Raw genomic sequence first — 72,089 nt, forward strand, 5'->3', positions numbered from 1 at the left:
GAATCCTGCCTACTAGTGGCGGCACCTCTACTGTTATGCAGGGCCTATACGCCACGGTGGCTCTCCCTCCCTTGCCCTGATTAACCCTATGTCTAAATACACCAGTAAAGGGGGATAATCTAGAGAATATATCAGATAGTTTTCTTTAATCAAATTAATACAAAAAGTATAAGCATATACTGCAAGAGAAATTTTTTCTTGACAAATACTGATATCCTTAACCCATATAGGACTTTTCTATGTCCTTAGATCACATAGGACTTCCAGATACCAAATAATCCTGTATCTAGGTGTACAGTCCAGATATATGATTACAATGGAGCGATCTCTGTACAGAGAGCCCACCTGAAAGGAGATATCAGATCAGGTAGGTAAACATGCATAGACAGCAGCTGAAAGGTTGGGATATATCGTATTTTTCGGATTATAAGACACACTTTTCCTCCCAAAAATTTGGGAGGAAAATGAGGGGTGCGACTTAAAATCTGAATATAGCGTACCGGTGGGACTGTCTGTGCGGCTCTGTGTGCGGTCGGCCGGGTGCCTGTGGCTGCGTGCCGCTGCCTGTCAGTGCCGGCTGCCTCTCTGTGCGGGTGGGCGGCTGGCCTGCTGGCTGTCACCCTGTGCGTGCGGCTGTGCGAACTGCGGTGGCTATGCGGCGGGTGTCCCACTGTGTCCGCGGTCCCGGTTTCAAATGATGGCGCCGGGTGTCAGCACGTGCGCTGATGAAGCTCTTGGATGAGAACTCCATCTACGCACATGCCGCTCCGAGAGTCAGCGCGTACGTAGATGGAGCCCTTGGATGAGAGCTCAATCTGCGCATGCGCCGCTCCGGGCGCCATCACTTGAGCCAGCACCATGGACAGACTGGGACACTCACCGCACCGGCCTGCTCCACCACTGAGCCGTCGCCGCTGAAATTTAGCTAATTTCTCCACAAGGTAGAGGGAGACAGAGGACCATAGGAATATAATCACATGCAATAAACCGCATTCACTTCTATGGGTATACTTGATATTCCTTCGGGCCAAGTGAGAATTACAGAGATACCACCGTACTTCTGTCCCATAGTTATCTGCCTCGACGCGTTTCCCCCTGGGATGATTAGGATCCTGAGAAGGTTTCAATGTTTGGAGGCCCCCTGAGGTGCCTAAACAATGGAGCTCCCCCACAAGTGACACCATTTTGGAAATTAGACCGAATTTATGGAGATCAGGGGTGGGGAACCTTTGGCCCGCGGGCCGTATGCGACCCGCAATGAAGTTTTCTGCGGCCTCAGGCAGATTCCTGGGGTCGCAGTGCTCGGGCCGGCTACCGAATCTTGCCGGTGGTCGACGCTTTAAATACACGTCCTGCAAGGATGCGCATTCTGGAGTCACACTTGTGAGTGACTCACATCGCATCACCTGGCATTGCCGCACACTCCCCTGACAGGAGTAAGTCAGCTGCATGTATTTCTATGCAACTGATATGCTCCTGTCTGCCGGAGAGCAGCAGGCCGTGTCGTGTGATGCGATATGCGAGGCTCGCGTGAGTCACACGCAAGTGTGGCTCCAGTCTAGTGTTCACTACTAAACGCGTGAGTACCAGTGCCAGAATGCCCAGGACTTACTTTGAGGGTGGGGTTAGCGTTCTGCGCTCCCATCCCACAGAACACAGAAGACAAGCAGCAGCAGCTTTATGTCTTCCAACGCTGTGCAACCCATAGTACTGTGTGCCCCCTCCCCCAGTGCTGTGTATGTGCACCCCTGTGCCACCCATGGTGCTGTGTGCCCCCTCCTCCAGTGCTGTGTGTGCCCCCCTGTGCTGTGTGCCCTCTCCCCCAGTGCTGTGTGTGTGTGCCACCCATAGTGCTGTGTGCCCCCTCCAGTGCTCTGTGCTACCTTCTAGTGCTATGCGCTGCCCCCAGTCCTGTGCCCCACAGTGATGTCCATGTTCCCCTGTGCTGTCTGTGCCCTCCTAGTGATGTCTGTGCTCCGGAAGTGCTATCCGTGCCCCCCAGTTCACCCTAGTGATGTGTGTGATGTCTGTTTTACCGCAAGTGTTATACGTTTTCTCCAGTGCCTCCCTAGTGCTGTCCATGCGCCCCAGTGCTATCCGTGCCCTCCTCGTGATGTGCGTGCCCCCCAGTGCTGTCCATGCCCCCCCAATGATGCCTACTCCCCAGTGATATTTGTGCCAACAGTGCTGTCCGTGTCCCCCCAAGTGCTGTCTGTGCCCCTCAGCCATATGCCTCTCAGTGATGTCTGTGTCCCAGTGTCTCTTGTGATGTTTAAGCCCCAGCCCCTCCTGTGATGTGTTATCCCCCAGTGTCTCCTGTGATATATACATGGGGGCATATACATCACTGGATGAGCTGGGGCATATGCATCACAGGAGACACTTGGGTATATACATCACAGGAGGGACTGGAGGTATACACATCACTGTAGGGGCTGGGGCATATACATCACAGGAAGGGCTGGGGCATATACATCACGTTGGAGATGATGGGGGCATATATATCACAGGAGGGATGGGGCAAATACATCACATTGGATATGCTGGGGGCATACACATCAAAGGGCACTATCAAATCACTCAAGGTCTAGGGAAATATATATGATTCAAAATAACAAATATTTTTTTCCCCATAAATATTTATTAAATATAAAACCAACAAGTGGTAATCACACTATGGTAAGACAAATTGAAATATTGAATACCAATTTATCCCAGTAAATGGGTTAGGATATCAATTTCTTGACCCTGAATGTCAGGGACAAGGTAAGATATATTTTGTTCTAACAAATTGATACAATTCAAAATAAAGGCACTGTAACGTAAACAAGGAAAAAGACAATCATATATCCCAGAGCAGGACTTAACTTTCTGACTGTAAGATGAATCCAATGCAATACAATTTATACAGCGTGTAGAGCTGCATAAATAGGTATAATAAATATACAGTCCATTGTTCGTCCGAAGATCATATATTACAGATGTCACGTATCCAGGTTATTCCGTTTGTAAACAGTAGCCATCTAAGATGAATGAGGTATGTCTCTGCCTCAATGTGTTTCCCAAGTGAATGGTTCATCAGGAGGCAATTAAAGATTATCCATAGATGTATATCCATGACACAGTCCCATATATAAGATCAGCGGTGGTGCAGAGAATCCTGGTAGTATGATCCACAGCAGTCAATAAGAGTGTAATCATTATAAGCTTAATATTTTTGGAAGTTGGAGTATTTTTTTTAGATTTGGCTACCTTAGGAGGATATCTGTTTTTGTAGGTAACTATTACTGTGCAGAATTATTAGGCAACTTAATAAAAACCAAATATATTCCCATCTCATTTGTTTATTTTCACCAGGTAAACCAATATAACTGCACAAAATTTAGAAATAAACATTTCTGACATGAAGAAACAAAACCCCCAAAAATTAGTGCACTTTTCTTTATGATGACACTCAACAGCCTACTATCCATAGAATCTATCAGTTGCTTGATCTGTTTACGATCGCAGGAGCCACCACAGCCTCCCAGACACAGATCCGAGAGGTACTGTTTTCCGTCCCTATAGCTCTCACATTTTATGATGGACCACAGGTTCTCTATGGGGTTTAGATCAGGTGAACAAGGGGGCCATGTCATTATTTTTTCATCTTTTAGACCTTTACTGGCCAGCTACGCTGTGGAGTAGTTGGATGCATGTGATGGAGCATTGTCTTGCATAAAAATCACGTTTTTCTTGAACGATACCGACTTCTTCCTGTACCACTGCTTGAAGAAGTTGTCTTCCAGAAACTGGTAGTAGGTCTGAGAGTTGAGCTTCACTCCATCCTCAATCCAAAAAGGTCCCACAAGTTCATCTTTGATGATACCAGCCCATACTAGTATCCCACCTCCACCTTGCTGGCGTCTGAGTCGAAGTGGAGCTCTCTGCTCTTTACTGATCCAGCCTCTGGCCCATCCATCTGGCCCATCAAGAGACACTCTCACTTCATCAGTCCATAAAACCTTTGAGAAATCAGTCTTAAGATATTTCTTGGCGCAGTCTTGACGTTTTATCTTATGTTTCTTGTTCAAAGGTGGTCCTTTTTCAGCCTTCCTTACCTTGGCCATGTCCCTGAGTATGGCACAACTTGTGCTTTTTGATACTCCAGTAACGTTGCAGCTTTGAAATATGGCCAAACTGGTGGCAAATGGCATCTTGGCAGCTTCACGCTTGATTTTCCTCAATTCATGGGCAGGTATTTTGCGCCTTTTTTGCCCACCACGCTTCTTGTGACCCTGTTGGCTATTTGCCATGAAACGCTTGATTGTTCAGAGATCACACTTCAAAAGTTTGGCAATTTCAAGACTGCTGCATCTCTATGCAAGGCATCTCACAATTTTGGACTTTTTAGAGCCCGTCAAATCTCTCTTCTGACACATTTTGCCAAAGGAAAGGAAGTGGCCGAATAATTAGGCACACCTTATATAAGGTGTTGATGTCATTACACCACACCCCTCCTCATTAGAGATGCACATCACCTGATTTACTTAATTGGCAGTTGGCTCTCAAGCCTATACAGCTTGGAGTAGGACATGTATAAAAAGTATCATGTGATCAAAATACTCATTCGCCTAATAATTCTGCACACAGTGTATAAACTGTATACAGCAGTCCCAGCATCTGTTATGTGATATATATGATTTACCAATCTTGTTATCACAAAGAGTTGACTGCACTCCAGGTCGAGACAAACCTGGAAAAGTACCGTATTTTTCGGACCATAAGACGCACTTTTTTTCCCCCAAATGTTGGGGGAAAGTGGGGGGTGCGTCTTATGGTCTGAATATAGGGCTGCGGGGAATGAGGGTGCTGCGGTGGAGCGGGTCATCGTAGCAGCCTGCCGTGACCACGTGGACCCGCTCATTTAATATGCACGCTCATCCTCCCGCCCATCATCTCTCAGCGCTGAAGCCGGCACTGACAGGTGGGCGGGGTGATGGGAAAGGGATAAACAGCCTGCCCGCATGATCACCCCTGGCAACTGCAGCCTGGAGTGATCATGTGTGGCTGTATTCACTGCCCCCCGAACATCACCATCCGTGCGGGGGGCAGTGAATCAGTACACATTACTCACCGTTCCCCTGCAGCATCACGATCTCCTCCTGTCTCCTCCGGTCAGCTGACTTGCGTGGAGACTAGCGGGGCGCACAGCGATGACGTCATCGCTGTGCGCACGTGTCCACACGCAGCCGCCGGCACAGACAGGAGGAGATCGTGATGCTGCAGGGAAACGGGGATGGCTTCACTCAGCGGCGCTGCCGCTGACATAGATGGTAAGAGGAGTGGTGCTGCAGGGAGTGAGGTGAGGTAAGGTAAGTATGAACGTTTATTTTTTTTTTTTTTTTATGTGCCACAGGATGCGGCCATACACCAGGATGATGGGGGTATATGAGCAGGATAGGGGTTTATTATGAGCAGCATGGGGAGTATATGAGCAGTACGGGGAGTATATGAGCAGGCTGGGGAGTATATGAGCAGGACATTACCCCATAACAGTGTCAGCAGCAGATCCTCGCCCCATAAGTGTGTCATGACCACATTTTTTGCTTAAAATTTTATTTTCCTATTTTCCTCCTCTAAAACCAGGGTGCGTCTTATGGTCCAGTACGTCTTATAGTCCGAAAAATACGGTAGTTGTGAGAAGAAAAGTTGCATGATCAATATCACCGAAAATTAACCGCCACACCAAAGAGAAGTAGCTTCGGCCACCATAGTAGGGGTGAGTCAATTGCTTGATCAAATATAGCCTGGTAATTTTCCCACAGATAATTTTGTGCGGCCCCTGAAGGTTGATAGAAATTCACAAATGGCCCCTGGTAGTAAAAAGGTTCCCCACTCCTGATCTAGATGGTTGGTGAGCAGCTGCAACACCTGGGGGTATCACAGAATTTTATAACGTTGAGCCGCAAAAATGAAAATTATACATTTTTAACCTCAAAAAATGTTGCTTTAATCCCAAATTTGTCAAATTCACTAGGGTAACCGGAGATAATGAACCATACAATTTGTAGTGAAATTTATCCTGAGTATGCCAGTACCCCATATAAAATACTTCTGAGGCAGAGTACAAAACAAAGAAATGAAGGAGCGCCATATTGGCGTACAGATTTAGTTGGAATGGTGTGGGCATGCCAATTTCCCATTGCCAGAGCCCCTGAGGTGCCAGAGCAGCAGAAACCTTCCACAAGTGACCCTATTTTACTAACTGCACTCCTTAATGAATTCATCCACGGGTGCAGCAAGCATATTGATACTACAGGTGTCACAAAATTGTATCCTATTATGGACAGTGAACAAAAAATAATTACATTTTTACCACTAAAATGTTGTTCTAAACCCCGATTTCCAATTTCCACAAGGGGAACAGGTAAAAAAAAAGCCCATGTTACCAATTTCTCTTGAACGTGGCAATATTCTCCATTTGACCATGCAGTACTGTTTGGCCGCACCACAGGGCTCGGAGGGGAAAGGGCACCATTTGATATTTGGACCACAGATTTTCCTAGAATAGTTTGTGGACTGCATTTGCAGAGCCCCTAAGTGCCAGAACAGAAGAAATCCCCCTCAAGTGACCAAATTTAGGAAATTACACCCCTCTGAGAATTCATCCATGGGTGTAGTGATTATTTAGTCTCTGGAAAACACCATGGTGTCAAACACAGAGAACGGTGCAGAATTAAAAATTGCAAATAAGCCTATGTGCCCAGTACATGTCACGCTCCCCGGCGCCGACTGTCACTCACTGCTCCGGTCTCCGGTCCTCCTGCCCGCGGCGGCCCCTCTCACTCCCCCCCCGGTGCGTCCTACGTGCCTTCCGTCTGCCGGTCCCGGCGTCTCCCTGCGACCCAGCACTCTCTGCCTGGCTCCCCTGCATCTCCTTCAGCTTCCTCCTCGCTTCCTGCACTGGTCTCCGGCACTCGGGCCTCGCGAATGCACATTAGGGCGCGGGTGCGCTCACTCACCTCTTCTTAAAGGGCCAGCGTCCCGGGAACAGTAAATGACTGATACAGGTACAGGGTATATAAGATTTCCCTTTCCAGGTGGGCGGTGCCTGTTCAACGTGTTTCCATAGCTAGGTGTTCAGGTCCCTCTGTGCTTTGTCTCCAGAGTAACACTGTCTCTTCCGCACAGCCCGTCTGCCGCCCTGACCTTGTCCAGATTGCCGATTCACCAGGAAGTGTCACGGTGACTGTCTGCTGTGGATCCCGCCATCATCCGTCAGCCTGATCCCGTCACCGGTCCACGGTTCCACCTGGTAACTTCAGCCTGCACATCTCGCTGGATCCGGATCCCTTCTGCTGTTCCTACTCGGCACCTGAACCCGGTTCCAGTTATCCGTCCTACCTACGGCTCCCTTTGGACTGTAGACATCTCCTGTGCAGACTTTTGAAGGACTCATACTCTGTACCTCCAGTGTTCCGGCTACCGTGCATCTAGGCCCTCTGGTGGGGTGATCGGACAGTCCCTGTATAGAGGTTAGCTCCGGGTTGCCTCTCTGGGGGAGTCCGGTTCACAGTCCCGTTAATCCACCTCCAGGATGTTACAGATTGAACAGGCCATGGATTCCGCAGGAGCACAAGCGTCCCAGCTGGCCGGATTACAACAAGAACTGGTACGACAACGCGAGACCCAATCTCACATGCTGGCCTTCATGTCTTCAGTGGACACCCGTCTGAATAATCTTCAAGCAACAGCCAAGTCCCTGTCGGATCAGAACACGGCAGCAGCTTCCGTAGTGGCTTCCTCTTCAACCTCAAGACTCCGCCTAGCTTCTCCGCCCCGGTACGGCGGGGACCCCAAAGACCTGTAGAGGTTTCCTAAATCAATGCTCACTGCATTTCAAGTTGCTTCCACAACTCTTTGCCTCTGATCAAGCAAAGGTGGCCTTTCTGATGTCCCATCTGGAGGGTGAAGTATTGGCCTGAATAAATCCCTTGTGGGAGAAAGAAGATCCGGTGACTACCGACATCCGGGGATTCCTTGAGGCCTTCCGTAACACCTTTGATGAACCAAGACGTACCTCCACGGCGGCCTCTTCGCTCCTTCGGCTACGCCAAGGAACCCTTTCGGTTGGCCAGTGCGCCATCCGGTTCTGCACGCTTGCCTCTGAGTAAGGATGGAACAACGAAGCATTGACAGCAGCCTTCTGGGAGGGCCTCTCCGGCCACATCAAGGATGAATTGGCTTGTCGTGATGTTCCTCCAACCTTGGATGGTCTGGTCTCAGTTTCCAGGAACGATCCAAGGAAGTATCCCAGGAGAGGCGACCGACACGTCACACCTCTACTCCGCAGAGCTCCACCGTCTCTCAGTCAGTGCCATCCGGCAACTCTACTCCCGAACCTATGCAAATAGATCGTCTGGGACAAGCCGAGCAACGCCGAGCAGAGTGGCTCGCCAAGGGTCTGTGTTTTTACTGTGGAAGCGGTACACACCTGCTTCGTTCCTGTCCCGAGAAGCCGGGAAACTCCAAAGCCTAGGGTTGGTAGGAGAGGCCAGCCTAGGTACCGGAACCCTCTCAGACCCGGTTACGCTGACTGTCGAAGTGACAACGGAGGAGACCCGGTTCACGGCAGAGGCACACCTTGATTCGGGGGCAGCGGGCAATTTCGTCTAACAGGCTACGGTGGACAAATATCGGGTACTCGTCATCCCTCTTTTCAAACCCCTCGTGATCGCCTCCGTGGACGGGAAACCCCTATCCGAACCAGTATTGTTTATTACCAAACCCGTGGAACTCCATAATGGCGCTCTGCATACCGAAAAGATTGCTCTATATGTCCTCCCGAAACTGGCTCACTCACTCCTGCTGGGCCAATCCTAGTTAGAAGTACATGATTCCTGTCGTCAGTTGGTGCTCTGGAAACATTACTCGTTGGGGCCCGTTTTGCCACGAGAACTGTCTACAGTCTGTACGGCCCGTCCATCAGTCACCGGCACCGGAGTCCCTACCGGGACTGCCTTCCGCATATTGGTCTTTTGTGGACGTCTTCGACAAGGAGGTAGAGGTATTACCGCCACATCGACCCTACGACTGTGCCATCGACTTGCTGCCGGGCACTACTCCTCCCCATGGATGGATCTATCCCTTGTCCCCTGCCGAGACCCAGGCCATGTTGGATTACATTGCAGATAACCTGGCAAGGGGGTTCATCAGGAGATCCTAGTCTCCTGCAGGAGCCAGGTTTTTCTTCGTCAAGAAGAAAGAAGATGACTTACGCCCTTCCATCGACTACCAGGGCTTGAACCAGATCACAGTAAAAAATAAATATCCTCTACCTCTTGTCCCGGAGCTATTCGATCGGCTCGGGGGGCCCGTATCTCACCAAGCTAGACCATCGCGGAGCTTACAACCTGGTCCGTATTTGCGCTGGAGACTAATGGAAAACGGCATTCAACACCCGTGATGGGCACTACGAATACTGTGTGATACCCTTTGGTCTCTGTAACGCCCCGGCGGTCTTCCAGGAACTGGTGAACGACGTCTTCAGGGATCTTCTCTACGACTGTGTGGTTGTATATCTGGACGATATCCTGGTCTATTCCCTGGACTTGCCGACCCACAGAAAAAACGTATGACTCGTTCTGCAAAGGCTTGGGGAGAACTGTCTGTACGCCAAGTACGAAAAATGTGTTTGAACGGACGTCCCTTCCCTTTCTGGACTACGTGATTTCTGACGCAGGCTTGCAGATGGATCCCGAGAAGATGTCTTCTATCCTCAAGTGGCCTCCTCCCTCCGGACTGAAAGCCATCCAACGCTTCCTAGGCTTCGCCAATTATTATGGCCAGTTTATGCCTCACTTCTTTGCTCTGACGGCGCCTCTCTCTGCCTTGACCAAGAAGGGGGGCCAACCCAAAAGACTGGTCTCCTGAGGCCGACGACGCTTTCTGTTATCTGAAACGGGCGTTTGCCTCCTCTCCGTTCTCCACAGACCGGAGTTGAACTGACAATTCACCTTGGAGGTGGATGCCTCCTCAGGAGCCGGGGCCCTGCTTATGCAGAAGTCGTCCACCGGGAAGTTGGTCACCTGCGGCTTCTTCTCCAAAATCTTCTCGGCACCCGAACGCAACTAGACCATTGGCGAACGAGAGCTCCTGGCGGTCAAGCTGGCTTTGGAGGAATGGTGTTACCTGTTGGAGGGTGCGGTATTGCCGGTTATCAATTACACCGACCATAAAAACCTGGAGTATCTGCGATCCGCTCGAAGACTGAACCCGCGACAAGCCCGTTGGTCCCTGTTCTTTGTCCAGTTTGACTTCCAACTACATTACCGGCCCGCGGACAAAAACGTGCGGGCTGATGCCTTGTCCCGGTCCTTCGTTCCGGTAGAGCAAGAGGAAAAGACGAACCAGTCCATCATCTGTCCCAGTAAGGTCATCCCGGTGGCTCCCGTCACCCTGGCACAGATACACCCCCTGGGAAGACCTTCGTCATGGAGACCGACAGACTCCTTCAATGGGGTCATTCTTCTAAAGTGGCCGGACACACCGGTCAGAAGAAAACGTGGAGCGCTATCGTCCGTCACTATTGGTGGCCGTCTCTCCGTAAGGATGTCGTCTCCTTTGTCTCCGCTTGTCCATCCTGTGCCCGAAACAAGATGCCCAAACACCTGCCCTATTGCCGTCTCCTGCCTCTACTGATTCCCTCTGTTCCATGGCAACACATTGCCATGGATTTTATCACAGACTTGCCGTTGTCTTCCGGATATATGGTCACTTGGGTCGTGGTGGACCGATTCTCCAAGATGGCTCACTTCGTCCCCATGGTCGACCTACCCTTTGCTCCGGAGCTCGCCGATGCCTTCATTCAGCATATCTTCCGGCTGCACGGCTTTCCCTTGCATATAGAATAAAGACTGGGGAACTCAGTTCACCTTGCGCTTCTGGAGAGCGCTCTGTAAACATCTGGGAGTGTGTCTCTGGACTTTTTCTCAACTTACCATCCCCAGTCTAATGGCCAAGTCGAACGTGTCAACCAGGTCCTGACTTCCTTTCTTCGACACTACGTCAACATCCATCATGACGACTGGTCCACGCTACTCCCTTGGGCTGAGTTCTCCCATAATCCTCACGTCCGTGTATCCTCCTCCTCCAGCTCTCCCATCTATGTTGTCTACGGTCTTAAGCCTTCCATCCCATTACCAGTATCCTCCACTTCTGATGTTCCCGCTGCAGATGCCCTGTCCAGGGACTTCTCTAATATCTGGAGTTCTGTCAAAACCTCCCTTGAACGTGCTTCTGCCCAGATGAAGAAACATGCGGACAAGAGACGCCTTGACCCTCCTTGCTTCTCTCCTGGGGATTTGGTGTGGCTTGCCTCCAAATACGTCCGGTTGAAGATTCCATCTTACAAGTTGTGTCCGCGGTACATTGGTCCTTTTCAAGGTCGTCAAAAGGATCGACGAGGTCTCCTACAAACTGCAGCTCCCTGCCACAATGCGGATCCCTAACTCCTTCCATGTATCCTTGCTCAAGCCAGTCATCCTCGGTCACTCCTCCTCCCTATTGCTGTCGACTATGTGTATGCGGTAAGAGACATAGTGGCCATGATAAGAGTGCGGGGTAAGCAGTTCTTCCTTGTTGATTGGGAGGGCTACGGTCCCGAAGACCGGTCCTGGGAACCCCGGGAGAACATTGCTGCTCCTCTGCTACGCGACTTCTTGTCCCGGTTGCGGGGAGGGGGGCGTGAGGGAGGGGGTACTGTCAGGCTCCGGTCTCTGGTCCTCCTGCCCACGGCGGCCCCTCTCACTCCCCCTCCGGGGGTGCCTGTTCAAAATGTTTCCATAGCAAGGTGTTCAGGTCCCTCTGTGCTTTGTCTCATGAGTAACAATGTCTCTTCCGCACAGCCCGTCTGCCGCCCTGACCTTGTCCAGATTGCCGGTTCCCCAGGAAGTGTCACGGTGACTGTCTGCTGTGGATCCCGCCATCATCCGTCAGCCTGATCCAGTCACCGGTCCCCGGTTCCACCTGGTGACTTCAGCCTGCACATCACGCTGGATCCGGATCCCGTCTGCTGTTCCTACTCGGCACCTGAACCCGGTTCCAGTCATCCGTCCTACCTACGGTGCCCTTTGGACTATAGACATCTCCTGTGCAGACTTCTGAAGGACTCATACTCATACTCAGACTCAAAATCATACTCAGACTCATACTCTGTACCTCCAGTGTTCCGGCTACTGTACATCTAGGCCCTCTGGTGGGGTGATCGGACAGACCCTGTATAGGGCTTAGCTTCGGGTTGCCTCTCTGGGGGAGTCCCGTGCACAGTCCCGTGAATCCACCTCCAGGACGTTACAGTTATTGTAGTGCCCGTACATTATGCTCAGCTCGTGCTTCTATAAACCTGCCCCCGTACACTTAAGTGGGCTCTCATCACTCCAATAATGCCAAACATGTGGACGCTACTGTAGTTTAGACACATTGTGGAGCTCAGAAGAGAGGGTGCCTTTGAATTGAGAGCGCAGATTTTTTTGAGGGCTTTTGTGCTACCAGTAACGTGGAAGCCTGCTATATTTCCGTTAGCTGATGATGGACCTGAGTGGGGACTTGTGTTTTTGTAGGTTGAGTTGAATGCCATTTGGTGAAAATGTTGGTACAGAACATTTTGGATGAGTTCACAGTTATCTTGTGCTCCACGCTGAGCACTTACATCGGGGTTTCCATATACATCTCCAAAATCCGTGATTCAGGTGAAACCCGTGACGCTTCAAATCACTAATGAGGCAGCACACTCGGTTTTCCCAGCTGAAGACACTTGCGTCTCTGCAGCATAAATTGACAGGCTGCATTTAGGAAAGCCGCGCTGCATGTCAGTTTACTCTGAGGAGAAAAAAAGTGAAGTGGGCCTAGGATTACTATCAATCCACTGTGCTTCTACCGCAAAATGCTACGGTTTGGACCCAGCTAAAAGACGCTGCCTCCAATATGCTGCTATTCCTGATTGTGGGCACGCATCCTTACATGTAATCCCAATGCAAATGCTCAGCGTCAAGTGCATGATAAATATGAGCCCCGCTATACTGCGATCTTTTAGAGGCAGAATGAAAAAATCAACAGCAGTTGAAGAATTAGGTATAGGTGATTAGGCAGCTTTATTCCACTGGTCAGTACAATTACAGCAATACCAGGTTTATTTTTTTTTTAGATTTGGCGACTAAACACACTAAAAACACTTTTTACATAATTTTTTTTGCATCACTGGATTTTGAAGGCTATAGTTTTTGTCACTCTTCTGCCATGTGAGGGCTTGTTTTTTGCGGCATGAGTTGAAGTTTTTATTGGTACCATTTTCAGTCACATGAAGGGAATTTTGTTTACTTACCGTAAATTCCTTTTCTTCTAGCTCCAATTGGGAGACCCAGACAATTGGGTGTATAGGCTATGCCTCCGGAGGCCGCACAAAGTATTACACTAAAAGTGTAAAGCCCCTCCCCTTCTGCCTATACACCTCCCGTGCTTCCACGGGCTCCTCAGTTTTGGTGCAAAAGCAAGAAGGAGGAAAAAAATTATAAACTGGTTTAAAGTAAATTCAATCCGAAGGAATATCGGAGAACTGAAACCATTCAACATGAACAACATGTGTACACAAAAAACAGGGGCGGGTGCTGGGTCTCCCAATTGGAGCTAGAAGAAAAGGAATTTACGGTAAGTAAACAAAATTCCCTTCTTCTTTGTCGCTCCTTATTGGGAGACCCAGACAATTGGGACGTCCAAAAGCAGTCCCTGGGTGGGTAAAATAATACCTCAGAATAGAGCCGTAAACGGCTCCGTCCTACCGGTGGGCAACCACCGCCTGAAGGACTCGCCTACCTAGGCTGGCATCCGCCGAAGCATAGGTATGCACCTGATAGTGTTTCGTGAAAGTGTGCAGGCTCGACCAGGTAGCCGCCTGACACACCTGCTGAGCCGTAGCCTGGTGCCTCAAAGCCCAGGACGTACTCACGGCTCTGGTAGAATGGGCCTTCAGCCCTAAGGGGACCGGAAGCCCAGCAGAACGGTAAGCTTCGAGAATTGGTTCTTTGATCCACCAAGCCAGGGTTGATCTGGAAACCTGTGACCCTTTACGCTGGCCAGCGACAAGGACAAGAGTGCATCCGAGCGGCGCAGGAGCGCCGTACGAGAAATGTAGAGTCTGAGTGCTCTCCCCAGATCTAACAAGTGCAAATCCTTTTCACATTGGTGAATTGGATGAGGGCAAAAAGAGGGTAAGGAGATATCCTGATTGAGATGAAAAGGGGATACCACCTTAGGGAGAAATTCCGGAACCGGACGCAGAACCACCTTGTCCTGGTGAAACCCGGGAAAGGGGCTTTGCATGACAATGCTGCTAGCTCAGACACTCTCCGAAGTGAAGTGACTGCTACTAGGAAAACCACTTTCTGCGAAAGGCGTGCGAGAGAAATATTCCTCATTGGCTCGAACGGTGGTTTCTGAAGAAACATCAGCACCCTGTTCAGATCCCAGGGTTCCAACGGACGTTTGTAAGGAGGGACGATGTGACAAACCCCCTGCAGGAACGTGCGTACCTGTGGGAGTCTGGCCAGGCGTTTCTGAAAAAACACAGAGAGCGCAGAGACTTGTCCCTTAAGAGAGCCTAGCGACAAACCCTTTTCCAATCTGGATTGAAGAAAGGACAGAAAAGTGGGCAAGGCAAATGGCCAGGGAGAAAAACCCTGAGCAGAGCACCACGACAGGAATATTTTCCACGTCCTGTGGTAGATCTTGGCGGACGTTGGTTTCCTAGCCTGTCTCATTGTGGCAATGACCTCTTGAGACAATCCTGAAGACGCTAGGATTCAGGACTCAATGGCCACACAGTCAGGTTGAGGGCCACAGAATTCAAATGGAAAAACGGCCCTTGAGACAGCAAGTCTGGTCGGTCTGGCAGTGCCCACGGTTGGCCGACCGTGAGATGCCACAGATCCGGGTACCACGACCTCCTCGGCCAGTCTGGAGCGACGAGGATGGCGCGGCGGCAGTCGGCCCTGATCTTGCGTAACACTCTGGGCAACAGTGCCAGAGGGGGAAACACATAAGGAAGCTGAAACTGCGACCAATCCTGAACTAAGGCGTCTGCCGCCAGAGCTCTGTGATCTTGAGATCGAGCCATGAATGTTGGGACCTTGTTGTTGTGCCGTGACACCATTAGGTCGACGTCCGGCACCCCCCGGCGGCAACAGATCTCCTGAAACACGTCCGGGTGAAGGGACCATTTCCCTGCGTCCATGCCCTGGCGACTGAGAAAGTCTGCTTCCCAGTTTTCCACGCCCGGGATGTGAACTGCGGAGATGGTGTAGGCCGTGGCTTCCACCCACATCAAAATCCGCCGGACTTCCTGGAAGGCTTGCCGACTGCGTGTTCCACCTTGGTGGTTGATGTAAGCCACCGCTGTGGAGTTGTCCGACTGAATTCGAATCTGCTTGCTTTCCAGCCACTGCTGGAACGCTTTCAGGGCAAGATACACTGCCCTGATCTCCAGAACATTGATCTGAAGTGAGGACTCTTGCTGAGTCCACGTACCCTGAGCCCTGTGGTGGAGAAAGACTGCTCCCCACCCTGACAGACTCGCGTCCGTCGTGACCACCGCCCAGGATGGGGGTAGGAAGGATTTCCCCCTCGATAATGAGGTGGGAAGAAGCCACCACCGAAGGGAAGCTTTGGTTGCCTGAGAGAGGGAGACGTTCCTGTCTAGGGACGTCGGCATCCTGTCCCATTTGCATAGGATGTCCCAATGAAGAGGACGCAGGTGAAACTGCGCGAAAGGGACTGCCTCCATTGCTGCCACCATCTTCCCCAGGAAGTGCATGAGGCGCCTCAAGGGGTGTGACCGACCTTGAAGGAGAGATTGCACCCCTGTCTGTAGTGAACGCTGTTTGTCCAGCGGAAGCTTCACTATCGCTGGAAGAGTATGAAACTCCATGCCAAGATATGTCAGCGATTGGACCGGTGTCAGATTTGACTTTGGAAAATTGATGATCCACCCGAAACTCTGGAGAGTGTCCAAAGTAACGTTGAGGTTGTGTTGGCATGCCTCTTGAGAGGGTGCCTTGACCAGCAGATCGTCTAAGTAAGGTATCACCGAGTGACCCTGAGAGTGGAGGACCGCAACTACTGTAGCCATGACCTTGGTGAAAACCCTGGCTGTCGCCAGGCCGAACGGCAGTGCCGCGAACTGAAGGTGTTCGTCTCCTATGGCGAAGCGCAGGAAGCGCTGATGCTCTGGAGCAATTGGTACGTGGAGATAAGCATCCTTGATATCGATCGATGCGAGGAAATCTACTTGGGACATTGAGGCGATGACGGAGCGGAGGGATTCCATCCGGAACCGCCTGGTCATTACGTGTTTGTTGAGCAGTTTTAGGTCCAAAACAGGACGGAAGGACCCGTCCTTCTTTGGAACCACAAACAGGTTGGAGTAGAACCGTGACCCTGTTGCTGAAGAGGAACCGGGACCACCACTCCTTCTGCTTTCAGAATGCCCACCGCCTGCAGAAGAGCCTCGGCTCGCTCAGGAGGCGGCGATGTTCTGAAGAATCGAGTCGGAGGACGAGAGCTGAACTCCATCCTTCATGAGGAAGACGCCTTGGAAGCGGCACCTCCGGCGGTCTTTTTAGGGCGTGAATTAGACCGCCATGCGTCGGAGTTCCTCTGATCCTTCTGAGGCCTTTTGGACGAGGAGAATTGGGACCTGCCCGCCCCTCGAAAGGACCGAAACCTCGACTGTCCTCTCATCTGTTGGGGTGTTTTCGGTTTGGCCTGGGGTAAGGATATTTCCTTTCCCTTGGATTGTTTGATGATTACATCCAATCTCTCACCAAACAAACGGTCGTCAGAAAATGGCAAACCCGTTAAGCACTTTTTGGAAGCCGAATCTGCCTTCCATTCCCGTATGCGTATTGCCACCGAATTGGCGGCTGCAACCGCCGTACGGCTCGCAGAGTCCAGGACAGCATTAATAGCGTAGGACACAAATGCCGACGTTTGAGAGGTTATGGACGCCACCTGCGGCGCAGAAGTACATGTGAGTGCGTCAATTTGCGCCTGACCAGCTGAGATAGCTTGGAGTGCCCATACGGCTGCGAATGCTGGAGCAAAAGACGCGCCGATAGCTTCATAGATGGATTTCAACCAGAGCTCCATCTGTCTGTCAGTGGCATCGTTGAGTGAAGCTCCATCTTCCACTGCAACTATGGATCTAGCCGCCAGTCTGGAGATTGGAGGATCCACCTTGGGACACTGAGTCCAGCCCTTGACCACGTCAGGGGGGAAGGGGTAACGTGTATCCTTAAGGCGCTTGGAAAAACGCTTATCTGGACAAGCTCGGTGTTTCTGGACTGCCTCTCTGAAGTCAGAGTGGTCCATAAACATACTCGTTGTACGCTTAGGAAACCTAAAACGGAATTTCTCCTGCTGAGAAGCTGATTCCTCTACTGGAGGAGCTGAGGGAGAAATATCCAACATTTGATTGATGGACGCAATAAGATTATTCACTATGGCGTCCCCATCAGGAGTCTGCGTTCCATGTCAGAGACCTCACCCTGGGATCTATGAAACACCCCGGGAGAACATTGTTGTTCCAACTGAGGGGGACCAGGGGGCAATGATTCCACAGTGCCCATGGTCTGAGATACCGGTCTGGACTGCAAAGCTTCTAGAATCTTAGCTATAGTCTCAGAAGTCTGTCAGTAAAAACTGCAAACTCCGTCCCTGTCACCTGGACAGTGTTAGCTGGTGATTCCCCCTGGGCCCCCCTTAGCAGAGGCTCTGGCTGAGCAAGTGCCACAGGGGCCGAGCAGTGCACATAATGAGGGTCAGTGGAACCTGCCGGTAGCGAGGTCATACATGCGGCGCAGGCAGCATATTAAGCCTGTGTTTTGGCACCCCTGCATCTTGTGGGTGCCATGCTGTTGTCTCCCCTGAGCAACACAATAGGGTATATAGCCAGAAATCCACCGTGCACCATACAGTGTAAAGTATAGCCTATAAACATATAATCTATAATTACACTTCTGCACAAGTGGGGCCAGCTCAGGAGCTGATTACCGCCCGCTTAAAGCGGTTGTGTGGCCACCAGCATCCCTGCCTGGGTCCCCCAGAGCTTGTCTCCCCTCTGCAGCGTTAGGGGAGCTGACAGAAATGGCTGCCGGCGTCCTGAGGAGAGGAGGGAGCCGTGGGCGTGACCCAGAAAGTGCGGGAACTGGTGCCCCACTGTGCACAGTGAGGGGGGTGGAGTATGCAAAGCATGCTCCAGCCCTCAGTGCTGCCGTCCTGTACAGCGTCCCGCCCTGCACCTGACTGGCAGGCAGGGCTGGGGGCGGGAAGAAAAGAGACAAGGCCGCAAAAGCCGGGGACTCGAGTTATAAGCGCCGTATAAGCGCGGTCGGCGCGGAAGTCCCCGGCGCACTAACAGTCCCAGCCGCTCCGCAGTGAAAACAATGGCGGCGGCGGTCAGCGCGGCAGTCCCCATACACTAACCCACTCAGCGGCGCTGCAGTGTGTAATGGCACAAAACGCAGTCAGCGCTGCGGTCCCCGGTGCACTAGCACACCCAGCAATGCTGGAGTGTTGCTGTGCGCGGTCCCCACGGGGACACAGAGTACCTCAAAGTAGCAGGGCCATGTCCCTGAACGATACTCTGCTCCTATCCAGCAGGGTCCTCAGGAGCTGTGGATGGAGCACGGTCTCCTGTGCCTGGAGACCGAAAGGATCCCACTTCGCCCAGAGCCCTAAGGGGGATGGGGAAGGAAAACAGCATGTGGGCTCCAGCCTCCGTACCCGCAATGGATACCTCAACCTTAACAAACACCGCCGACAAGAGTGGGGTGAGAAGGGAGCATGCTGGGGGCCCTGTTATGGGCCCTCTTTTCTTCCATCCGACATAGTCAGCAGCTGCTGCTGACTAAGCTGTGGAGCTATGCGTGCATGTCTGCCTCCTTCGCACAAAGCAAAAAACTGAGGAGCCCGTGGAAGCACGGGAGGTGTATAGGCAGAAGGGGAGGGGCTTTACACTTTTAGTGTAATACTTTGTGCGGCCTCCGGAGGCATAGCCTATACACCCAATTGTCTGGGTCTCCCAATAAGGAGCGACAAAGAAAATTTTTGATTGCTTTCTATTCCACAATCTGTGAGGCAGACTCAAAAAGAAACAGCAAGTAAGGTATAGTTTTCTTTTTACGCCATTCACCATGCTGTAAAATTGATCAGATAGTTTTATGCTACAGATCGGTTCGATTACAGAGATACCATATTTATACAGCTTCTTTTTGTTTTGCGCTTTTACATCATAAAAACAATATTATAGGAAAAAAAAAAATTATATTGTTGCATTCGAGAGCTATAACTTTTTTATTTTTTAGCTGACTGAGCTGTATGGTGGCTTGTTTTTTGCTAGACAAAATGACGTTTTCAGAGGTACCATTTATATATACAGCTGACTTTTTGATCGCGTTTTTATTCCACTTTTTTGTCAGCTGTATGTTGAAAAGACATATTTTGGTACTTTTTATTTTACCGTGTACACTTAAGGGGTTAACTAGTGTGACCGTTTTATAGCTCGGGTTTTTACGAATGTGGCAATACTAAATATGTGTACTTTTATTTGTTTGTTTTTTTTTTACATATATATTGGATTTTTTTTAGCTCTTTATTTTCTGATTTTTTTTTTTAATATTCTCACTTTACCTTTTCCACTTAGTCCCTTTACAGGGCAGCACCTCACAGTGCTCTGATCACAGCTGCAATGTTCTGCAGTTCTTGATCACTGCCAGGACATCTCAGCTGTCAGCACTGCACTGAGAGTGTATGATCATGCTGCAGGCATGGTCACACAGGCTCTCTGTAGGCTCCCAGTAGTCAGGTAACCTGGAAGTCATGATGACGACCTTGTCACCATGACAATGATCAGGCTCTAGTGATTGCATCATGGGGGTCCCGATTAGCGGGAAGAGCAATACCTCTACTAAACCTCTATGTGTTGCGATTGGTACTGATTGCAGCAATTAGGGAGTTCAACAGCCAGGGACGGCACAGGCACCATCTCTGGCTGTGGGGGCATTGGGTCGGCTGTCAGGTAAGCCGAGCCACTGGCCATGTTCGTGGGAGCACAGCTCCCTGTGCCCTCACAATGGTTAGGACGTAACGGTACATCCCTTGGTTATTAAGTCACGTTGACATAGGACATACTATCATGTCACGCAGTCGTGAAGGGGTTAAAGGGAGTCTCTCAGGTAAGCCTTGATTAAAAGTCCCTTTATCTAATAACATACTTTTTCTTAAAATCTCTTTTTGTATTTTTAAAGATCCTTCATGATATGCTAATGAGCGCAGGGACTAGTCGCAAGGGCGTCCATTCCTGCACGAATTCCGCGCTCCTAGCATGTTATCACACCCATAGGGGCATGCAAACATGCTATTCCATGCCCATGGCCATCATGGGCAGTGACGTCCGTACCTCTGTCCGTTGCACCGCCTCAGAACGCTGGCTTGGGGTTAGTGCGCATGGATCAGAATGCCCCGCACTTCTGGTCATGCGCTCTATAAAGCCGGGTGTTTTTGTCTTGGCTTCAGAGAGGTCTAGTGCACATGATCGGAAGTGCTGTGACTTCTGATCCATGCACACTGACCCTAAGGCCTCCGCCACACATCCGTGAAAACCATGTCCGTGTAAAACGGGCCGTTTTTCGGGTCCGTTTTCCGTTTTTTAGGTCCGTTTTTATGGTATGTGTGGCCTGCGTGTGTATCCCGTATGCTAGCCGTATGTGCGTGTGGAATGTCCGTGTGTGCGTGAGTGAAATAACTGACATGTGTGTGTGTTGTCCGTGTGAAATGTACGTGTGTGATGCAAAATGTCGTTACTACATGTCGGAAGACAGAGTAGCGGGATGAGAATGAACTCGGGTGAACTTCACCCGACTTCATTCTCATGCCGCGGCTCTGTCTTTGTGCCATGTACTGATTAGCGGTCACCTGTGAAGGATTCACCGGTGACCACTAATCCCCCCGAGTGACTGAAGTGTCCCCCCCTATCTCATACTCACCGTTCCCCGATCACCGGCGCTGCACGGCGTTCACACTGTTCCGGCGGCTTTTTCTAATTTGAAAAATCCGGCCGCCCATTAATCAATCTCGTATTCCCTGCTTTACCCGCCCACCGGCGGCTGTGATTGGTTGCAGTGAGACACGCCCACCACGCTGAGTGACAGCTGTCTCACTGCACCCAATCACAGCAGCCGTTGGGCGTGTCTATACTGTGCAGTAAAATAAATAAATAAATAATTAAAAAAACCGGCGTGCGGTCCCCCCCAATTTTAATACCAGCCAGATAAAGCCATACGGCTGAAGGCTGGTATTCTCAGGATGGGGAGCTCCACGTTATGGGGGGCCCCCCACCCTAACAATATCAGTCAGCAGCCGCCCAGAATTGCCGCATACATTATATGCGACAGTTCTGGGACTGTACCCGGCTCTTCCCGATTTGCCCTGGTGCGTTGGCAAATCGGGGTAATAAGGAGTTATTGGCAGCCCATAGCTGCCAATAAGTCCTAGATTAATCATGTCAGGTGTCTATGAGACACCTTCCATGATTAATCTGTAAGTTACAGTAAAAAAAACACACACACCTGAAAAAATCCTTTATTAGAAATAAAAAACACAAACAAATTCCCTCATTACCAATTTATTAACCCCGACAAACCCTCCATGTCCGGCGTACTCCACGGACCTCCAGCGTCGCGTCCAGCTCTGCTGCATGGAGGTGACAGGAGCAGCAGAAGACACCGCCGCTCCGGTCACCTCCACGCAGCTAATGAGATGAGTAGCGTGATCAGGTGCTGTCAGTCAGGTAACTCGCGGCCACCGCTGGATCTAGCGGTGGCCGCGGGTAACCTCAGTGACAGCAGCTGATCGCGCTACTCATCTCATTAGCTGCGTGGAGGTGACCGGAGCGGCGGTGTCTTCTGCTGCTCCTGTCACCTCCATGCAGCAGAGCTGGACGCGACGCTGGAGGTCCGTGGAGTACGCCGGACATGGAGGGTTTGTCGGGGTTAATAAATTGGTAATGAGGGAATTTGTTTGTGTTTTTTATTTCTAATAAAGGATTTTTTCAGGTGTGTGTGTTTTTTTACTGTAACTTACAGATTAATCATGGAAGGTGTCTCATAGACGCCTGACATGATTAATCTAGGACTTATTGGCAGCTATGGGCTGCCAATAACTCCTTATTACCCCGATTTGCCAACGCACCAGGGTAAATCGGGAAGAGCCGGGTACAGTCCCAGAACTGTCGCATATAATGTATGCGGCAATTCTGGGCGGCTGCTGACTGATATTGTTAGGGTGGGGGGCCCCCATAACGTGGAGCTCCACATCCTGAGAATACCAGCCTTCAGCCGTATGGCTTTATCTGGCTGGTATTAAAATGGGGGGGGACCGCACGCCGTTTTTTTAATTATTTATTTATTTATTTTACTGCACAGTATAGACACGCCCACCAGCTGCTGTGATTGGGTGCAGTGAGACAGCTGTCACTCAGCGTGGTGGGCGTGTCTCACTGCAACCAATCACAGCCGCCGGTGGGCGGGTAAAGCAGGGAATACGAGATTGATTAATGGGCGGCCGGCTTTTTCAAAAGAGGAAAAGCCGCCAGAGTTTTTATAACAGCCGTGCAGCGCCGCGCCGGAGATCGGGGAATGGTAAGTATGAGAGAGGGGGGAACTAACCGCCAGACAGCTAGAGGGACAGACAGACATAGAGACCGACCGACGGACTGAGGGAGAGAACGAAACATAAAAAGAAAAAAGACTGACATCACATGAAAAAAGCACAAAACATACAGGGAACAAACAGAGATGCGTCCGTGTCACTCGGACGTGCGCACAGACCCATTGACTTTCATTGGGTCCGTGCTGCGTGTTGCGTGAATAAAACGGACATGCTGGCGTGAGACACGGACCAAAAAACGCATCACGGAGACGGACTCACGGACATAACCAAAAACGCAATTGTAACCGCAGAGATATAGTAACATTGGTGCACGTTTGGCCGTGTCTCCAGTATACACGGAAACGGACCAAACACGCACGTGTTTCACGGATGTGTGTTTCAGGCCTAAAGCCCGGTGTCTGAGGCGGTGCAATGGACAATGATACAAGTATCACTGTCAATGATGACGTTGGGCCATGGGCACTGAATAGCATGTTAGCTTGTATGTACGCCAACAAGGGCGTGCTAAGAGGGCGTAATGAGCGCAGGAACGAATACCCTTGCGACTTGTCCCTGCGCTCATTAGCATATCATAAAAGATCTTTAGAAATGTTTTATAAAGATCTCTTTATGTATGCTACTAGATACAGGGAAAATTAGGCAGGGATTAAAAATACACACCCAGAACTGCTCGTCGTTCTGGGTGCATATTGCACCTGACAGGTTCCCTTTAAGAGAAAACAATACTAAAGAAGGGAATTTTGTTACTTACCGTAAATTCCTTTTCTTCTAGCTCTTATTGGGAGACCCAGACGATTGGGGTATAGCTACTGCCCTCTGGAGGCCACACAAAGCACTACACTAAAAGTGCAAGGCCCCTCCCTCTCTGGCTATACCCCCCCGTGGTATCACGGGTACTCCAGTTTTAGTGCCAAAGCAAGAAGGAGGAAGCCAACAACTGGTTTAAACAAATTAACTCCGAGTAACATCGGAGAACTGAAAAACCGTTCAACATGAACAACATGTGTACCCGCAAACAGCAAAAAACAATCCCGAAGGACAACAGGGCGGGTGCTGGGTCTCCCAATAAGAGCTAGAAGAAAAGGAATTTACGGTAAGTAACAAAATTCCCTTCTTCTTCAGCGCTCTATTGGGAGACCCAGACGATTGGGACGTCCAAAAGCTGTCCCTGGGTGGGTAAAGAAATACCTCATGTTAGAGCTGCAAAACAGCCCCCCCCTACGGGGATGTCACTGCCGCCTGCAGGACTCTTCTACCTAAGCTGGCATCCGCCGAAGCATAGGTATGCACCTGATAATGCTTGGTGAACGTGTGCAGACTCGACCAGGTAGCCGCCTGACACACCTGTTGAGCCGAAGCCTGGTGCCGTAATGCCCAGGACGCACCTACGGCTCTGGTTGAGTGGGCTTTTAGCCCTGAAGGAACCGGAAGCCCAGCAGAACGGTAGGCCTCTATAATTGGTTCTTTGATCCATCGAGCCAAGGTGGCTTTAGAAGCCTGCAACCCCTTGCGCGGACCGGCGACAAGGACAAAAAGTGCATCGGAACGGCGCATGGGCGCCGTGCGGGAAATGTAGATCCTGAGTGCTCTCACCAGATCTAGCAAACGCAAGTCCCTTTCATACCGGTGAACCGGATGAGGATAAAAGGAAGGCAATGATATATCCTGATTAAGATGAAACGAGGATACGACCTTAGGGAGAAACTCCGGAATGGGGCGCAGCACAACCTTGTCCTGGTGGAACACCAAGAAGGGAGCCTTGGATGACAGAGCAGCCAGCTCAGACACTCGCCGAAGCGATGTGATCGCAACAAGAAACGCCACTTTCTGTGACAGGCGAGAAAAAGAAACTTCTTTGAGAGGCTCGAAGGGCGGCTTCTGGAGAGCCACTAGTACCCTGTTCAGATCCCATGGATCCAACGGCCGCTTGTACGGGGGCACAATATGACAGACCCCCTGCAGGAACGTGCGCACCTTAGGAAGACGTGCTAGACGCTTCTGAAAAAACACGGATAGTGCCGAGACTTGCCCTTTAAGGGAGCCGAGCGACAAGCCCTTTTCCAACCCTGATTGCAGGAAAGATAGAAAAGTGGGCAATGCAAATGGCCAGGGAGACACTCCCTGAGCAGAGCACCAGGTTAAGAAAATCTTCCACGTTCTGTGGTAGATCTTAGCAGAAGTTGACTTCCTAGCTTGTCTCATTGTGGCTACCACTCCCTGGGATAATCCTGTTGACGATAGGATCCAGGACTCAATGGCCACACAGTCAGGTTCAGGGCCGCAGAATTCTGATGGAAAAACGGCCCTTGAGACAGCAGGTCTGGACGGTCTGGAAGCGACCACGGTCGGCCGACCGTGAGATGCCACAGATCCGGATACCACGATCTCCTCGGCCAGTCTGGGGCGACGAGTATGATGCGGCTGCAATCGGATCTGATCTTGCGTAGTACTCTGGGCAAGAGTGCCAGAGGCGGGAATACATATGGGAGGCGGAAGTGCGACCAATCTTGCACCAAGGCGTCTGCCGCCAGCGCTCTTTGATCTCGCGACCGCGCCATGAATGCCGGGACCTTGTTGTTGTGCCGAGACGCCATTAGGTCGACGTCCGGCACTCCCCATCGGCGACAGATTTCCTGAAACACGTCCGGGTGAAGGGACCATTCCCCTGCGTCCATGCCCTGGCGACTGAGGAAGTCTGCTTCCCAGTTTTCTACGCCCGGGATGTGAACCGCGGATATGGTGGATGCTGTGTCCTCCACCCAATTCAGAATGCGCCGGACTTCCTGAAAGGCTTGCCGGCTGCGCGTCCCTCCTTGGTGGTTGATGTATGCCACCGCTGTGGAGTTGTCCGATTGGATTCGGATCTGCTTTCCTTCCAGCCACTGTTGGAAGGCCAGTAGGGCAAGATACACTGCCCTGATTTCCAGAACATTGATCTGAAGGGTGGACTCCTGCTGAGTCCACGTCCCCTGAGCCCTGTGGTGTAGAAACACTGCTCCCCACCCCGACAGACTCGCATCTGTCGTGACTACTGCCCAGGATGGGGGCAGGAAGGATCTTCCCTGAGACAATGAGGTGGGAAGGAGCCACCATTGCAGAGAGTCCTTGGCCGTCTGGGAAAGAGAGACTTTCCTGTCTAGGGAAGTCGTCTTCCCGTCCCATTGGCGGAGAATGTCCCATTGAAGTGGACGCAGATGAAACTGCGCAAAGGGAACTGCTTCCATGGCTGCCACCATCTTCCCTAGGAAGTGCATGAGGCGCCGTAAGGGGTGCGACTGGCCCTGAAGGAGCGATTGCACCCCTGTCTGTAGGGACCGCTGCTTGTTTAGCGGAAGCTTCACTCTCGCTGCTCGAGTATGAAACTCCATGCCAAGATACGTTAGTGACTGTGTCGGTGACAGATTTGACTTTGGAAAGTTGATGATCCATCCAAAAGTCTGGAGAGTCTCCAGCGTAGCCTGTAGACTGAGTTGGCATGCCTCTTGAGAGGGTGCCTTGACAAGTAGATCGTCTAGGTAAGGGATCACCGAGTGTCCCTGAGAGTGCAAGACTGCTACCACCGCCGCCATGACCTTGGTGAAGACCCGTGGGGCTGTCGCCAGACCAAATGGCAGAGCTACGAACTGAAAATGGTCGTCTCCTATCACAAAACGTAGAAAACGTTGATGTTCTGTAGCAATTGGCACGTGGAGATAAGCATCCTTGATGTCTATTGAGGCAAGGAAGTCTCCTTGAGACATTGAGGCAATGACAGAACGGAGGGTTTCCATCCGGAACCGTCTGGCGTGTACATGTTTGTTGAGCAGTTTTAGGTCCAGAACAGGACGGAATGAGCCGTCCTTTTTTGGCACCACAAAGAGATTGGAGTAAAACCCTCTCCCTTGTTCCTGAAACGGTACAGGAACCACTACTCCCTCCGCTCTTAGGGAGTCCACCGCCTGCCGCAGGACATCTACACGGTCTGGGTGTGGGGAGGTTCTGAAGAACCGAGCTGGAGGACGAGAACTGAACTCGATTCTGTACCCGCGCGACAAAATGTCCGTCACCCACCGGTCTTTGACCTGTGACATCCAAGTGTCGTAAAAGCGGGAGAGCCTGCCCCCGACCGGAGATGCGGAGGGAGGGGACTGGAAGTCATGAGGTAGCCGCTTTGGAAGCGGTTCCTCCATTTGCTTTCTTGGGGCGTGAATGAGCCCTCCAGGAATCTGAGTTTCTTTGCGTCCTCTGAGTCCCTTTGGACGAGGAGAATTGTGTTTTGCCCGAACCTCGAAAGGACTGAAACTTCTGCTGCCACTTTCTCTGCTGAGGTTTGCTTGATCTGGGCTGGGGTAAAGAGGAGTCTTTACCCTTGGACTGTTTAATGATGTCAGCCAATGGCTCGCCAAACAGTCTTTCTCTAGACAAAGGCAAGCTGGTTAAACATTTTTTGGAACCAGCATCTGCTTTCCAGTCCTTTAACCACAGTGCCCTGCGCAAAACTACCGAATTGGCAGACGCCATTGAGGTGCGGCTGGTAGATTCTAGGACCGCATTGATAGCGTAAGACGCAAACGCGGACATCTGCGAGGTAAGGGACGCCACTTGCGGCACCGCTGGATGTAAGATAGCATCCACTTTCGCTAAACCAGCTGAAATAGCCTGGAGTGCCCATACGGCTGCGAATGCCGGAGCAAACGACGCGCCGATAGCTTCATAGACAGATTTTAACCAAAGGTCCATCTGTCTGTCATTGGCATCTTTAAGTGAAGCGCCATCTTCCACTGCAACTATGGATCTAGCTGCAAGTTTGGAAATCGGGGGATCCACCTTTGGACACTGGGTCCAGCGCTTGACCACCTCAGGGGGGAAAGGATAACGTGTATCCTTAGAACGTTTAGAGAAACGCTTTTCTGGATGAGCATCGTGTTTCTGGATTGATTCTCTGAAGTCAGAGTGATCCAACAGAGCACTTAATTTACGCTTGGGATAGAGGAAACGAAATTTCTCCTGCTCTGCCGCTGCCTCTTCTGCTGAAGGGGTTGGGGGAGAAATATCTAACAGCCTATTGATGGCTGAGATAAGATCGTTTACCATGGCGTCCCCATCCGGGGTATCCAGATTGAGAGGGGTTCCAGGATTAGACTCCTGATCACTCTCTTCAGACACATCACAGGGAGACTGATTGCGCTGAGACCCTGAGCAGTGTGATGACGTTGAGGGTCTTTCCCAGCGAGCCCGCTTGGGGTGGCTGGGGCAATCATCTGAGTCATCATACTCATCCTGAGAGGCCGTGGACCCCCTTGCAGTCTGGATTAAATCCAACTGCGGAGGGTTAGAGGACATAGACCTCGCCGTGTCCATAGACTGAGCCCCAGGCATGGATTGCAAAGTTTCCAGGATTTTTGCCATAGTCACCGACATATTAACCGCAAAAACTGCAAAGTCTGACCCTGACACCGGGGCAGGACTTACAGGCGTCTCAGCCTGGGTCACTATCTCTCCTGACTCCGGCTGGCGAAGCAGCACCGGATCTGAGCATTGCACACAATGGGGGTCTTTGGAACCTGCTGGTAGAGCAGTCCCACAAGCAGCACACACAGTGCACACAGCCCTAGCCTTGGCAGCTTTGCGTCTTGTGGATGACATGCTGCTGCTTCCTCAGAGCGATCTGGGGTATTCAGCCAGGAAGCGACCTCACAGTGCAAGAAATCAATAAATCTCTATGTCCAGTGACACAATACACTAACATACACTGAGGCACTAGAGGGGCCAGCTGAAAAGCCGCTTACCGCCCGCTAAAGAGCGGGTGTGTGGTCTTCCAAAGCCCCTCAGTCTAGGTCTCCCAGAGCCTTGCGTCCTTCTTCCAGCCAGCCATGCATGTAATGGCTGCCGGCGTCCTGAGGGAAGAAGGGGGGCGGGCCCTGGGCGTTCCTGACCAAGAGCGGGAAGCCTGCTCCCTCTGTGCCTAGTGAGAGGGCTGGAGCATGTAAATCAGGCTCCAGCCCTCCTCGCTGCCGTGAAACAGCGTCTCTCCCCTACCCTGATTGACAGGGTGGGGGCGGGAACGATCGGAGCTGCCGGCGTCCTAGGCCCAAAAGCCGGGGACTAGAGTTATAAACGCCGCCGCCGTAAAAGCGCGGTCGGCGTATCCCCGGCGCACCACAAGTCACAGCAGCGCCGCCCGGTCCAGTGAGGGTCGGCGCTGCGTTCCCAGAACACAAAGTCCCCCAGATGACTGTAGGAACACCAGCTCAGTGTACGGTCCCCGGCGCACTACAACACCCAGCCAGCCCGGAGTGTGTCTGTGCCTGCCGGGGACACAGAGTACCTGTATGATGCAGGGCCCGTCCCTGATGGTACTCCTGCTCCGTATCCATCAGGTTCTGATGGGTCTGTGGATGGAGCCCGGCGACAGAGCTTTGAGGCCGGCAGGATCCCACTTCCACAGAACCCCCAAGGGGATGTGGAAGGAAAAACAGCATGTCAGGCTCCAGCCCTGTACCAGCAATAGGTACCTCAACCTTACAACACCATCCAGGGGTGAGAAGGGAGCATGCTGGGAACACTATATGTGTCCTCTTTTCTTCCATCCGAAATAGTCAGCAGCTACTGCTGACTAAAATCTGTGGAGCTATGCATGGAATGTCTGACCTCCTTCGCACACAAAGCTAAAACTGGAGTACCCGTGATACCACGGGGGGGTATAGCCAGAGAGGGAGGGGCCTTGCACTTTTAGTGTAGTGCTTTGTGTGGCCTCCAGAGGGCAGTAGCTATACCCCAATCGTCTGGGTCTCCCAATAGAGCGCTGAAGAAAGGTACAATTTAATATATTCTTTAAAAGCAGCCCTGCCCCTATACATTTGATCAAGGTAAAATGTCTGGTAACTTATCACTCATACAGACATATACTAAAGTGGGATTACAAATTCCCCTTCAAACTCAAAATGATGGCCAAAAGTACAAGACCATCTAGAGTTAGAACGCATATTACACATATAACAAATTATAATAGGTACATACAAACATATACAATATACCTCCTCGAAGCCTCTCAGATTCATAAAGGTAGATTTGGTCATAATTATAATATAATTTTTCTTTCATGCTTAGTCTTTGGCTGCGTCTTATAGAATTAGGAGTGTTGACGTTCGTATGGCTCCTGAAGAATAACATGGAAAAAAAAAAAATTAGTTAGTATTCACTAGATATCTACTTTGCATCAGCTTCATTCCTGACATCCCCTTTTTTGACATGTTAGAAGGTTTAAACGTTCTAAAGGTGGCTTTACACGCTATGAGATCGCTAAAGCGATCTCGTTGGGGGTCACGGAATTTGTGACGCACATCCGGCCGCTTTAGCGATGTCGTTGTGTGTGACACCTATGAGTGATTTTGAATCGTCGCAAAAACGTTCAAAATCGCTCATCGGTGACATCGCCCCCTCTTCCCAATTTATCGTTGCTGCTGCAGGTACGATGTTTGTCGTTCCTGCGGCAGCACACATCGCTATGTGTGACGCCGCTGGAATGACAAACATCTCCTTACCTGCGTCCACCGGAAAAGGAGGAAGGAAGGAGGTTGGCAGCATGTTCCAGCCGCTCGTCTCCTCCCCTCTTTTTCTATTGGACGGCAGTTCAGTGACGCTGCTGTGACGCTGAACGAACCGCCCCCTTAGAAAGGAGGCGGTTCGCCAGTCACAGCGACGTCGCTGCACATGTATGTGCGTGTGACGCTACCGTAGCGATAATGTTCGCTACAGCAGCGATCACCACATATCGTGCCACCGACGGGGGCGGGCCGATGCTAGCAATGTCGCAGCGTGTAAAGCGGCCTTTAGGCTATGTGCGCACGTTGCGTAGTGTCCATGCTGAAAATTCTGCAGTGATCTGGCAGCCCATGTGCACTTCAAATCGCTGCAGAAACACTGCATAATGGATGCAGTGTGTCTGCAGAATAGATGCCGATTTCATGCGCTGTGGATGCTGCCTCTCCCATAGGCCTCTTATACACGTTCGTGAAAAACCACGCACGTTTTTCACGGACGTGTCAGAGGTGCGTTTTGCCCTCCGTGAGCCGTGTTTATGGCACTACGTGTGTTCTCCGTGTGTTATACGTGATAACACACGAAGAACCGGAACTTTCTGCTCACCTGTCCCTGGCATCGCTGTCCGTGGTGCTGATCTTCGGTCTCCGGTCCTGCCGACTCCCCGCTTCTGCAGCTTCCGGCCGCAGTGAAGTGAATATTCAATTAGCATAATGAGCGGCGGTCGGCAGCAAGTGACAGCAGCGGCAGAGACTGCAGGGCTGGAGAAGGTGAGTAAAGTTTTGTTTTTTTCTCACACACATGTCTTTTCTCCGGTGCGTGTCACACAGAACACATCCGTGTGGTCCATTTGCATTACGTGTGACACGTTTGCATTCTGTGTGACACCCGTGATGCCGGAGAGAAAACGGACATGTCAGCGTGAGAAACACGTAAGTACGAAACGGACACACGTTCCGTGCGCAAATACTTACGTGTGTCCAGAACCATAGGAATACCTAGGTCTACGTGTGTACGTGTCTCCGGTACGTGAAAAAACTGCCAAACACGTACCGGAGGCACGTACATGTGAAAGAGGCCATAGACGGAGTAAGAGCAGCATCCAAAGCGCACCAAATAAGTGAGTTGCTTTTTTGAGCGCAGCAATTAAGATCAAAATTTCAGCATGCAAATCGCTGCGCTCTCAAACACAACGTGCGGATGGATTTTGCACAATCTTCATAGATTGTGCTGGGGACGCAGGACACATGCATTTACGCTGCAGTGCTAAACACAGTGTAAATGCATGAAATTACGCAACGTGCGTACATAGCCTTAATGTGACATTAAACACCGTTGGGTATTTTCTGTCACCTAGGCCTCTTCATTGTCACTTCAAATGTGAAATGTATGTGATAGTAAAATAGTTTTGTAAATTTTGTTGTAAAAATGAGAAATTGCTGATAAACGTTTGTTTAACCCTTCTAGCTTCCTAACAAAAAAAAAAAAATTCAAAAATGGGGCTGATGTAAAGTAGACAGGTGGGAAATGTTATTTATTAACTATTTTGTGTGATGTAAATCTCCGGTTTAAAAGCGTAAAAATTCAGTTTGAAAATTGCAAAATTGGCTGTGTCATTAAGAGGTTAAGGTAGAAAGATAACCGGCAATGTTCAATTGAGGAAAGGGAAGCAAAGCATCACCAAGGAGTACACCCAGCGTTTGGAGACGTCCATGGCTTCCAGATTTCAGGCAGTCCCTTCGAGACCAAGGATGCACTGGTTCGTCCTTGGCCGTGTCAGCCCTATGTGGGAGCCCGCGGTAATCCCTGCACTTGTCTGCTGATCTGATAAGCAGATATAAGCAGCTAAAAGGAGCGCCCTCATTGAAAATAAAACAGTTAAAAAATGACACACATATTTAGTATCGCCGCTTTCAGAAATGCCTGATCTATCAACATATAAAATCAATTTATTTGATTGGTACACGGCGTAGCAAGAAAAGAAATTCCAAACGACAAAATTACGTGTTTTTTTTGGTTGCCGTAACATTGCATTAAAATGCAATAACAAGCAATAAATACAGCGCATCTACCCAAAACTTCTGAATTTTTCACCCCTTACATAAAAGAAGTATACATGTTTGGTATCTATGAACTCGTACCTGAGGCATTATACAGACATGTAAGTTTTGCCATATAGTGAACATGGTGAATAAAAAAACCCAAAAACCACACCATTGTGGAATTTCACAATTTCTCCACATGTGGATTTTTTTCACCACTTTCCAATAAACTATAGAGTAAAATGAATGGTGTCATTCAAAACTATTATTTAAACTTAAGCGGGCTTTAGACACAACGACATCACTAGCGATGTCGCTGGTGAAAGCACCCGCCCCCATCGGTTGTGCGTCACGGGCAAATTGCTGCCCGTGGCGCACAACATCGTTAGGACCCGTCACACATACTTACCTGCCTAGCGATGTCACTGTGGCCGGCGAACCGCCTCCTTTCTAAGGGGGTGGTTCGTTCGGCGTCACTAAGCGGCCGCCCAATAGAAGCAGAGGGGCGGAGATTAGCGGGCTGAACATCCCGCCCACCTCCTTCCTTCCTCATTGCGGGCGGCTGCAGGTACGGTGATGTTCCTCGTTCCTGCGGTGTCACACATAGCGACGTGTGCTGCCGCAGGAACGGAGAACAACCTGCGTCCTGCAACAGCAACGATATTCGGGAAAGGAACGAAGTGTCAACGATCAGGTAAGTAATTTTGATCGTTTCACGCGCAACGACGTCGCTAACGAAGTCGGATATGCGTCACGAATTCCGTGACCCCCAACGACATCTCGTTAGCGATGTCATTGCATGTAAAGCCCGCTTTAAAGAAGAAAAAAACCTGTAAAAAAATAACTTAATAGATTAGATTTTTATTTTTTAAAACTTTTTTTTTGTTACTAGTCCCTCTAGTATAGGGATCAGCAGTCTGATTGCTGCTGCATTTTTTCTGATGAGAGCTGTACAGCTCTGATCATAAAAGGTCACTGTTCCCTTAATAGCCACAGCTTACGCGGTTCTTAGGCTGGAAACACACTTATGAGTGTAAAATCGGTCCGACTTTCATGAAAAAAACTCGGCCGATTTTAGTGCACGTTAGGTCAGTGTGCAATGCAAGTGCAATGCTTTTTTTTGTTTCCAGGCTAGCAGAGCATGTGTAATGCGTGTGTGATCCATGTATGATCCTTTTTTTTTTTCTCTCAGCAGCTGTCATCTGCCATTCAGCTCTGCTTCTTGGCCGCTGACAGCAGCCACAGACAGAGCAATGTAGCAGAGCTGAATAGCCGATGACAGCAGACACAGACAGAGCTGCACGATCAGAATGAAGTCGGATGAACGTCACCTGACTTCATTGTCATCCCACGGCTCTGTCTGTGTGACATGGCCTGATTTTCGGTCATCGGTGAAGGTCTCACCGGTGACCGCAAATCCCCTGAGTGACCACAGTGAGCCGCGCCGTCACTGAGGTTTCCCGTGGCCACAGCAGAAGTCCTCCCGCTGAGATCTGTGGCTGCGGGTAACCTGAGTGACGTTATCGCTGATAGCGCGACTCACTTCAGTCGCTGCGGGTAGCTCACAGAGAGCGGTCGTGGTCTGTGACCGCTCTCTGTCAGCTTCCGATGTAGCAGAGCTGACAGCGTCGAGGGACCTCTGTGGATTACGTCGGACATGGAAGGGTATTTGGGGTCTTGAATAAAGTGGTAAAAGAGGGTTTTTTTTTTTAATTTATTTCAAATAAAGGATTTTTGGGTGTATGTCTTAATTTTCTTAATCTTACAGGTTAATCATGGAAGGTATCTCGGGGAGACGCCTGCCATGATTAATCAAGGACTTAGTGGCAGCTATGGGCTGCTGCCATTAACTCCTTATTACCTCGATTGCCACCGCACCAGGGTAATTCGGGATGGCCGGGTACAGTCTCGGGACAGTCGCATCTAATGGATGCGGCTATTCCGGGCGGCTGCTGGCTGATATTGTTAGGGTGGGGGGCTCCCCATAACGTGGGGCTCCCCATCCTGAGAATACCAGCCTGCAGCTGTGTGGCTTTACCCTGGCTGGTATTAAAATTGGGGGGAACCGCACGCCATTTTTTTTTTTTTTACTGCATTATATAAACCCACCCACTGGCAGCTGTGATTGGTTGCAGTGAGACAGCTGTCAGTCATCGTGGGAGCGTGTCTGACTGCAACCAATCATAGGCGCCGGTGGGTGGGGAAAGCAGGGAATACGAGATTGAATAATGAGTGGCCGGCTTTTTCAAAAGAGAAGCCGCCGGAGCAGTATGAACGCGGTGCAGCTCCGCGCCGGTGACTGGGGATCAGTGAGTATGAGAGAGGGGGGAGAGGGATAGACCGACATGGACAGAGAGAGAGACAGACCGACAAGAGAGAGAATAGAGACCGAGAGGGAGAGACCGACTGACAATAATCGCATGTTTCTCAAAACACTGGAAATGAGTGAGTTCTCACAATGTCGGTCAATCTCTATGATTGACCGACATTGTTAGACCTCACTCATTTCCAGTGTTTTGAGAAACATGCGATTAATGTATTTAGAAAAACGAATGTCAGTAGGATGGTGTGAGTGCCGGTCCATGTGACATGCTTTTTTTTTTCACGCTCCCATAGAGTTGCAATGGAGAGACTCGTGCGTGAAACTCTACAAATAGCAGCCTGCTGCGATTTTTTTTCTCAGTCCAATTTGGACTGAGAAAAAAATAGCAGATAGGAGCTGCCTCATTGTTTAACATGTGTCCGAGTGCAATGCGAGAATTTTTCGCATTGCACTACTGCGAGAAAATCGCAAGTGAGAAGCCGGCCTTAGACAAACTATGATATGGAAGTGTCAGGATCATCACATGACCTGACGCTACCATAGCAACCATCGGTACCCCGTGATCACTTCACGTGGCTGCAGATGGCGGCGAGGAAGCGCACGGTCCCCGCCGTGGCCATTTAAATCACGCTGCCGCACTTTGGCCGAGCGACTTAACAGGGAAACAGGTGCGGGTGGATCTTGGATCCAATTAGGGGGAGGGGGACAACTACATCAATTTTTTCACTAAAATTAGTAATTACTTCCGCTGTTGTAGTTGTACAAGCTATCTAGCTTTCTCTATCTATATATCATCCATCTATCTATATTATATAGCTATATATCTAAGTCATCTATCTCGGTCTACTGTTTCTAGTATCTATATCAGTCCATATATCTGACTATCTAGCATTTATCTATGATTTTTCTGGCTTTGCACAAATTTTACACATAAAAAAACATTAATATAGATCATATAGAGCAGGGGGAGAATACAGAGCACAGGAGATCAGCGGCGCCCCCAGGTGATGCTGCTGTCAGCTTGTTGCTCTTGATCAGCCTGCAGCAGCTCATCATATAGAGCAGGGGGAGAATACAGAGCACAGGAGATCAGCGGCGCCCCCAGGTGATGCTGCTGTCAGCTTGTTGCTCTTGATCAGCCTGCAGCAGCTCATCATATAGAGCAGGGGGAGAATACAGAGCACAAGAGATCAGCGGCACCCCCAGGTGATGCTGCTGTCAGCTTGTTGCTCTTGATCAGCCTGCAGCAGCTCATCATATAGAGCAGGGGGAGAATACAGAGCACAGGAGATCAGCGGCGCCCCCAGGTGATGCTGCTGTCAGCTTGTTGCTCTTGATAAGCCCACAGCAGCTCATCACATAGAGCAGGGGGAGAATACAGAGCACAGGAGATCAGCGGCGCCCCCAGGTGACGTTGCTGTCAGCTTGTTGCTCTTGATAAGCCCGCAGCAGCTCATCATATAGAGCAGGGGGAGAATACAGAGCACAGGAGATCAGCGGCGCCCCCAGGTGACGTTGCTGTCAGCTTGTTGCTCTTGATAAGCCCGCAGCAGCTCATCACATAGAGCAGGGGGAGAATACAGAGCACAAGAGATCAGCGGCGCCCCCAGGTGATGCTGCTGTCAGCTTGTTGCTCTTGATAAGCCTGCAGCAGCTCATCATATAGAGCAGGGGGAGAATATAGAGCACAGGAGATCAGCGGCGCCCCCAGGTGATGCTGCTGTCAGCTTGTTGCTCTTGATAAGCCCGCAGCAGCTCATCATATAGAGCAGGGGGAGAATACAGAGCACAGGAGATCAGCGGCGCCCCCAGGTGATGCTGCTGTCAGCTTGTTGCTCTTGATAAGCCCGCAGCAGCTCATCATATAGAGCAGGGGGAGAATACAGAGCACAGGAGATCAGCGGCGCCCCCAGGTGATGCTGCTGTCAGCTTGTTGCTCTTGATAAGCCAGCAGCAGCTCATCATATAGAGCAGGGGGAGAATACAGTGCACAGGAGATCAGTGGCGCTCACAAATGATGCTGCTGCAGGCTTTTTCCTATTCATAAGCCCACAGCAGCTCATCACATAGCGCAGTGGAGAAATATAGTGCACAGGAGATCAGCGGCGCCCGCAGGTGACGCTGCTGTCAGCTTGTTCTTATTCATAAGCTTGCATCACAAAATCACAGCGCGGGGAGATATTACAGCGCACTGTAGAGGCTAAATTCCAGTTGGCTAAAGGACCTTTCCTGACATCATGTCCATGGCCTCCACCAACATAACTGATACCACGAAGATACTTCATGTGGTCATGGAGTTGTTTATAACAGAATCAGGGAGTCTGGGGGTAAGACGTCCAGATGTAGGGGGAAAGTAAGGGGGGGTACCTCCCCCTTGCATGATTATAGTGGATGGCGGGAAACTTTGCCACGCCTACCAACCAAGCCAGTAATCCCTACTAACCAAAATGGTCACGCTCACTTCCCAGACAGGTCCTTCTAGCCACAACCCACAGAGCAGACAGCTGCACACAGGGGACGGGGAAGAGAGAGTACGGAATACGAAGAGGGTGCAGGGTACTGTGTGGCAGCAGGGAGTCAAAATGACATTTGCAGTGATACCCATCAACAAACTCCTTGCTCAGTTGACATCACAGGAAGTAGCAAAATCCCGGCAGGAGCGGTCACATGACTGCTCTGAGGCGGGGTAGAGGGGCTGACAGCAGGGCCGGTAAGTAGTTGCTTGGTATCTATTACCTGCCCCTATGTATGCCAATAGTGAAAAAAGCAAACAAAACAAAATAAGCCGGATAACCCCTTTAAGTTAAGTTTAACTTCATATAAAAATATTAATCTTTTATTTCCATTATTGCATGCCAGCAAACTACTTACGTAACATTCTCCGCAGTAGCATCCACGGCAAGTCTGGACTCAGTGGTCCTTGCTGACGGTCTGTAGAAACATACACATCAAGAGTTTTAGTGTTACAAGTTGAAAAAATGCAATTTTAAATAATAAAACCATCAATGTGGAGGGTGGATTGTCCTAGAAAATGTGGAGTAAAGACATGTTTCTTGTTCTCCTGCTCTTGGCTTCTGATCCACAAACAACAGCTACTCTGAGATTGATAGAGGCCCCTATAGATTTATGGCATGGCGGACACATTGTTGCACAGAAACCCCCCAGAGGTGTTTGGAAGCGGGAACAGCGAGAGTAATCACGCAAAAGAGCTTTGAAAATCCGAATCGACTAAGAACATCTATACACCATGATTATTGGGCTCTTCACAGCCTAAAAATACAGCCCGCTCCTACCCTAGAAGTGGAGCAACTGGAGATTCTCCAATTCAGGCACTTCACCTCATCTCTCCCTGAATCCCTCATACAGTGGGAAATTGGGTAAAGGTTTTTGGGGTTGATGTCCACTGTGTAGCATCCAAAAACACAGCTGGCATCAAGCCTCAGTGTTAGAAATGGAGAGGTGTCTTTCACCCCCATTACTAACACAGTAAAATTTCAACCCCTTCACCCTCGAGCCTGTTTTCACCTTCATGGCCGCGACATTTTTTCAATTCTGACCAGTGTCACTTTTTGAGGTGAAATCTGGAACGCTTGAACAGACCCCAATGATTCTGCAACTGTTTTTTTCGTGACAGATTGTACTACATATTGATGAATTTAGGACAATATCTTTTTTACATTCCTGAAAAAAAATGGAAATTGGCAAAAATGTTGAAAATTTTGCATCTTTCAATTTTTCTGACATTAAACCAGAAAGTTATGTCACACAAAAAAATTAAATTACAGTTCCCACATGTCTACTTTACATCAACACAATTTTTGAATCTTTTTTTTTTGGTTAAGAAGTTAGAAGGGTTCAAAATTTATCAGCAATTTTACAACAAAATTTACAATGCAACTTTTTTTTTTTTTTAGGGACCATTTCACATTTGAAGTGACCTTAAGTTTACTATTTTGGAAAATAGACCCCCCCCCCCCAAAGAATGTATATAGATGTGTGGTGAGCACTTTGAACACCTAGATGGTTTAGGGGATTTTATAAATTTGTGACTTGAAAATGAAAAAAAAATTAAAAAAAATAAAATCAATTTTACCACAAAAATGTTCTTTTAGCCTCTTTTTTTTTCATTTTCACAAGGGCAACAGGATAACTTGGACCCCACAATTTATTGGGCAATTTCTCCCGGGTATAATGATGCCCCATATGTTGTAGGAAACCATTTTATGGGTGCATGGCAGGGCTCGGATGGGAAGAAATGACGTTTTGGAGCGCAGAATTTGATGTAATGATCTGTGGGTGTCATGCTGCATTTGGAGAGACCCTGATGTGGCTAAACAGTGGAAAGCCCCCAGAAGTGAACCAATTTTGGAAACTAGACTCCCCAAGGAATTCAAGTAGATGTGTGGTGGGCCCTGTCAAAAAAAATACATTTACCACAAAAATGTTCTTTCGATTGCATATTTTTCCTTTTCACAGGGGCAACAGGATAAAATGGACCCCAAAATTTGTGGGCAATTTCTCTTATCCTGATACCCCATATGTGGTGACAAAACAATGTTTGGACACACTGCAGGGTTTGGAAGGGAAGAAGTGACATTTTGGAGCCGGCACCTGTTATGTGAATTTAATAATGTGGTGGTGTCTGGTTGGCAAGTGTGTGTTGTGTAGAATACATCAGATTGGCATGTGTGAGTTGTGAAGAGCGTGTCAGGTTGGCATATGTGAGTTATGCAGAGTACATCACGTTGTCCATCAGGTTGTCGTGTGTGTCATGTAGAGTACATCAGGTTAGCGTGTGTGTTTGGTTGAGTGCATTAGGATGGCATGTGTGAGTAGGATATAAACCAGATCAGAACCCCAATTTGCAGACACGATGTTTCGGCGTGATTGCCCCTCGTCAGTGCAAATTTTGGGAACTGATCTGGCTTATGAGACGCTATAGTGGGGACCACGGGGAAAACTATTCTCCTTACGGAGACCTGACAAACCAGTCTGGCGGACAGTGAGGGGTCTTAATAGCTGCAAAGCCCCTCTGGGAAATATTCAAATTGTCTCTCCAGGAAAGAGACAAACTCTAGTGCCACCTATTGGAAGTAGCAATCCTAAAAGTCAAAAGTGGCCTTTTAAACAAGCCTTTTCATATGACTTAGGATTTAAACCCTGAAAATGTAGAAGTTTATGAATGCACTCAAAGCATGTCCAGGGCATAGCCATGCAGAAAACTGGAGTTTTATATAAAATACCAACAATCAAAAACAAATCCTGGCCAAAATCAAGCTTGGACACTGATCAGTGATGTGCGTCACTCAGCAGTGGCTCGGTGGCTGCAGGATGCACACACGTATGTATTTGCAGGGTAGCAACACCACCCACGTGTCAGGCTCTGGTGCCGTGCAGTTAGAAACCGCAATCACCTTCTTGGGCTCACCATGATGATGTAAAGTAGACATGTGGGGAATGTTATTTACTATTTTGGTGACATATCTCTCTGGTTTAAAAGCTGTAGGCAATCAGCTCTGGTACATAATGGCAGGGGTGCAGTAATGAGGCACACGCAGGTTTTCAATCCATAAAGTCAGTGTTTTATTTACACTGAAAACAAACAAATGCACAGTCTTATTTCAGAGAGAGATTGTAGAATGGGGCTTTGTAAACCGCGCCAAAGATCACTGATGAAATCTTGGATTAATGTAAACTTTTTATTCTTGCACAGGTCTACGCGTTTCAGGAGGCTCTGCTCCCTTCCTCAGGACCAAACAGGCATAAGTTACATCAAATCGGATTTGATGTAACTTATGCCTGTTTGGTCCTGAGGAAGGGAGCAGAGCCTCCTGAAACGCGTATGTGGCACCCCAGGGTTTAGTTGCCACAAATATACCTGTACCTGGGCAGGGAAGGATCTCCACATCAGGTAATCCCACATACAACATCTCCACTCCAAGCCTGGAGGGGGAGCTCTACAAGTCGAGTTCAGGTGAGGTCCCCTTTAAAGCCAGGTTTGGAGGCGGAGTCAGAGAGACAGTTGACAGTTGGAGAAAAGGAGACTGTGCGAGCAGAGAGTGAGGGAAGACATCAAAATGGAGAGGGCGGTGCTTAGCCCGCACAAGTAACTGCGTGACTGCCTGAGGGATCAAGAGTGAGGCAAAAGAGGAGTGACCGGGGAGGTGGAGCCTGACCGGTTCATCCCCAAGGAACAGCGCTGATTATCGGACACCGGCGTCCGAGATTGTGAGGGATCTAATCTGCCCAGCAATAAAGACCGGGGGCCAGGGAGACTGCAGATCTCCTGGCCGCAGCAGCACCTGAAGGCAAAGCCGCTACACAGAGCTTAGGGACCGCAGTGAGTACAGCAGTGCCCCTTAGAGAAGCTCCCGCTGCCTGCCATACAAGTGAAGACAGTGAGAGAGGGTCGAGGTATAGCTACAGGCAGCCTAGTACGAAGGAGAGACACAGCGCAGCAGGGAGGCCTCACAACTAACCTGGTGCAGAGATCCTGAACTGTTCCCAGATCACCAAAGAAGGGAATTTTGTTACTTACCGTAAATTCCTTTTCTTCTAGCTCCAATTGGGAGACCCAGACAATTGGGTGTATAGCTATTGCCTCCGGAGGCCACACAAAGTATTACACTCAAAAGTGTAAGGCCCCTCCCCTTCTGGCTATACACCCCCCGTGGGATCACGGGCTGATCAGTTTTAGTGCAAAAGCAAGAAGGAGGAAAGCCAATAACTGGTTTAAAAACCAAATCAATCCGAAGAAACATCGGAGAACTGAAACCATTCCACATGAACAACATGTGTACCCGAAAACCCAAAAAACCCTAATAAAAACAGGGCGGGTGCTGGGTCTCCCAATTGGAGCTAGAAGAAAAGGAATTTACGGTAAGTAACAAAATTCCCTTCTTCTTTGTCGCACCTAATTGGGAGACCCAGACAATTGGGACGTCCAAAAGCAGTCCCTGGGTGGGTAAAAGACTACCTCGTGATAGGGCCGTCAAACAGCCCTTTCCTACAGGCGGGCAATCGCCGCTTGGAGGACTTGTCTACCTAGGCTGGCTTCCGCCGAAGCGTAGGTATGCACCTGATAATGCCTGGTAAAAATGTGTAAACTTGACCAGGTAGGTGCCTGACACACCTGCTGAGCCGTATCCTGGTGCCGTAATGCCCAGGACGCACCCACGGCTCTGGTAGAATGGGCCTTCAGCCCTGAGGGAACCGGGAGCCCAGCAGAACGGTAGGTTTCAAGAATTGGTTCCTTGATCCACCGCGTCAGGGTGGATTTGGAAGCTTGCGACCTTTTACGCTGACCAGCGACAAAGACCAAGAGTGCATCCGAGCGGCGCAGGGGCGCCGTGCGGGAAATGTAGATCCTGAGTGCTCTCGCCAGATTCAATAGATGCATTTTTCAAATTGATGGACTGGATGAGGACACCAAGAAGGTAAGGTGATATCTTGATTGAGATGAAAGTGGGATACCACCTTAGGGAGAAATTCCAGAAGTGAACGCCGAACTACCTTGTCCTGGTGAAAGACCAGGAAGGGAGATTTGCATGACAGCGCTGCTAGCTCGGACACTCTCCGAAGAGACGTGACCGATACTAGAAAGGCCACTTTCTGTGAAAGACGAGAAGGGAAAAATCCCTCATAGGTCCGAAAGGCGGCTTCTGGAGAGCAACTAGAACCTTGTTCAGATCCCAGGGCTCCAACGGCCGCTTGTAAGTGGGAACAATATGACAAACCCTCTGCAGGAATGTGCGCACCTGAGGAAGCTGTGCTATGCGTTTCTGAACCAATACAGATAGCGCTGAGACTTGTCCTTTAAGGGAGCTGAGCGACAAACCTTTTTTTTTTTTTTTTTTCCAACCCAGATTGCAGGAAGGAAAGAAAATAGGCGATGCAAATGGCTAGGGAGAAACTCCCTGAGCAGAGCATCAAGAGAAGAAAAATCTTCGACGTCGTGTGGTAGACCTTGGCGGACGTTGGTTTCCTAGCCTGTCTCATGGTGGCAACCACTTTCTGAGATAATCCTGAAGACGCTAGGATCCAGGACTCAATGGCCACCCCGTTAGGCTCAGGGCCGGAGAATTCAGATGGAAAAATGGCCCTTGAGACCGTAAGTCTGATCGGTCTGGTAGTGCTGACGGTTGGCCTACCGTGAGTCCGGGTACCCCGACCTTCTCGGCCAATCTGGAACGACGAGGATGGCGAGACGGCAGTCGGACTTGAACTTGCGCAGCCCTCTGGACAACAATGCCAGCAATGGGAACACACAAGGTAGCCGGTACTGCGACCAATTTGAACTAAGGCGTCCGTCGCCAGAGGTCGATGATCGTGAGACCGTGCCCTGAGGCCGGGACCTTGTTGTTGTGCCTTGACGCCATTAGGTCGACGTCCGGCATCCGTCAGCTGCGATAGATCTCCAGAGACCCGTCCGGGTGAAGAGACCATTCCTCTGCGTCCATACCCTGGCGACTGAGGAAGTCTGCTTCCCAGCTTCCCACGCCTGGGATGTGAACTGCGGATATGGTGGATGCCGTGTCTTCCTCCCACGTAAGAATCCGCCGGACTTGCTGGAAGGCTTGCCGGCTGCGTGTTCTTCCTGGTGGTTGATGTATGCCACCGCTGTGGAGTTGTCCGACTGAATTCGGATCTGCTAGCTTTCCAGCCACTGCTGGAAGTCTTGTAGGGCAAGATACACTGCTCTGATTTCCAGAACATTGATCTGAAGGGTGGACTCTTGCTGAGTCCACGTACCTTGAGCCCTGTGGTGGAGAAAAACTGCTCCCCACCCTGATAGACTCGCGTCTGTCGTAACTACCGCCCAGGATGGGGGTAGGAAGGACCTTTCTGTTGACCATGAGGTGGGGGAAGCCACCACTGTAGAGATTCCTTGGCCGCCTGAGAAATGGAGATGTCTCTGTCGAAGGACGTCGACTTCCCGTCCCATTGGCGGAGAATGTCCCATTGTAGTGGACGCAGATGAAACTGCGCGAAAGGGACTGCCTCCATGTTTGCTATCATCTTACATGGGAAGTGCATGAGGCGTCTCAATGTGTGCGACTGGCATTAAAGGAGAGATTGCAACCCTGACTGTAGTGAACGCTGTTTGTCTAGCGGAAGCTTCACTATCGCTGAGAGAGTATGAAACTCCATGCGTAGATATGTTAGCGATTGGGTCGGGGTCGGATCTGACTTTGGAAGTTGATGATCTACCCGAAACTCTGGAGCGTCTCCAGCACAACGTTCAGGGCGTGGTGGCATGCCTCTTGAGAGGGTGCCTTGACAAGTAGATCGCCCAAAAACGGGATCACGGAGTGACCTTGAGAGTGCAGGACTGCTACTACTGCTGCCATGACCTTGGCGAAGACCCTTGGGGCTGTTGCCAGCCGGAAGGTAGAGCTACGAACTGAAGGTGTTCGTCTCCTATAACGAAGCGTAGAAACGCTGATGCTCTGGATCAATCAGCACGTGGGGATGAGACATTGAGGCGACAACGGAGCGGAGGGATTCCATCCGGAACCGCCTGGTTATCACGTGCTTGTTGAGCAGGTTTAGGTCCAGAACGGGACAGAAAGACCCGTCCTTTTTTGGCACCACCAACAGATTGGAGTAAAAACCGTGACCTTGCTCCTGACGAGGAACGGGGGTCACCACTCCTTCTGCCTTTAGCGTGCACACCGCTTGCGGAAGAGAATCGGCGCGGTCGGGAGGTGGCGAAGTTCTGAGAATCGAGTTGGAGGACGAGACTGAACTCTATCCTGTATCCGTGAGACAAAATGTCTCTCACCCAACGGTCTTTGACCTGTGGCAGCCCAAAGTCGCCAAAGCGGGAGAGCCTGCCACCGACCGAGGATGGGGAGAGAGGAGGCCGAAAGTCATGAGGAAGCCGCCTTGGTAGCGGGTCTTCCGGCTGTCTTTTTTGGGCGTGACTGAGCCCGCCAAGAATCTGAGCTCCTCTGATCCCTTTGAGTCCTTTTGGACGAGGAGAATTGGGACCTGCCCGAACCTCGAAAGGGCCGAAACCCCGACTGTCTGTTCCACTGTTGGGGTTTGTGTTGTCTGGGCTGAGGTAAGGATGAATCCTTACTGTTTAAAGATTACATCCAAACGCTCACCAAACAGTCGGTTACCAGAAAAGGCAAATTGGTTAAGCACTTTGTTGGAAGCAGAATCTGCCTTCCATTCACTTAACGACCAAACTCTACGTAAAAACGCGGAGTTAGCGGACGCCACTACCGTACGGCTTGTAGAGTCTAGTACAGCATTAATCGCGTAAGACGCAAATGCAGACATTTGAGAGGTTAAGGATGCCACCTATGGAACAGATGTACGTGTGACCGTGTCAATCTGTGTAAGACAAGCTGAAATAGCTTGGAGTGCCCCTACGGCTGCGAAGGCTGGAGCCAAAGGCGTGTCGTAGCCTCCTAGATGGATTCCGACCAGAGATCCATCCGTCTGTCAGTGGCATCTTTAAGAGCAGCTCCATCTTTCACTGCAACTATGGATCTAGCCGCAAGCCTGGAGATTGGAGGGTGCCCATTGGGACACCGGGTCCAGCCCTTGACTACGTCAGGGGACAGGGATAACGTGTATCCTAAGCCGTTTGGAGAAGCGCTTATCTGGATAAGCGTGGTGTTTCTGGACTGCCTCTCTAAAGTCAGAGTGGTCCAGAAAAGTTTACGCTTGGAATACCTGAAAAGGAATTTCTCCTGCTGTGAAGCTGACTCCTCCACTGGAGGAGCTGGGGGAGAAATATCCAACATTTTATTGATGGACGCTATAAGATCATTCACTATGGCGTCACTATCAGGTATATCGATTGAGAGCGGTCTCAGGAACAGAATTCTGAGCAGCTACTTCCGCCTCATCACACCGAGAGTCCTCCTGCTGGGATCCTCCAGTGTGATGAAGTCGATGGCCGCTCATAGTGAGCTCGCTTAGGCTGTCTGGGACTGTCGTCCGTGTCAGAGCCGTCACTTTGGGGTGCCCGTGGCACCCCCGGAGCTCGCAGTTGTTCCAACTGAGGGGGACCAGGGAGCGATGATTCAACAGTGCCCATGGTCTGAGAGACCTGTCTGGACTGCAAGGCTTCTAGTATCATAGCCATAGTCTCAGAAAAACTGTCAGTAAATACTGCAGACTCCGTCCCCGTCGCCTGGACCATTATCAGAGACTCCGGCTGAGTTGAATACAATGGGAGTCTATGTAACTTGCCGGCCGTATAGCCGTACATGCTGTACAGGCTGCATAGAAAACATGTGCTTCTGCACCCCTGTTTTACACCGACAATATGCTGTAATCTCCTCCGAACAAAGCAAGGAGGGTATATACAAAAGTGCAACCAAACTGCAAAGTATGGCGTATAAGCATATATATATATGTGCACTTCAGCACTAGTGGAGCCAGCACTACAGGTGCTGCATAACGCCTGCTCACAGCGGTTTTGTGACTATCCGAATCCCTGCCAGTGTCTTCCCAAACTTGTCTGTTTTCTTGCTACAGAAAAAAACTGACATGAATGGCTGCCGGCGTCCTGTGTAGAGGAGGAAGCCGTGGGCGTGCCTGAGAAAGTGCGGGAATCCGGTTTCACAGTGCAGACAGTGAGAGAGGTGGAGTATGCAAAACATACCCCAGCTCTCAGCGCTGCCGTGCTATGCAGCGTCACGCCCCTACCCTGACTGGCAGGCATGTGGGCGGTAACGAAGTGAGACTAGGCCGCACAAGCCGGGGACTCGAGTGATAAGCGCGGCCGGCATATAAGCCCTGGTCGGCGCGGAAGTCCCCGGCGCACCACAAGTCCCAGCCGCGCCTGAATAAAAATGGCAGCGGCGGTTAGCGCGGTAGTCCCCCAATACTCTAACACACCCAGCTACGCTGTGGTGTGCGATGGCACTAATGCGGGCAGCGCCGCTGGCGCACTAACAGACCCAGCAGTGCTGCCGTGTGTCTGCGCGCGGTCCCCACGGGGACACCGAGTACCTCAACGTAGCAGGGCCATGTCCCTGAAGATACTCCGCTCCATGTCCAGCCGATTCACAGGAGCTGTGGATGGAGCACGGCCTCAGTGCCTGGAGACCGGTAAAATCCCACTTCGCCCAGAGCCCCAAGGGGGATGGGGAAGGAAGCAGCATGTGGGCTCCAGCCTCCGTACCCGCAATGGGTACCTCAACCTTAACAAACACCGCCGACATAAAGTGGGGTGAGAAGGGAGCATGCTGGGGGCCCTAGTATGGGCCCTCTTTTCTTCCATCCGACATAGTCAGCAGCTGCTGCTGACTAAACAGTGGAGCTATGCGTGGATGTCTGACCTCCTTCGCACAAAGCAGAAAACTGATCAGCCCGTGATCCCACGGGGGGTGTATAGCCAGAAGGGGAGGGGCCTTACACTTTTGAGTGTAATACTTTGTGTGGCCTCCGGAGGCAATAGCTATACACCCAATTGTCTGGGTCTCCCAATTAGGAGCGACAAAGAAAACTGTAACATCAGAAACTGAACCCCTTTTTAACACCTGCAAGTAAAATCTGGTCAGAGTTAATGAATTGGTGTGACGCACTTTATTTCTTCATCTGAGAAGCCATAGGCTGCTGCACTAAAGTGACAGTTGAAAAGGCTGTGAAGAAAAACCGCCATATCTCTGTACTACTAAAACTGCCCTGGGGACCCCGCTTCACCTACGGGAAGCGTAAACAACTGGCTGCCTAACCATCACCCCAGAGGTCTGACCTGCAGCCCCAGTAACCATACTGGAACCATAGGTGGCGTCACGAAATACTTATTTATTTTCTTTATTATTTTTTTTTTATTTTATTTTTTTTTATTTTTATTATTTATTGACTTTCAGCGACCACCAGGGCCACGGAACCGGGCACAGGCCCCCGTGACATAATCCAATTAACCAACACCCGGAACTGAGTACCCCACGGCCCTGGGGCGGGTCACGTAGACCTGAACAAGAATAAAAAGGTTACATTAATCCAAGATTTCATCAGTGATCTTTGGCGCGGTTTACATAGCCCCATTCTACAATCTCTCTCTGTTATCAGCCACCTGGGGTACTGCTGCCGTTGATCCGGATTTATGCTGTTACAGGAGTTGTGCCTCCTTGGTGAGTAGGATTATCCTTTCTGTCACCCCCTGTCTGTTAGGGTAAGACCCTATTGCGCTTCTTTGTCTACAGGTTTTTTTATCTACAGTCTTATTTCAGACAGGAATGCAAAGCAGAAGTTCAGCTTGTCAAAGAGCACAGCAAAGGTTCTGGAGGTGTCAGTCCATTCAGGTATATCACTTTCCAGCCCAAACACCCACCACATAGAGAGGGTACGGCTGCCTATTTATACTATGTTAATCCTGCAGCTGTGCCCCTTGAGAGTTGCCCCAAAAACCTGGAATAGCAGAGAAGATCTTGGCCAGGTTTTCTCTCTTTTCCTGCTGCTCACCAGTGCAAAAGGCATCTGCTAGGTGGAATAAATCTCCCATCTACCACCATACCCTTTACTGAGTCACAAAACATACAAATTAATAGTTTGAAAATTGTGACATTTTTAAAATTTTTCACAAATCGACAATATCTTCACAAATAAATGCAAAAAATGTCATCTTAATTTTACCACGAGCATGACATACAATGTGTCACACAAAAAACAACTCTCTCAGAATCACTGGGATCCGTTGAAGTGTTCCAGAGTTACAAGTGCATCTCAATAAATTAGAATATCATCAAAAAGTTAATTTATTTCAGTAATTCAATACAAAAAGGGAAACGCATATATAGAGTCCCTACACACAGAGTGATCTATTTCAAGTGTTTATTAACTGTTGTTTACACGGGACGACCGATTGTGCGATTTCACAATCGATCGTACCCCGCCCCCGTCGTTTGTGTGTCACGGGCAAATCGCTGCCCGTGTCGCACAGTCGTGACACCCCCATCACACGTACTTACCTGCTGAGCGACCTCACTGTGGGCGGCGAACGTCCACTTCCTGAATGGGGAGGGACGTTCGGCGTCACAGCGACGTCACCTCAGCGGCCGGCCAATAGAAGCGGAGGGGCGGAGATGAGCGGGATGTAAACATCCCACCCACCTCTTTCCTTCCGCACTGCCGGCGGGAGCCACGGGACGCAGGTAAACTGTGTTCATCGTTCCCGTGGTGTCACACGGAGCGCCGTGTGCTGCCACGGGAACGATTAACAACCTGCTGCAGGAAAAATAAACGATATTATGAAACTGAGAGACGAGTACACGACTCACGATTTGTGAGCGATACTGCGTCGCTCAGAGGTTTCACACGAGACGAAGTCGTGTACGATGCTGGATGTGTGTCACAAAAACTGTGACCCCGACGATGCATCGCACAATCCGTCGTCTCGTGTAAAGCACCCTTTAATGTTAATGATTATGGCTTACAGCCAATGAAAGCCCAGAATTCATGATCTCAGAAAATTAGAATATTATATAAAACCAACCGAAAAAATGATTTTAAGCTCAGAAATGTTGGCCCCTACTAAAAAATCTGTACAGTAAATGCCCTCAATACTTGGTCTGGGCTCCTTTTGCATGAATTACTGCATCAATGCGGCGTGGCATGGAGGCGATCAGCCTGTGGCACTGCTGAGGTGTTATGGAAACCCAGGTTGCTTTGATAGCAGCCTTCAGCTCATCTGCATTGTTGGGTCTGGTCTCTCATCTTCCTCTTGACAATACCACGTAGATTCTCAATGGGGTTAAAGGTCAGGTGAATTTGTAGTACTGTGGTTATTAAACCAGGTATTGGTACTTTTGGCAGCGTGGACAGGTGCCAAGTCCTGCTGGGAAATGAAATTTCCATCTCCCAAAAGCTTGTCGACAGAGGGAAGCATGAAGTGCTCTAAAATGTCCTGGTAGATGGCTGCGCTGATGTTGGTCTTGATAAACACAGAGGACCTACACCAGCAGATGACATGGCTCCCCAAACCATGACGGATTATGCAAACTTCACACTAGACCTCAAGCAGCTTGGATTGTGGCCTGTCCACTCTTTCATCAGACTCTGGGACCGCGATTTCCAAATGAAATGCAACATTTACTTTCACCTGAAAACAACACCTTGGACCACTGAGCAACAGTCCAGTTCTTTTTCGCCTTGGCCCAGGTAAGACGCTTCTGGCATTGTCTATTGGTCATGAGTTGCTTAACACAAGGAATGCAACAGCTGTAGGCCATGACCTGGATATGTCTGTGTGGTGAATCTTTTAGCATTGACTCCAGCAGCAGTCCACTCCTTGTGAATCTCCCCCAAATTTTTAAATTCGCTTTTCTTAACAATCCTATCAAGGCTGCGGTTATCCCAGTTGCTTGTTAACCTTTTTCTACCACACTTTTTCCATCCACTCAACTTTCCATTAATATGCTTGGATACAGCACTCTGTGAACAGCCAGCTTCTTTAGCAATGGCCTTTTGTGGCTTACTCTCCCTGTGGAGTGTGTCAATGACTGCCTTCTGGACATCTGTCAAGTCAGTGTACCGCCCCGCACAGCCGAGCCGCTCGGATCCGGGCTCGTTGGTGGGTGGCTCGAGCGCCTCCGGACCCGGCGTCACTTCGCTCCGAAAGCATGCTGGCACTACTTAGGGGGTAGGTAGGTGTATGGCCAGAGCCGTGTTTGAGTTCGTGACTCCACCCACGGGATGTGGTGAAGGTGTAGACACCACTGCTGCAGTTACGGGGCACCCGGGGGAGATGGTGATGCAGCAAGATGTTAACCCCTCCGTGGGCAGGGATGATGGCCCCGGGACCCGTTGGGAGTAGTAGAAGCTGGGCGATGCAGGGCGGTACGCGGCCGGATGGCACTGTTGTACTCACTATTATTGACACACACAAGTCTCTGGTAAACAAAGTTGATGGTGGTCGGTGCCCGCAGCCGGCTGCGTCTGCTCCCCCACCCGGTTTGGTAGTCTTGGCCTTTCTCCTGCACTGTGTAGTGTATTTGGGTTCCTGCGCTTCAGCGATGGGAGTCCGTTCCCAGCTGTGTATATGTCCGCAGAGCCCGTTTGCCCGCACACGCTGGCCCGTGGAATCTCTCTGCCTGTGCGGTGGCTTTCTAATCCCCTCGCTGGGCTGTTGTCTTCAGTCGGGAATTGGGTGGGAAAGGACCTATAGTCAAGACCGCAATCAGTGAATTAACTCGGTCCAGTGGATTCTGGACCTCGTTTCAGGCTCTGAGTACCCCCCTGTGTGCTCCGGTTTCCGAGTCGGTACCGGCGGGCCACTACCCTGTCCTGGTCCACCACGGTTCCACCGAGCCGTCTTCCCGGCTCCTGCAGGCTAGGCCACCATATGCCTCCTAGCCGAGGTACCAGGGCTAAGACCCTGGCACCTGTCAGTCACCACAGGCCTGCTGCACTCCACACTCCTCTTTTCAGACTACTCCTACTGGGAACTGACTCTTCTCCAGCCCCAGGCTGTTTGAACTCTTAGGTGGGTGCACCAACCGCCTGGTCACGCCCTCTGGTGTGTCCATCCAACCCTGAGAGTGGTGACTAGGGTTTTAAAGGTTGGCTGATGTTACCTTATTGAGGGACAGGTTTAATTCGGGGGTCTATCTGTGACTACCTGGCTAGTCCAGGACGTTACATCAGCAGTCCTCCCCTGGCTTGTGTAGCCTACTGTACCAGCTTTAGAAACCATTTTAAATGCTTAGGAAGCCTCTGCAGATGTTTTGTGGTAATTCTAATTTTCTGAGATAATGACTTTTGGGTTTTCATCAACATTAACAGAAATAAACACTTGAAATAGATCTCTGTATAATATGTGTTTCACTTTTTGTATTTAATAACTGAAATTAATTAACTTTTGGATGATATTCTAATTTATTAAGAAGCACTGGTACTACCTTATAAAGTGAGGCTAGTCAGAATTGATAAAATTGGCCTAGTCTGGAGGGTGGAAACAGGTTGCCTGGTGAAGAGGTTAAAACTGTGGGTATTTGAGAGTAATCAAATTGCCCTGGGTAGTGCATTCCAGAGAATTGGTGCAGCCTGAGAAAAGTCATGGAGACGGGAGCGGGATGTTTGGTTTATTGAGGATGTTAGTCTTAGATAAAAGCATAATTAGATTGTTTGGTGCATATTCAAAGTAGTAGGTACATTTAGGAGATATTTGAAACAAAGGAAATGGATACTTTGCCTAAAATGTGGAGGATGAGCATGGTGTCAACCCCTTCACCAGCGGGCGATTTTCCGGTTTTTCCTCCTCTTTTTCAGTGAGCCATAATTTTTTTTTTTTTTTGAGCTGTCAATCTTGTCATATGCGGGGTTGCTTTTTGAGGGTTGTACTTTGAGAGTTGTACTTTTGTATCTCTTTGTCTGTCTCTTTCCCTGTCTGTCTCAATCTCTTTCCCTGTCTGTCTATCTATCTCTGTCACTTTCCCTGTCTGTCTCTTTCCCTGTCTGTTTCTTTCCCTCTCTCCCTCTGTCTCTTTCCCTGTGTCTGTCTCTTTGTCTGTCTCTTACCCTTGTCTCTCTTTCCCCTTCTTTCCCTGTCTGTTTCCCTGTGTCTGTCTGTCTCTTTGTCTGTCTCTTTCCCTGTCAGTCTGTCTCTTTGTGTTTGTCTCTGTCTGTTTCTTACCCTGTCTGTGTCTACCTCTTTCCCTGTCTGTGTCTGCCTCTTTCCCTGGCTGCATTGTGACATGCCAACATTCCATATAAGAGCGTGGCTGCGCATTCTTCTGAAGTTCTGGCTGCACTGTGGCTCCCAGCTCCATTCGCTTTAATGGAGGCAGGTTTTTTGGTGAATAACTGTAAAGCGCGGGGTTAAAATTTCCCCTCAAAACATAGCCTATTACGCTCTCGGGTCTAGAAGTGTGAGTGTGCAAAATGTTGTGGCTGTAGCTGCGATGGTGCAGATGCCAATCCCGGACATACACACACACACACACACACACACACACACACACTCAGCTTTATTTATTAGATTATCTATCAATCCTCCTTTCTTCTATACACGTATCCTCCTTTCTTCTATCTATGTATCCCTCTATCTATCATCTCTCTATCTATCCTCCATCTATTTATCAATCTATCTATCTATCCCTTTATATACTATCTATTATCTATCTATATATCCTCCTTTCTTCTATAATCTAACCCTCTATCCCTTTATCTATCTATCCATCTATTATCTGTCTATCTATATATCTCTATCCTCCTTTATTCAATCTATCTATCCCTTTATATACTAGCTATCTATCCTCCTTTCTTCTATCCATCTATGCTCCTTTTTTCTATCTATGTATCCCTCTATCTATCCATCTATTTATCTATCCATCTCTATCTATCCTCCTTTATTCTATCTATCTGTCTGTCTATCTCGTTCTATAGCATCTATTTAGCTCTCCCTCTATCTACCGTATTTTTCATTTTATAAGACGCACCCCAAATATAAAGATGAAAATATATGGGGTTTGTTTAATAATCCGGTGGTGTCTTACCGGGGAGGTGGGGTGGCAGCAGTGGTGGAGCAGGGTCACAGGAGGTGGGGAGGCCCAGATGTTCACTGCAGCCTAGTGCTGGGGCTGTGGGCGCTGCTCTGTGCAGGGGCAGCCGGCGCTGCTCGGTGTTTGTGCTCGCTACGGGTGGGCTAGATGTGGGCTGTTAGACTGCTCTTAATCATGCCATTATTTGAAGCTCTATCTGCTTGAAATGCTTAGACCTGTAACTATCTATTCATCCTCCTTTCTTCTATTATTTATTTATCTAGCTATCCATTTATCTAACCCTATATATAATAATGATCTATCTAAATGTCTGTCTATCTCGTTATACAGTATCTATCTCTTTACATAGTATCTACAGTGGGGAAAAAAAGCATTTAATTACCAATTGTGCAGGTTCTCCCACTTAAAAAGATGAGAGAGGCCTGTAATTGACATCATAGGTGACCACAACTATGAGACAAAATGAGAAAACATCCAGAAAATCACCTTGTCTGTTTTGATAAGATTTTGTTTGTAAATTATGGTGGAAAATAAGTATTTAGTCATCTAAAAACATGCAAGATTTCTGGCTCTCACAGACCTGTAACTTCTTCTTTATGCCTAAGCCACACGGCGAGAAAATCGGTGCGAGTGGAGTGCGACAAAATTCGCATTCCCCTCGGACCAATTCTAACCTGTGTGTCAGCGCACATGAGCAATTATTTTCTCAGCCCTAATCGGACCGAGGAAACAATCTCAGCATGCTGCAATTGTAAGCTGAGACTCTTTCTCTCGCACCCATTCAGGTGAATGGGGCGAGAGAAAAATCGCACTGCACTCGCGGTACACCGGTGTACTGCCAGTGCAGTGCGAGAATGGCAATAGCCGACTACGGAGGAGAGAGAGGGAGAGAAATCCCTCCCTCCCCTCCTCCGTGCCAGCCCGCCCCCTGCAGCTGAGGTCTTATCACATGATCGGACCTCAGATGCAGGCACACTCGTATGACACTCGGCTGCTGCTGTGCTGCCAGCGCGAGCAGAGTCTCATGCGAGCATCGCAGTAGTGCCCAGTGTGGCCCCAGCCTTAAGAGGCTCCTCTGTCCTCCAATCATTACCTGTAGTAATAGCACCTGTTTGAACTTATCAGTACAAAAGATACCTGTCCACAACGGCAAACAGTCACTCTCCAAACTCCAATAAGGTGAAGACCAAAGAACTGTCGAAGGACACCAGAAAAAAAAAATTGTAGCCCTTCACCAGGCTGGGAAGACAATCTGCACTAGGCAAGCAGCTTGGTGTGATGAAACCAACTGTGGGAGAAATCATATGAAAATGGAAGACAAACAAGACCACTGATAATCTCCATCGATCTGGGGCTCCATGCAAGATCTCACCCTGTGGGGTCAAAATGATCACAAGAACAGTGATTCCAAAACCACACGAAGGACCTAGTGAATGACCTGCATAGAGCTGGGACCCCCAAAACAAAGTCTACCATCAGTAACACACTGCGCCGCCAGGGACTCCGATCCTGCATTGCCAGACATGTCCCCCTGGTTAAGCCAGTACATGTCCGGGTCCGTCTGTAGTTTGCTAGAGAGCATATGGATTATAGACCTATGAAAGTTTGGTTCGGCGGGATCAGCCGGACTTTAGAAAAAGTTCTGTTCTGGACCCGAACTTCACCTGAACCTCATTTGAAATACACTGATTGGTAATTTGAGTCTCCGCCCACATGCAGCCAACCATACACAAATCACTTCCTCGGGCGAGTAGGTGTAGGTTTTTTTTGGTCCGCACTACATCTGATCACATGGTCGTTACCCCCAGTACAAGGCGTTCACACACTGCAAGTCGTTACCCCCAGTACAAGGCGTTCACACACTGCAAGCAGCTCAGAAAGGACTGGGCACCGACCGTACCCGAGCACTGAGAGTACCTGAGCTCTGAGCGTACCCGAGCACTGAGTGTACCTCAGCACAGAAATGTTTTACTGGGTGCTCAGCATACGCACAGCACCCGACTTAAACACTGATTGTTTTTTTTGTATATTCTATGTTCGATACCAATACCAAACTTTAAGGTTTGGGTCCGCTCATCTCTACTCATACGTTACATAGCATCACTGCTGTCTGCACATCACATGCAATGGTATAGTGTAGGTATGAAAGCCATTCTATCAGTATAATGCACCATTAGCAGCTGAGGTGAATTATGAGATCATACAGCAGCTGAGGTGTGTATAATGAGGTTCTTCATCAGGTGAGGTTTGTGTATAATGAGGTTCTGCATCAGCTGAGATGTGTATAATGAGGTTTTACCAGACATTTTACTGGGAAAGAATGGTAGACACTGTGTAAAGTGTTGTTCAATAATGTCTCATTTGTGTCCAAATCAGTCCATGACCTAAAGGACAAAAGCTGCCATTTCTACGAATTGCACCTGCAGACGGTCCATACTACAAATTGCAAGGAGAATATGTACATAATAACAGTACAGGTACATGGGAATGTTCTTGGAGAGATGTATTATACTGGAACAGAGAGATAAGAGGTGAAGAACCTGCTGTGTGGTCCGGTGATGTTACAAATTATATGACTAAAGGCTGCTTTACACACAACGATATCGCTAGCGATCTCGTTAGCGATGTGACACGCCAGATCGCAGATACGATTTGCCTAGATCGCACATGTGATCGGCGTTACAAAAAAAACGACCTATGTACGATCTCGACAAATCGTATCTGTGATCTGGCGTGTCACATCGCTAACGAGATCGTGTGTAAAACAGCCTTAAGGCCTAAGACACACGGCATGAAAATCGGAGCGAGTAGAATGCGATAAAACATAGCATTCCACTCGGACCAATATTAACCTATGTGCCAGCACCCATGAGCGATTATTTTCTCAGCCCTAATCGGACGGAGAAAATAGTTGCAGCATGCTGTGGGTGCAATGCAAGTCTGTTTCTCTCACACCCATTCAAGTCTATGGAGCAAGAGAAACATCACCCTGCACTCGCAGGACATTGGTGCAGAGCGAGAATGGCAATAGCCGGCAAAGGAGGAGAGAGGGAGATAAATCCCTCCCTCTCCTCTTCAGCGTCGGCCCTACCCTCTTCAGTGCTGGCCCGCCCCTCCTCAGAGTCGGCCCGCCCCCGCAGCTGTTGGTCCGATCGCAAGATCAGACCTCAGTCGCAGTGACACTCGACTCCCGCTGTGCTGCCAGCGTGGTACGAGTGTCATGCGAGGATCGCAGTAGTCACCGGCCTAAAAGGGAAAGTCGGGAGATCCAAAACAGAAATTCTAGTAAACACAACTTTTTGGAAAAATGTTGGATCTGTGACGCCCCTGGACTATCTGTCTTCCTGTGCAATATCCACCTCCTTCTTGGTTATGGGTCCCCAACTACATGGTGTTGCCTACATCAGCTAATTAAATCCTACGTACACTCTGCACCACAACCCCCAGACACACCAGTGGACTGCCGGAGTGGAATAGGGTCGCCCACTTGGGGGGTTGGTTAGGGGAGGACAGGAGTGTCAGGAGTGGAGAGAGGTGTGTTGGAAGTGAAGGAGAGAGGAGGTCAGGGGCCGGGCTCCTAGGAAACTATCTAGGTAGCAGACGGTGGTCTGGGCTAGGGGATCGTGGCAAGGGGCACGGAACTGCCGAGGAGGATAGCCGGCGGCCTTGCACCATCACCGGGCTGGGACCAGGGCAAGACGGGGTACATGGACCCTAGGTCAGGGAGTAGCTTCAGGCAACCTGGCAATTTACCCGACGAGAATGGAGCCTTCAAGATCCGCTCTCCACCCGCTCCAAAATCGGGGTACTAGCGCAACGAGTGGGATAGCACTTTCCACTAAAACAGAAAATCCCAAGCGTGAACCCTGAGAGCAAGCTCCCACACTTAGCCACAGTGGGGAGCGGGAGCCGGCAAGTTCCATACTACCGGGACCAACAGAGAAGTAAACTTAGTGCCAGGAGGCAGGTCACGGATCGCCAGGCAGCACCATTGGGGACGGGACCCGAACTAGCTCCCCTCAGCGGCAACGGTATCCAGAACTTTGGTTTATCCAGTTGTTGGTGTCAGCTTAATGGACTGAGTAAGCAAGTGACCCCCTTCGCACCCAACGACACTTCCCCCTCGCCATTACCGAGTCCCGGGGCATCCCCCTACCCATGGAGGGTTCTAACACCTGGCTGCCCCATTCCATCACCCCCGGGTACTCCCAACTGCAGCGGTGGTACTCCAAATTACCACATACCACGGGTGGCGTCACGAACTCTAACACAATCCCATGTAAATACCCCCTTCATTTAAGTGGCCGCAAGACCCCGGGTCCGTAGACCCCTCGAGCCACCTTGGATCCTGATCCGAGCAGTTTGGCTTCTGGCATGGGGGCGGCACAGATCCTCCATTACTTTCTATTTCTGAAAGAGTTGAAGATTTGGGTAAAAACTTGGTATTTTCAGATTACCCAAGAACCCGTCTGAGTTCAGGTATCTGTAGCTTTTTCAGTAACAAATACCATAACTCCAGAGGTAAGGGTTACACCACAGACAGAGCCTTATAATAATAAAGCTACCGAAATGACAGCTATATTTAGTGCTTACCTTGGCTTTTGACAGGGATGGACTGTCTCCCGATTTCTCATTTTGACCGTCTTCTTTTTGGGGTTTGCTGAAATTTATACCAAAACCGATTGATTAGAAATCTCACGCACATATCAGAGTTACACATCAGCAAAGGAGCAAACTCCAATTCTCACCATTGGAAGAAGCAGAACCTATTACACACTATATTGACAAAAGTATCGTGACGTCTACACATTACATTGGAAGGAGCTTTTATGACATTTCATTCTAAATCCATGGTCATTTCGCTTTGCTGATATTGCAGCTTACACTCTTTTGGAAGGCTTTCTAACGAATTCTGAGGTATTTTTATGCAGACTTTGTTGATTTATCAGGTCAGCCACTGATGATGGACGAGAGGACATGGTTTGCAATCTCTAGTACAGGCCAAAAGGCGTTTGATGGGGTTGAGGTTAGGACTCTTTGAGGGCCAGTCAAGTTATTCAACACCAAACCAGGTCAGTTTTGCCATTCATGAAATGACTTGTGACAACATATTACAGGACCATGATCAGTGACCAGTAAGCTCTTTAGAATTTGTTATTGTTTCACAAATATTTGCAGAACAGATTGCATGTTTAGAGGCTGGAATTTATATACCTGTGGCAGTGGGACCATATAAAAGACCTGAATTTAAAGATTAAGGCTATGTTCACACTAGAAAAATGATTTTTCTTAAGAAATTTCTTAAGAAATTTCTTAAGAGTGCACCTGTGTTAAAAAACGCACCAAAAACGCACCTGCGTTTTTGCCGCGTTTTCGGTGCGTTTTAGGTCCGTTTTAGGTCCGTTTTTGGTGCGTTTTTACCACTGGTTGCTCCCTGCGTTATTGTGCCAATTATCTATGGCAAAAAACGCAGTTAGCTGCAGAAAAGAAGTGACATGCTCATTCTTTTTCTTAAGAAAATCTACTGAAAGAATTTTCTTAAGAAAAAAACGCAGTGTGTGCACAGCTAATTTTTTTTGCCATAGGTTTTGCTGGGGAATGTCTGCAGAAAGGTTACAAGAATTTCTCAAGAAATTTCTGCAGCAAAAACGGACCAAAAACGGACCAAAAACGCAGGTAAAAAACGCAGTGTGTGAACACAGCCTTAGGCTGTGTTCACACACTGCGTTTTTTACCTGCGTTTTTGGTCCGTTTTTGGTCCGTTTTTGCTGCAGAAATTTCTTGAGAAATTCTTGTAACCTTTCTGCAGACATTCCCCAGCAAAACCTATGGCAAAAAAAATTAGCTGTGCACACACTGCGTTTTTTTCTTAAGAAAATTCTTTCAGTAGATTTTCTTAAGAAAAAGAATGAGCATGTCACTTCTTTTCTGCAGCTAACTGCGTTTTTTGCCATAGATAATTGGCACAATAACGCAGGGAGCAACCAGCGGTAAAAACGCACCAAAAACGGACCTAAAACGGACCTAAAACGCACCAAAAACGCACCAAAAACGCAGCAAAAACGCAGGTGCGTTTTTGGTGCGTTTTTTAACACAGGTGCACTCTTAAGAAATTTCTTAAGAAATTTCTTAAGAAAAATCATTTTTCTAGTGTGAACATAGCCTTAGAGTTGAGCACCAATACTTGTGTACGGTGTACAACAGATTGCTTTGACTATGGACAGGACATTTGTGGCGTAACAATCCCTGAGCATGAGGTTGTAATGAGGCAGACATAGAACTTTTTCCCAGAATACTGTCATTTTTTTTTTCCTCTCCTACTGGGAGCCATAACCTTTTTAATATTGGAAGCAAGAGGGCTTGCTATTTTTGCATGACACCATTTATTTTACCAAATAAGTGGAAATGGTGGAAAAAAACCCGCCAGTAATGTCACTTTAATTTTTTACTTGTTTGTAATAGCACTGGTCACTTTTTGGTTATCTGGTAGCGATCTTTTAACTGTTTCTAAGGGTCATGACTATGGGATGTCAAATTTATATATTTATTTTTTAATTTACTGCTAAAAAAATATTTACAAAAACAATTTGGCTTCTGTCGCCATATTCTGCAAGCCATGTTTTGTTATAAAAAAAAAAAAAGGTATGTGTAGAGTCAATATGCGATCATATTAATAGTGAGCCGTTATAGCAGACAAATGCCTTGACATCCATCCTGACTGTGGCCAAAATCAGGCACATACCTCTGGAGGGTATGCCGTCAGTGAGCACAAACACAGTGTGGACCTTGCCTTACAGTTGTCTCTGATCACACCAGTTTAACCTTTTCATGAATCAGGAGCATCTGACTCTTCATGCCCCCTAATTAGACCAGTGTGAACGCCATTCTAGATGAATCGCGACCAAAATATCTTAAAGCGTACCTCCAGTTCCAAATGAAAAACAGTTCCAATGCAAGACTTTGCTGTATACCGTATTTTTCGTTTTATAAGACGCACCAGATTATAAGATGCATCCCAAATTTGGAGGGAAAAAAAACCCATATGGTGTCCGTTTTATAATTCGATGGTGTCTTACCAGGGAGGGGAGCGGCAGAGGAGCAGGGATCACAGGTGACAGGGGTGATACTGGAGTCCTTTGATGCTGTGAGTGGTACAGAGGGGACCCACTGCGGGCGCTGCTCTATGTGGAGGATGAGGCACTGGCTATTATGAAGATGGCGATGAGGGCCTCAAATAATGGTGTCCGGAGTCGTAGCATGTGACGCGCCCACCGGGGCCGTGGGGCACTTGTTACCAGGCCACGTTTCTGCTGCTGGGACGCCGCGGTGGCAAGGCCCGGTTCCATGACCCCGGCGGTGTCGTTTAATACAGATGAAAGAGATAATGATGAATGATGGGGATGGTAGTTCGTGATGCCACCTGTGGTATTCGGCCAGAGATAGCCGACGCTACGGGATGGGACCCCGGGGTCAGTTGGTGACGCATCTTTATTGGTATAGCTCTCCACAGGTAGTGCTGGGCCCCGGGGCGGATGGTGGTGGTAGTAGTCTATGATGGTGGGGGTTTGCAGAGCCGGAGGCGCAGGTGAATAACGGAGCGACACAGGAATGCAGTCTCAAGATGTTTACAAACTGTAGCAGGTTCCAAGGTAACACTACTAGCCAGTGATCGCCTTTAGAGTGCTGGGTATCACTGTGAAGGGCTCCAGCCGATCTCGGGTAGTTCGGAGGTCGAGTCCGGAGCAATTCTTTATTTGTCCCTTTCCTGGTCACCTTCCTGCGCTTGCTTCTCCCTCCTGCTTTTGCGCCTTCGTACACAGAGCCCTGTGCCAGTGCCCACGAGCCCTTTTGGGCAGTGTGAAGCTCTATCCCTTGGCCCTGTTAGGTCACCTTTCAGCGAACTCGTGTATGGATGTGGCCTAGGTGTTTGCAGTCATCTCAGCCGCTAGTTTTACTAGCGGAGTACGTAGGTTCTTCTCCTCTAGCCTAGGGACCAGTCCCCGATATGCGGCCAAGTCCCTCCACTTGGTTGCTGTATGTGGAACATGGCCACGGGTGGCTGGTGCACTTCCCGTGGTCCCTGGGACCCCTTCTGTCTTGCCCTGGGTCGAGGTGCACCAGCTCCAGACCAAAGGTCTCTTCACTCCTCTACTTCTCCTTCCCTCTCCACACTCCCATTCCTGTTCCCACTTTACTACTGTTTTCACACTCCTAAGACTCCACCCTTCCGGCCTGGCTTCAGGTACAGCACTCCCTTGCCATTTCTGATGAGGTGTTGCTGAGTCAGGGTGTTGTGCTTTTGTGTGAACCAGTGGATGACCCCTCCTTCATACCCAAGATGGAATACCACACCTCTGGATGAGGTGCAGTACCTCTGTGGCGACTGAAGCCTCAGGGGTGCCACACATGCGCAGATGAAAGATTAAGCCGAGAGCTCCATCTGCGCATGCGCCGATTTTAGGCGCCATTATTTAAAGCGCTCACTGCCATCTTCAGAATGGCCTTATTGCCTGCCGCACAGAGCCGAGCCGCACAGAGCTGAGCAGCCCCACACAGAGCAGAGCCGCCGAGCCCCGCCGCTCAGAGCAGAGCCGAGCCGCACAGAGTAGAGCCACACCGCCCAACGCACAGAGCAGAGCCAGCAGCACACCATATAGCATTGCCCCTGCCTCCTTTGACCCCTCTTCACCACCCCCTGGTAAGCTTAGGACGCACCCCTCATTTTCCTCCCAAATGTTTGGGAGGAAAAGTGCGTTTTATAATCCGAAAAACACAGTAATTAATTTTCTACGGTATGTATCCTGTCTTTAAGGCTACGGTCCTCCGTGTGAGAATGAGTGCTCCAATGACATTTGCTTCTGAAATAAAGGCAACACTCACACAACCGTCCTATTTTTGCAGTCCGCGAAAAAACGGATCCGTTTTTCCACATATGCATTCGTTCCATATACAGTCAGTTTTCCATCCATGTTGATTCCGTTTATTGCTGTCCACAAGAAAAAACAAACGGATGGAGGGTGTTACGAATCGGCGCCACCGTAGCCACAAGCAGCCTGCTGCGGTTCCTGCTATGCCCATGCGACGTGCCTGGGGTCGTCCAGCTGGCTGCTTATTCCCCCTCGTCTAAGTGTGGAGAGGCGGCTAGGGAGCATGTGCGTGCCGATTTACCCCAGCCAGAGCCTAAGTCCAGTGTTTCGCATGCTCAGTCTGTTAGTACCATTTCTGAGGAAAGTCCTCAGTTCAGGATTCTGAGCATGCTCCCACACAAGTGCGAAAAGCCTCTTTGCACAGGTACTTGGATTTTTTTTTTCTGTGTATGTCCTGTGTTGTGCCTACTGAGCATGCTCAGGTTGATAGCCTTGGAAATAAGACTAAGTCGGTTGTTCAGGCTACTGAGCATGCTCAGGCACTTAGTGCATTGGAGGCTAAGTCCAGAAGGACTTCACTGGGCATATCCGTGAGGTGGCAGGCCCTAATAGGCTGGACAGCGTCAGGTGTCCAGATGATGTGGCCACTCCGGACTGGCTCGGGAGGCCCACCCTTTGACCTGGAACCCCACCATTGGTTATCAGATGATGACAGGTAGGGTGTTTGGGGCGGTGCTGTCATTCTGTCATCAGTGACATGGTGATTCCGGATAGGCCGATGGTGACGTCACTGATGATGTGGCACTCCGCTATTGGCCCCTGGAGGCGCCATTGTGGCTCACCCTGGGTTTGGGTTGGACCCTAGGTGATAAAAGGGAGTGGAGACCGTATGGTGGCATGCAGTCTTCACATATACTCTTAGGCAACATATGTATTGAGCCACATTGCGGTCTACAGCCATTAGTACTGGAAGCGGTAAGTAGGGTTAGGCGTTCGGTGCCTGTAACGCCAAGATTCGTGGCTCAGCACGATAGGGGCAGGCGCCGTGCTTCCTCTCCTGCCTTCCAGTCCTGCTTGGGCAGCCCAGTGGAGTTAACTGGCTGCTGTGCCGACTGTCCGGTGTACCCCCTACACGCATGGACCGTGGACCCCAGGACCCCTGTGGTGCTAACAGGGGAGTTCCTGTCTGGAGTGTGTGGAACCTCTGGCGTTAATAGAGTTCACAGTTAGCCTGATCCGAGTGACACCTAACTTGGGTCAGGTTCATATTCTTTCAGAGCCACCAAGCTCTGTATTATCTGCCTAACCTACAGGTTGCCAGCCGCTCCTTTACCATCTTGGGAGCACGGTGGACCCCGACTGGCGATTGGGTTATACACCACCTTATCCTAATCCGCCAGTCCACCCGTAACAGAGGGTTTGTGCCATAACCCAGGATCCAATACATACAGTTAAACGCTAAAAAGATAGATCACTGGATAGATAAAGACATATATGTCTCAATCCCCAGCATGGAAACTTGCACTCTTTAGTGCCTTTCATATGCCACTAAAGGGTGTTTAACCTTGTTTTTAGTTCCAAATTATATGTTATTTCCCCCCTCCCCAAAACATGACGTCGGACCCCCTATTTTTTGTAGCCAGCAAGGTGAAACAGACAACTGGAGCTTGCAGACAGCTGGAGCCTGCAGACTGCAGCTGGCAGCTACACCTTGGCTAGTAATCTAAAACAGAGGGCACCCAATGCTGTAATTTTAAATTAAATGAATAATTTAAAACCAACGTGGAGTGCACCCCAAAATGGATCACCAGCCAAGGTAAAGCAGACCACTATGGTCTGGCATTCTCAGGCTGGGGAGGCCCATGGTTATTGGACCCTCCCCAGCCTAAATATAGCAGACCACAGCCACCCCAGAAGTGGCACATTCATTAGACAAGCCTGGCAAGTGCTGACTTCATGAGGTTAGCTCAGTTCACTACCGGTGATGCTGAACTAGTACCGTCAATGCAGGTAAGAAACTGAGCTAACCTCATGACGTTTGTCAGGCCCGCGGCTGCTCACACACTGCTGTGAGCCTTTGCAGGGAGGGGGACATTATAAATGCTGCAGGGACCCCTATATACAGAAGTGTTTCTTTTACACATAGAAAAACATTGTCTTGTCATTTGTTCTGCAAAAAAAAAAAATGGAACATACCAAGAAGAACGGGACGGTTGTGTGAATGAGTTCAAACGCTGTAGCCTAGTAGTCCATAGTTTAGAGCAGTCCCAGCGATTACAGATGAGCGAACCATAACTTTGTACAGAAAACCAGACTGTTTTAGACGGATTTAGCAAATCAAGTATACTACAAAGTTTTGCACAATAACTTTTTTTTGTACAAAGTTATGGTTCACTTCAAAAAGGAACCTGTCAGCAGGATTTACCCCTATAAGGCTGTTTTCACACATCAGTTTTTTGGCATCAGGCACAATACGGCAAAAAACGGATAAAACTGATCTGGCAACGGATCCGTTTTTTTTTCCTCATAGACTTGTATTAGGGCCGGATTGTGCCGGATGGCCTTGCGTTGCCTGGAAAAGATGCAGCGTTTTTTGGCTGCGGCGAAAAAACGGACCACGCCAAATCCAACGCCATACGGCATGTTGTATAATGGAAGCCTATGGGCGCCGGATTCGGCGTCATCCGGCATATGCCGGAAACCAACGATTGATGCGGGTTTTGTTTACGTTGTGTAAATAGTCTCTCTCTGTCGATGTGTCGGTTGGTCGGTCTCTCTCTGTCAGTCGGTGTCTCCCTCCCTCCTTTATACTCACCGATCACAGGCGCAGCGCTGCACGGCTGTCATAAAGCTCCGGCGGCTTCTCCTGCTTTTGAAAATGCCGTCCGCTCATTATTCCATCTAGCATTCATTGCTTCCCCCACCCACCGGAGCCTATGATTGGTTGCAGACAGGCACGCCCCCACAGCTGTCTCACTGCAACCAATCACAGCCGCCAGTGGGTGGGTCTATATCGTGCAGTAAAATAAATCATTAAAACCGATGTGCGGTCCCCCCCAATTTTGATATAGCCAAGGTAAAGCCACACGGCTGAAAGCTGGTATTCTCAGGATGGGGAGCCCCACGTTATGGGGAGCCCCCCAGCCTAAAAATATCAGTCAGCAGCCGCCCGGAATTGCCTTATCCATTAAATGCAACAACTTTATCAGTAGGCCTATTATACAACAGCTGCACCCACTTTACAAACCGTGGGCCAAAACCCATATGCTGCAACACTTTCCACAGATACCCCCACTCAACACTATCGAACGCTTTCTGGGCATCTAGCGAAGCGATCACCCTCCGGCCAGGGTTGTCAGGCGGCAACTGTAGATTAAGATATAATCTCCTGATATTAGCAGCTGTTGACCTATTGGCCATGAACCCTGATTGGTCCATATGTATTAGGTTAGATATAACTCCAGTCAGCCGGTTTGACAACACCTTAGCCAGAAGCTTCACGTTCGCTGTTAATAACGAGATTGGCCTATATGAGTCTGGAAGCCTCGGATTTTTATCCTCCTTAGGAATTACTACTATTATTGCTTCTCTCATAGATTCAGGCAATACACCTTCCCCCTCCGCCATCTCAAAGACTTTCAATAGTTTGGGTAATAGGATTTCTTCTAACTGTTTATAAATTTCAACTGGTAGCCCGTCTGCTCCCGGTGCCTTGTCATTGCTCATGCCATGCAGAGCGTCCTCCAGTTCATCAATAGTAATAGGTGTCTCCAGTTTATCTCTATCCACCACAGACAACACAGGAAGCTCACCTCGCTCAAGAAATGAGTGTACCCCTTCCACCCTCATCTCTCCGCTAGAAGAATATAGCGTGCGATAGAAATCTTTAAAGACCCCAAGGATCTCCTCAATCTCAGTGACCTGTGTCCCCTCCACTGTGTCCATACCATGCACAAATGAACTACTCCTTTGAGCTGCAGCTATGACCGATAATAGATGACCAACTTTTTCCCCCTCCTCATAAAAATGCAATTTTTGGAATGCCTGCTTCCTTACCGCCTTCTCCAAAGAAGGGAATTTTGTTACTTACCGTAAATTCCTTTTCTTCTAGCTCTTATTGGGAGACCCAGACGATTGGGTGTATAGCACTGCCTCCGGAGGCCACACAAAGCAATTACACTAAAAAGTGTAAGGCCCCTCCCCTTCTGGCTATACACCCCCAGTGGGATCACTGGCTCACCAGTTTTAGTGCAAAAGCAAGAAGGAGGAAAGCCAATAACTGGTTTAAACAAATTTACTCCGAGTAAAATCGGAGAACTGAAAACCGTTCAACATGAACAACATGTGTACCCGCAAACAAACCAAAAATCCCGAAGGACAACAGGGCGGGTGCTGGGTCTCCCAATAAGAGCTAGAAGAAAAGGAATTTACGGTAAGTAACAAAATTCCCTTCTTCTTCGGCGCTCTATTGGGAGACCCAGACGATTGGGACGTCCAAAAGCTGTCCCTGGGTGGGTAAAGAAATACCTCATGTTAGAGCTGCAAAGACAGCCCTCCCCTACGGGGAGGCAACTGCCGCCTGCAGGACTCTTCTACCTAGGCTGGCGTCCGCCGAAGCATAGGTATGCACCTGATAATGTTTGGTGAAAGTGTGCAGACTCGACCAAGTAGCTGCCTGGCACACCTGTTGAGCCGTAGCCTGGTGTCGCAATGCCCAGGACGCACCCACGGCTCTGGTAGAATGGGCCTTCAGCCCTGATGGAACCGGAAGCCCCGCAGAACGGTAGGCTTCAAGAATTGGTTCTTTGATCCATCGAGCCAGGGTGGCCTTAGAAGCCTGCGACCCTTTGCGCTTACCAGCGACAAGGACAAAGAGTGCATCCGAACGGCGCAGGGGCGCCGTGCGGGAAATGTAGATTCTGAGTGCTCTCACCAGATCTAACAAATGTAAGTCCTTCTCATACCGATGAACTGCATGAGGACAAAACGAAGGCAAAGAGATATCCTGATTAAGATGAAAAGAGGATACCACCTTCGGGAGAAACTCCTGAATGGGGCGCAGCACTACCTTGTCCTGGTGGAAGACCAGGAAGGGAGCCTTGGAAGACAGCGCTGCTAGCTCAGACACTCTCCGGAGAGATGTGATCGCTACCAGAAAAGCCACTTTCTGTGATAGTCTAGAAAGTGAAACCTCCTTCAGAGGCTCGAAGGGCGGCTTCTGGAGGGCAACTAGTACCCTGTTCAGATCCCATGGATCTAACGGCCGCTTGTACGGGGGAACGATATGGCAAACCCCCTGTAGGAACGTGCGCACCTTAGAAAGTCGTGCTAGACGCTTCTGAAAAAAGACGGATAGCGCCGAGACTTGTCCTTTCAGGGAGCCGAGCGACAACCCTTTTTCTAACCCAGATTGCAGGAAAGAAAGAAGGGTAGGTAATGCAAATGGCCAGGGAGACACTCCCTGAGCAGAGCACCAGGATAAGAATATCCTCCACGTTCTGTGGTAGATCTTAGCAGACGTGGGCTTCCTAGCCTGTCTCATGGTGGCAACGACCCCTTGGGATAATCCTGAAGACGCTAGGATCCAGGATTCAATGGCCACACAGTCAGGTTCAGGGCCGCAGAATTCCGATGGAAAAACGGCCCCTGGGACAGTAAGTCTGGTCGGTCTGGAAGTGCCCACGGTTGGCCGACCGTGAGATGCCACAGATCCGGATACCACGCCCTCCTTGGCCAGTCTGGGGCGACGAGTATGACGCGGCTGCAGTCGGATCTGATCTTGCGTAGCACTCTGGGCAAGAGTGCTAGAGGTGGAAACACATAAGGGAGCCGGAACTGCGACCAATCTTGCACTAGGGCGTCTGCTGCTAGGGCTCTTTGATCGCGAGACCGTGCCATGAAGGTTGGGACCTTGTTGTTGTGCCGGGACGCCATCAGGTCGACGTCCGGCCTTCCCCATCGGCGGCAGATTTCCTGAAACACGTCCGGGTGAAGGGACCATTCCCCTGCGTCCATGCCCTGGCGACTGAGGAAGTCTGCTTCCCAGTTTTCTACGCCGGGGATGTGAACTGCGGATATGGTGGAGGCCGTGGCTTCCACCCACATCAGAATCCGCCGGACTTCCTGGAAGGCTTGCCGACTGCGAGTCCCCCCTTGGTGATTGATGTATGCCACCGCTGTGGAGTTGTCCGATTGAATTCGGATCTGCTTCCCTTCCAGCCACTGCTGGAAGGCTAGAAGGGCAAGATACACTGCTCTGATTTCCAGAACATTGATCTGAAGGCTGGACTCCTGCTGAGTCCACGTACCCTGAGCCCTGTGGTGAAGAAACACTGCTCCCCACCCTGACAGACTCGCGTCTGTCGTGACCACCGCCCAGGACGGTGGTAGGAAGGATCTTCCCTGTGATAATGAGGTGGACAGGAGCCACCACTGCAGAGAGTCCTTGGCCGTTTGGGAAAGGGAGACTTTCCTGTCCAGGGATGTCGACCTCCCGTCCCATTGGCGGAGAATGTCCCATTGAAGTGGACGCAGATGAAACTGCGCAAACGGAACCGCCTCTATTGCCGCCACCATCTTCCCGAGGAAGTGCATGAGGCGTCTTAAGGAGTGCGACTGACTTTGAAGGAGAGCCTGCACCCCTGTCTGTAGTGACCGCTGCTTGCTCAGCGGAAGCTTCACTATCGCTGATAGAGTATGAAACTCCATGCCAAGATACGTTAGTGATTGGGTCGGTGACAGATTTGACTTTGGGAAGTTGATGATCCACCCGAACGCCTGGAGAGTCTCCAGTGCAAAACTCAGGCTGAGTTGGCATGCCTCCTGAGAGGGTGCCTTGACCAGTAGATCGTCCAAGTAAGGGATCACAGAGTGTCCGTGAGAGTGCAAGACTGCTACCACTGCTGCCATGATCTTGGTGAACACCCGGGGGGCTGTCGCCAGACCAAATGGCAGAGCTACGAACTGAAGGTGTTCGTCTCCTATCACGAAGCGCAGAAAGCATTGGTGCTCCGTAGCAATCGGCACGTGGAGATAAGCATCTTTGATGTCTATCGATGCTAGGAAATCTCCTTGGGACATTGAGGCAATGACTGAGCGGAGGGATTCCATCCGGAACCGCCTGGCGTTCACATGCTTGTTGAGCAGTTTTAGGTCCAGAACAGGACGGAAGGAGCCGTCCTTTTTTGGAACCACAAAGAGATTGGAGTAAAATCCTCGTCCCCGTTCCAGAGGGGGGACAGGGATCACGACTCCTTCTGCTCTTAGAGAGTCCACCGCCTGCAGCAGGGCATCTGCTCGGTTGGGGTGTGGGGAGGTTCTGAAGAACCGAAGTGGAGGCCGAGAACTGAACTCGATTCTGTACCCGCGAGACAAAATGTCTGTTACCCACCGGTCTTTGACCTGTGACAGCCAAATGTCGCAAAAGCGGGAGAGCCTGCCACCGACCGAGGATGCGGAGGGAGGAGGCCGAAAGTCATGAGGTAGCCGCCTTGGAAGCGGTTCCTCCATTTGCTTTCCTGGGGCGTGAGTGAGCCCGCCAGGAATCTGAGCTCCCTTGTCCTTTTTGAGTCCCCTTGGACGAGGAGAATTGGGGCTTGCCCGAGCCTCGAAAGGACCGAAACCTCGACTGCCACTTTTTCTGTTGAGGTTTACTTGCTCTGGGCTGTGGCAAGGAAGAGTCCTTACCCTTGGACTGTTTTATGATTTCAGCCAATGGCTCACCAAACAGTCTGTCTCTAGATAATGGCAAGCTGGTTAAGCATTTTTTGGAACCAGCATCTGCTTTCCAGTCCTTTAACCATAAGGCTCTGCGCAAAACCACAGAATTGGCGGCCGCCATAGAGGTACGGCTCGTAGATTCTAGGACAGCATTGATAGCATAGGTCGCAAACGCAGACATTTGCGAAGTTAGGGACGCCACCTATGGCACTGCTGGATGTATGATAGCATCCACCTGTGCTAAACCAGCTGAAATAGCTTGGAGTGCCCACACGGCCGCGAATGCTGGAGCAAACGACGCGCCGATAGCTTCATAGACAGATTTCAACCAAAGGTCCATCTGTCTGTCGTTGGCATCTTTAAGTGAAGCGCCATCCTCTACTGCGACTATAGATCTAGCCGCAAGCTTGGAAATTGGGGGATCCACCTTTGGGCACTGGGTCCAGCGTTTGGCTACTTCAGAGGGAAAAGGATAACGGGTATCCTTAGAACGTTTAGAGAAACGCTTGTCTGGATGAGCGTCGTGCTTCTGGATTGATTCTCTGAAGTCAGAGTGGTCCAAAAAAGCACTTAATTTACGCTTGGGATACAGGAAATGGAACTTCTCCTGCTGTGCAGCTGCCTCCTCTGCTGAAGGAGCTGGGGGAGAAATATCCAACAGTCTATTAATTGCCGATATAAGGTCATTAACCATGGCGTCACCCTCAGGGGCATCCAGATTGAGAGGGGCCTCAGGATTAGAATCCTGATCACCTTCTTCAGTCTCATCACAGAGAGATTCTTCTCGCTGAGACCCTGAGCAGTGTGATGACGTGGAGGGTCTTTCCCAGCGAGCTCGCTTAGGCTGCCTGGGACTGTCATCTGAGTCAGAGACTTCAGCTTGTGATGCTTGAGACCCCCTTGAAGTACGGATTAGTTCCAACTGAGGGGGACCAGAGAGCATAGCCACAGCAGTGTCCATGGTCTGAGGAACTGGCCTGGCCTGCAAGGTCTCCAGGATTTTTGTCATAGCCTCAGACATTTTATCAGCAAACACTGCAAAGTCTGTCCCCGTCACCGGGGCAGGGTTCACAGGCGTCGCTGCCTGGGCTACCACCACAATAGGCTCTGGCTGACGAAGTGCCACTGGGACTGAACATTGCACACAATGTGAATCATTGGAGCCTGCCGGTAGATCAGCCCCACATGCAGTACAAACAGTGCACACAGCCCGTGCCTTGGCAGCCTTGCGTTTTGCGGATGACATGTTGCTGCCTCCTCAGAGCAGTACAGGGTGTCCAGCCAAGAAGCGACCTACAGTGCAACTATATATATATATATATATATGGTACCAAGACAAAAGTACACTATATATCACTGAGGCACTAGTGGGGCCAGCACTACTGTGCAGCTTACCGCCCGCTTAGGAGCGGTGTGTGGTCGCCAGAAATCCCTCTAGTCTGGGTCTCCCAGAGCCTGCTGCCTTTCCCCAGCCAGATCGCATGTAATGGCTGCCGGCGTCCTTGTGGAGAGGGGGGGCGGGCCCTGGGCGTACACCGACGAAGAGCGGGAAGTCTGCTTCCCCTTGTGCCTAGTGAGAGGGCTGGAGCATGTAAATAAAGCTCCAGCCCTCGGCGCTGCCTATTGAGCAGCGTCTCTCCCCTACCCTGATTGACAGGGTGGGGGCGGGAACGAAGCGGCGCTAGGCCGCAGAAGCCGGGGGCTAAAGTTAGAAGAGCCGCCGCCGTAAAAGCGCGGTCGGCGCAAAGCCCCCGGCGCACCATAAGTCGCAGCTGCGCCGCCGCTCCAGGAGCGGTCGGCGCAGTAGTTCCCAATACACAACGTCACTCAGCAAAGCTGCAGTGACCTAACCCCCAGCGTACAGCGCCACTGTCCCCGGCGCACTACAACGCTCAGCAGGCCCTGAGAGTGTCCGTGCCTGCCGGGGACACAGAGTACCTGAAAGTTGCAGGGCCTTGTCCCTGAACGGCACTCCCGCTCCAAATCCAACAGGTTCTATGGGTCTGTGGATGGAGCCCGGCCCCAGGGCTTGGGGGCCGGCAAGATCCCACTTCCACAGAGCCCTAAGGGGATGTGGAAGGAAAACAGCATGTGGGCTCCAGCCTCCGTACCAGCAATAGGTACCTCAACCTTACAAGCACCAACCGCGGGTGAGAAGGGAGCATGCTGGGGGCCCTATATGGGCCCTCTTTTCTTCCATCCGATAGAGCCAGCAGCTACTGCTGACTACAAACAGTGGAGCTATGCGTGGATGTCTGACCTCCTTCGCACAAAGCAGAAAACTGGTGAGCCAGTGATCCCACTGGGGGTGTATAGCCAGAAGGGGAGGGGCCTTACACTTTTTAGTGTAATTGCTTTGTGTGGCCTCCGGAGGCAGTGCTATACA

Source organism: Anomaloglossus baeobatrachus, chromosome 3 (assembly GCF_048569485.1).
Source record: "Anomaloglossus baeobatrachus isolate aAnoBae1 chromosome 3, aAnoBae1.hap1, whole genome shotgun sequence".
Classification (NCBI taxonomy): Eukaryota; Metazoa; Chordata; class Amphibia; order Anura; family Aromobatidae; genus Anomaloglossus; species Anomaloglossus baeobatrachus.